Raw genomic sequence first — 72,089 nt, forward strand, 5'->3', positions numbered from 1 at the left:
CCCCATCAAAATACCATCCACTTTTTTCAAAGAAATGGAACAAATCATCCTAAAATTTGTATGGAACCAGAAAAGACCCCGCATAGCCAGAGGAATGTTGAAAAAGAAAAGCAAAGCCGGCGGCATCACAATTCCGGACTTCCAGCTCTATTACAAAGCTGTCATCATCAAGACAGCATGGTACTGGCACAAAAACAGACACATAGATCAATGGAACAGAATAGAGAGCCCAGAAATGGACCATCAACTCTATGGTCAACTAATCTTCGACAAAGCAGGAAAGAATGTCCAATGGAACAAAGACAGTCTCTTCAACAAATGGTGTTGGGAAAATTGGATAGCCACATGCAGAAGAATGAAACTGGACCATTTCCTTACACCACACACAAAAATAGACTCCAAATGGTTGAAAGACCTCAATGTGAGACAGGAGTCCATCCAAATCCTAAAGGAGAACACAGGCAGCAACCTCTTTGACCTCAGCCGAAGCAACTTCTTCCTAGAAACATCGCCAAAGGCAAGGGAAGCAAGGGCAAAAATGAACTATTGGGACTTCATCAAGATAAAAAGCTTTTGCAAAGCAAAGGAAACAGTCCACAAAACCAAAAGACAACCGACAGAATGGGAGAAGATATTTGCAAATGACATATCAGATAAAGGGCTAGTATCGAAAATCTATAAAGAACTCATCAAACTCAACACCCAAAGAACAAAGAATCCAATCAAGAAATGGGCAGAAGACATGAACAGACATTTTTCCAAAGAAGACATCCAAATGGCCAACAGACACATGAAAAAGTGCTCAATATCGCTCAGCATCAGAGAAATCCAAATCAAAACCTCAATGAGATACCACCTCACACCAGTCAGAATGGCTAAAATTAACAAGTCAGGAAACGACAGATGTTGGCGGGGATGCGGAGAAAGGGGAACCCTCCTACACTGTTGGTGGGAATGCAAGCTGGTGCAGCCACTCTGGAAAACTGTATGGAGGTTCCTCAAAAAGTTGAAAATAGAGCTACCCTATGATCCAGCAATTGCACTACTGGGTATTTACCCCAAAGATACAAAAGTAGGGATCTGAAGGGCTACGTGCACCCCGATGTTTATAGCAGCAATGTCCACAATAGCCAAACTGTGGAAAGAGCCCAGATGTCCATCGACAGATGAATGGATAAAGAAGAAGTGGTATATATATACAATGGAATATTATGCAGCCATCAAAAGGAATGAGATCTTGCCATTTGCAACGACGTGGATGGAACTGGAGGGTATTATGTTGAGTGAAATAAGTCAAACAGAGAAAGACATGTATCATATGATCTCACTGATATGAGGAATTCTTAATCGCAGGAAACAAACTGAGTGTTGTTGGAGTGGGGGGTGGGGTGGGAGGGATGGGGTGACTGGGTGATAGACACTGGGGAGGGTATGTGCTCTGGTAAGCGCTGTGAATTGTGCAAGACTGTTGAATCTCAGATCTGTACCTCTGAAACAAATAATGCAATATATGTTAAGAGAAAAAAAAAAGAAGAAGAAGGTAGTGGGAGGGGAAGAATGAAGCGGGGGAAATCGGAGGGGTAGACGAACCATGAGAGACGATGGACTCTGAAAAACAAACAGGGTTCTAGAGTGGAGGGGGGTGGGAGGATGGGTTAGCCTGGTGGTGGGTATTGAGGAGGGCACATTCTGCATGGAGCACTGGGTGTTATGCACAAACAATGAATCATGGAACACTTCATCTAAAACTAATGATGTAATGTATGGGGATTAACATAAGAATAAAAAAAAGTGATAAACAAGGGACCACATGTTTAAAGAAAAATAAACTTGGATCACTTTGTGTGTGTGTGTGCGTGTGTGTGTGTGTGTGGCAGTGAAAATTATTCCTTTGTGTTTTAAAGCAAATGCAGTGCTACTTTACTTGATTTTTTAAATCAATTCAGTGTCCATTTGTATAGTGTCTATATATGAGATGCTGACTTTCAGTCCTGTCTCCAATTAGTACAAAGGAGCCATAAAATTCCTCGAAACAAAACATTTCATTAGCTTAAGTATTAAATATGTTGTTCAACGCATTTTCAACGTGTGGGTAGAAACAAGGTTAGGGGGTCATGAAATTAAATAATAATATTCAAGATTATCCTTGGGACAGCTCAGAACCAAGGCCTTCTGAGAATAGGCAATCTTCTGTCATTATTTCACAACTGCGTACCCAAATATGCTCATAATTTACATTCTGAGGATATAAGAAATGTGAATCTACTTATTCTTATGCAGAAAAGAAATTCTACTACCGTGAAATATTCTAATGGAATAGAAATGGGTTTCTTTTTTATCACAATAAATCTAAACATTTACCTGTATTTAAAGTGGTGTTTTCAAAATTGGAAAAAAGCACTGCAATTTAAAAAAAAAAAAAAGGTGGTGAACGTACTTGTCTTTAATTTCTTCGCAATCCAAGACCTCGGTTTAAAAGAAAAAAATTAAGAAAGAAAAAATGAGAAAGTAATTGCTATGTTTCATTAGGAATTTTAGTAGCAATTCTTCTGTTCAAAAGTTATTCATTTGAATTAAGATTATGAAGAGCACATTACTTCTTAATGGTGGTATGTGATAGTTATCTCTCTAAAAGAATGATCTCACTCAGGCACATGCTTTCCATTAAATATTTGTTTGTATATTGGCTTTCTATTGTTCCTTTTAGTCTCCTCAAATCTCTTTTAGGAGAAGGAGGGGTATCAATTATACAAAAGGGTATATTGCAACTTCTTTCTAAATGGGAATGGAAGGATGGAGGGAAGGAAACTAAGATTTGAGTTCTTGTGAAGTGAAAGAAATTCTGTCACATATTCTCATTTCATTAATTTAACTCTTTCAACTCAATGAACAATCATGTGAAGTCAGTATTATCCTGGCTTTTTTATATGAAGAAAAAACTTGCTTTTCAACACATAATGAATATTTAGGGCCGATAAGATGCAACTCCAGGGTCATGTGGATTTCAAATTCCCTACTTTCCACTTCATAGAAATAAGACCCATAAAGAGAGCATTGACTCTTGCCTTCCGGCACAGTGAACTTCGACCTGAAAAACAAGGGCAGAAAGAAAGGAAGATGCAGATCTGGGCAAGTAAGGAAAAAGGGGCAAAAATTCAGTCCATAGTTCATCTTTTTTGAGTACAGAAACAGTTCTGTGTTAAAGATGTTCACTCTCTAATTCGTATTTGGATCTTAAAATAAGAAAATTCTGAAAGAGCCCAGTCTGATAAAGGATCCCAACAGGGAGAATTTCAAGGGGCTGGGAGTTAAAATAGTTTTGAAAAATTTATTTTCAATAAGTTTTCAATAAATTTTCAATAAATCGAGAGCTCTGGCCTGATGCTGGCCTGGCCTCAGGAGGGGGGTCCAAGGGGAGGGCAGGATTCTTGGCAAAACCGGTGAAAGGGACCTGTTCTCTCCCTCCTTGCAATGCAGTGGTTTTCGAGCTTGCTTGCATTTTCGAATCACCTGGGAGACTTGAAAAAATTCTTGAGGCCCTCCCCCCAAGAAATCCCGATTGAATTGGGCTAGAAGGTGGCGTGGCTATATAAGGTCTTTTAAAAAGCCTCGCTGGTGATTCTAATGTAGAGCCAGAGCTGAGACCTGCTCAGAGAGGAAGAATGTCCTCACTACCTAAGTGGTCCTCCTCAGCTAGAAAGGCCTGTGTCCTGGCTGTGGAAGGTGACTGACAGTAAATCACACCCAAGAGCACCTTTGTTTCCCAGTGGTATCTAAAAATACAGAAAATCAGGGGCGCCTGGGTGGCTCAGTCGTTAAGCGTCTGCCTTCGGCTCAGGTCATGATCCCGGGGTCCTGGGATCGAGCCCCACATCGGGCTCCCTGCTTGGTGGGAAGCCTTTTTCTCCCTCTCCCACTCCCCCTGCTTGTGTGCCCTCTCTGGCTGTGTCTCTCTCTGTCAAATACATAAATAAAATCTTTAAAAAAAATTAAAAAATAAAAATACAGAAAATTGGTGAACCGTCATGAGTAATTCTCAGCCCACTGTAGGCATCTATGTCTCCTCTGGGGAACCCTGCAGATGTGACTGCGCAATCTTCTCATCTGGGGTGCAGAGTCTTACGTCTCAAAATGTGGTCCTGCGTTAACAGCAGCACCAGCATCAGCTGGGAGCTGGTTTGGGGATGCTGAGTCTCAGGCTCTGCCCAGACTTCTTGCCCGAGAAGCCGCATTTCAACAAGACCCCAGGTGATTCAGATGTACATTACAGTTTGAGAAGCATTGCTGTAATAGAAATAACACGTATTTATTAATTTTTTGGTAAATTGTTTAAAGTTAGCTATAAAACTGACATGCATCAACACAGTACAGTAGGAATAAATATTTCAAAATCAGGACAGGAAAAAATATGCATTAGAAGAGGATATTAAGAAAAGGAGCAAAAATTAGTACATAGATAATTAAATCATAAGGAACTTTTGAGTGAAATTGTTAAGCACAAATCTGAATCTAAATTTCCTAGACTCCAAAGAGGAAAATATATAGTTCATATTACCCAAGGGCAGAAGAAATTATTTTTCACTGGGCTTCACGAGGGCACTAAGTTTTGGTGAAAAGTATCTTTAATAAATACCAGCGTGAAGTCAAAGACATTCCGCTCATGCCACTTTCTAAATGTCTTCAGAAGACAAGTTATCTAACTTCACCAGCTCTTAGCTTCATCATTTTCCAAGATGGGCATAGTACTTTCAATCCTACCAGACTGTTTTGAGGACTAATTGCAGACAGCATGATATGTCCCACTTCCTTGGGCTCAGAGTAAATTGACATTTTGGTTTTGATTCTAATAAAGTCGGTCAAAGCTTAATTTTGCTATCTAAATCACAGTTTTCCATTTTGAAGAATAAAGGTGTGGGTCTTAGCCTAGCAGGTATCAAATCTTATTGAAATCTATAATCATTAGAAGAATATTATATTGGTTCAGAGACAGAGACATAGATTAATGGATTATGAGAGTGGCCAAAAGCAGACCTATGGGTATATCAGAACTGGAAATAGAACAGGGGAGCACTATAAAGCAGTAGAGGAAATGATGTTCTTTTCCATAAGCAACATTTTGACATGTGGAAATTCTGTATCACACTTTATACAAAAATAAATTTTAATCGGATTGAACAATTAAAGGCGAGAATGTGAGAAATTAGAAATAAATCAAACTCTCATCTCTCTCTCTAGAGAGAAAGAGATCTCGTATCTCTAGAGAGAGATGATATAGATAGATGATAGAGAGATAGATGATAGACAGATGATAGAGGTAGAGAGAGAGGAAGAAAAAAAACAAATGAATGAGATCTAGTTCTGTATCAAATGGATAACTTTAAAAAGCTAATGTTGGGTGAAATTGAAGGCAGAAACATAGAATATGATAACATTTATGTAAATTTTAAACACATCACTACTTTATATCATTTATGGACACACACATGTATAGTAACAGAAAAACATGGATAAGCAGTTTCTTTTATTATTTTTTTTTTATTTTTTTGACTCCTGATTTTATTATTCAATTTCTCTTTTCTATTTAAAGTAGTCTTTGGTGGCTAGGAAGCCTGGCCTCCCAAGACCAGAGTCAGTTGGAGCTGGTTGTTGTTGGAAGGGGTTGGGATGGGGACAGGGATGGGGGCAGGGAGACCCTGCTCTGTTGGCTGTTCTGGGTGGAGAAGACAAACTGCACTTCACAGAGCCTGGGGTGTGGTGGGAGGGGGACGAGGCAGGAGCAGCAAGCTGGGGAGATGGGACACACCTCAGTCCCCAGCTTCATTCCCCTCTAATGTTTCCCCACTGGTGGCATTCTCTGCAGTCCTGGAGACCTTCTTTTTTTTCTTTTTCTGGGTTTTCTGACTTGCAGAACTCTGGAGGAGGGCCTTTAGCTCTGCATCCTGGACCTCCATCTCAGACTTGTAGAGGTCAGGCTCAAAGGGACCACTGGTTATTTGCATGGGGCCATTGGGCATGAGCAGGACTGTAAATTTAAACTGGGCAACAAATTCACCCTCCTTCTCATAAAGAACATTAAATGGCTGCAGCAGTTCGTGTTTGGCGCTCTCCACCACACCCACCCGGGCCTTCTTCTCATCTTCAGATGCTCTTAAAGTAAATGGCATGGTGTCAAAACGCCTTTCAACCTCACTGAAGAAGGCACATGAAGTTTTCATTTTCAGGCCATGCTGTTTAGAAGGGTCTTGTTTGTAAATGGCGGTTCTCTGTCCTGCATCCTTGGCCTTGCCCTCTCCTGAGCTGACAAGAACATCCACAGCATATACTTCACGTACCTCCAATTCAGCTTTTTCATGGTCCTTCTTCTGCTGGTCTGTGGGATTCTGGATAATGGTTTTCTCTCCATCGATGACATGCTGCTTCAGTTGATGGGACAACATACCTTCTATCGGTGTGCAGTTAAACGAGTGGGCGGCCTTGTTCCAGGCTCCTGTCACTTGTGTGTCCTGGTTTCCAGGTTTGACCAGGCGTAGGGCAGCTTCAGCGCAAAGGTGAGCTGCCTTAATGACATCTGCTTTCCGCCCTGTTACTTGGGTCCCCTGAGCCACATCCACCACGAGAAAGCGTGAGCCCCGTTAGCGATGAAGCCATCCACATGGACCCCAAGGTCAACTTTTACCAAGTCGCCTTCCTTGAGAATATAGTCCTGGTGGCTCTTCAAAGGGGAAAAGTGACATACACAGTTATTTACTGAAATGCTGGTGGGAAAGGCAATACCTTTCTTCATTTCTTTTTCTTTCTTGAAAATTTTCCCTGTCTCTTCATAATCATGGCATCACCTTTCTCATACAGGCTCAGTACCGACACACCTGAGCAGGATGCTGCCACCGAAGACCCAAGTCGTCTTGCAAAGCCACCTCTCCTAGACACAGGGCTCTCATGTTTCCAGATTAGTTTATGGGGCACATTTCTTCCCACAACCGCTGAAAGACCTGTTTAGCCACAATGGGCTAAAAGCCCACATCAGACTCTGCATTCAGGAAACAGAATCTAAAACACGAGGAGCAAAGGTTTAAATAACAGAGCTGACAGCCAAGAGTTACTTTCCCACACCTTTGGCAGTGTGTACAGATCTTTGACATTTCACCAAAGCTAAATGTTCCACTCTAGAACCTGACTCGTTCTTTACTATTTTTATTGTGTTGCGGCTTAAAAAAATTGCCAATTAAGTTAAACGAAACTGTCGCACAATCAGCTTCTATAATTACCATCAATGCTTTATGATAGGCTCAAGCAAACAGAGGGTTTGATTTTTTTTTTTTTTTTTTTGCCAGAGTTGTAGTTTCTTTTTGTAGAAACAATTATCCTGGCGGTGCTTCCCAGCAAAGGGAACACATAGCCCGAAGCCACTGCATATTTCATTTTCAGTCCAGCAGTTTCAGAGTTCTCGCTTTTCCCAGTGACTGTTCAGTGGGAGGAAAAGACAACCCAAGGCCTTGGGTAAAGCACGGTATGTCACAAAGCAGGCAGCGAGGCCACCAGGAGCTGGACGAAAAGAACACTGCCCCGGTCTGGTGCCGCCAGCTTCCGAAAATGCACATTCACCCACAGGATGGAGTGATGACAGGTTAAGATCCAGTACCACAACCAAATTCATGTGTTCCTTCTCCAGCAACAGATGTCACCAAGCATAAGGATACAAATCTAATGTTACATTTACTAACATTAGCAACGAATGGTAAAAGACACATAATAAATTGCATTGGGAATGTATTGGGTTTAAACTTCCTTTCCATCACCTCCTGGTTGAATGAGTAACCAGTCTCAGTTTTCCCACCTGTAAAATAGGGTTACCAGTAGCATTTAGCTCACAAAGCTATTTTGAAGATTAGGTAAGTGAATGGGTTGACTCATTTATTCAACAAATATTTATTGAGCAGTTACTATGAGTCAGATGCTGTTCTAGGTGCTGGGGATGCAACTATGAACAAAGCAAACAAAATAGGCCAAAGGAGTTTAAGGGAATATTAGCTGAGACAGTGCTCAGCACATAATAAGCACACGAAAAATGTTAGCTATGTTTTTTATGTGATATTATTTTACTTTTGCATATGGATTTTGTTTTTGTTATTGTTACCTATTATATTTTACCCACACCATGGTAGCATATTTTATTATTGACACATCACTTGTGGGAAAACTGAAGTTCAGAGAGTCCAAGGAATTTGTACAAGGTCAAATAATTAATATGTTGGTCAATTTTCAAACCTGCGTTTATGGGACTTGGGTCCATGTACTTCCTAAACTCAGAGCACAGTGTTGATTTCTAAGGAGTCCAGGGTCTATGCCTCTCAGCTACGATCGGCTGTGGATTCAGCATTCCCCTTGTTTCTAGATCATGGTACGATGGTATGATCCAATTCTTCATTTATACATGGTGATCGGGAGCTAAATGTTGTAGGCATCATCCTTTACCTGGAGAGAAAATCAGGATAGAAGTAGTGAAGAAAAGGTCAGACTCAGGTAATTATAAGGAAGAACATTTCTACAACTAAAGTGATTGGACTTTGGTACGGGTTACAGTATGGGCTAGCATAATCAGTGGTGAATTTCTTGTCCTTGAGATGTTCAAGGAGAAGCCAAAAAAGGAGAATGTAGCCCATGGGATTTATATATCTGTTAGGGGGTTGGTCCAGATTTCCTACTTCCCAAATCTGGCTGATTCGGAGAATCTTTCAAAGACCTTGATAAAAATAAAGATTCTCTATATTTCTGAATCTCTGGGTTCAGAATCTCTAGTTCTCCCAGAGTTCTAGAATATCTGGAGTATTTAATATTTAGCTCAGAGAACTGTCTTGATGATTATGTCAGCTAATAATATATCTACCTATTAATTTAACAAATATTTATTGAGCAGTTACTATGTGCCAGGTCCTGTCTTAGGAGCTGGGGATATAACAATGAACAAAACAGTCCTTCACTTAAAGGAGCTTAGAGGAAAATGTCCAGCACAGAGCTCAGCACATAATAAGCATGTAATGAATATTAGCTATGATTTTTGTACTAGCATTATTTAGTTAAACAGATTCATGAGTCATCTCTGGTCTTCTAATGTAGGCTGTCCTTAGATACTCTGAACTGAAGGATCAGCTCCGGGGTGTGACCCTTTCGGGTCTTAGGAAGGACATCTTGCACAAAAACTCTACAAGCATTTCTTGACTGCCTGATGAGTGAATATACCACCAATGTTTATTCATCTGCATCACTGAGTTGTAGAAAAGCTGAAAACAAAAGCACGAACTGGCAGCTTTCTGGAAGTGCCACAACTTTCTTCTAGACTGTGGACTCCCCGGGGGGCAGGGTCCACGTCTATTCCTGCTCTGTCCCCACAGTTTCTAGGACACCACCTCGTACAAAACTGGATATCAAAGAAGTTTGTTTAGAGAATGGATAAATAAATTAGGGCAGTGTTTTCTCACTTGCCGGATCATAAGGTTCATCCAGAATGACTTAAAATACTGATTCTCATTACCCTCCCCAGGCCAACTAAGTCAGAATTTCAAGGTGAGAGGTCTCTGGGAATCAGTGTGTTTAACAACTGGCCTCCCTGAGGGGCCCTGGTGTCAGGAAAGTTAGGGATACACTGATGTAGGCTGAACTTCCCTGGGTTGGCTAGACCTGAGGACACTCTCAAGTGGGTTGACCATCAGGGACACTGGCCTGGAAATCAATTCCCATGCTTGGCTTTCCCCAGTTCATTTCTGCAGCTGCCATCCATGTGGAGACCAGGGGTGGCAGTGGCTCATGCTGAAATAGGCACTTGAGCTTAATTCGCCTTGCTTTTCTGTTTCTTTCTCCCCTGTGCTAAGCACCTATTTTAGAAGAATTTCCAAAGAGGCCTCCTAAATGCTCATTTTAAGAAAGGGAGAGAAGCTCTAAGAAACGCACCTTTTTTTTTTCTGCTAAAATAAAAACCTGTATTTTCTTCTTCTCCCACTGATTAGGATCTCAGCATTCCACCAAGACAATCTCCAAAAAAGGAAAAGCAAATGAGCAGGGCTGTTTCTGAGGATATGAAATACTTTACAATTAAATAAGGTACGGTCGGGCTTGGGGCTGATCACCGGTGATGGGAAGGTTTCTGCGAGGCTGCAAATGAATTCAGCGCGGGACAGCGTTCCAAATGGCTCCTACAAGCTTTCCCTTTATTATTTTTATTTGGTTATGTGCTGACTCTCATCCAGAATTACACTTAATGCCCTAGTCTGAAGTTGTTGAAATGGCCCCCCATGGCCTAGTGTGACAGTGAAAGGATATTGCCTTTGGAAGCTGCTAATGGTCCATGAAAAGGGAACAGCCACGAACAGGAAAGCAATGCTCCAAAACAATGTCGGATAAAAATATTTACGTCTTCGCTTTCATGTCCATTTATTGAGAGAGAGAGGTGTGATCACAGGGAAGGCAAAGGTTTCCAAGACAGGCAAAGGTAAAAAGAATGCAAGCACCCAAGGTTAAAATATACCCACATTCACGCACACATTTTTCTACGGTTCATAATTAAAAGACAGAATTTACATTTGGAAGCCTAATGGAGCTCCAGACTCTGAGCACCGAAGGGAAAGAGCTCTGGGGCTATAATGGTAAGAATGGTGGTCAGCTGTGGGCAGGATCCTTAATTCCTTTATCTAACCCGTGTGCATGGGCACTTAGGAGGCACCGGGCCATGTGCTAGGAGCTGGGGATGGGGAAGTGAGTAAGGTGGGTCCCCACCCAGAAGGAGCCCCCTGTTGGTGCGGAAGAGAGACTCAACACACATCTTCTGGTAACTTGACAGGTCAGAACAAAATGCCGGAGGGGCCCAGGAGCATTCAGAATTCAAGGAAGAGCAGGCATCGGAGGTTGTACATTGCCAAGAAAAGGTGAAGAGAGGTGTTGGGCAGGAGGAGAGGGGAGTGGTAAGAATGTTCTAAGCAGAGGGAAAGTTAGGTGCAAAGACACAGCATGGATAAAGGGTTGATGAGTTGATAGAGTTTTGAGATGTTCAATGTGGAAGAAACAAGGGGTGCTCATGGGAAGAAGGTCCAGGTAAAGCTAAGGCAGGGGAGTAGGGGGAGATGGGCAGCAGAGAGACTCAGAGAGAACTTGTCAGACACCATACAAGTCTGACTGGCTCCTAGTAGCCAGCCAACCCTTCACTAACGACAAGGGCACTCACATACTCTCCTCTTGCTCTTAGCGAGTGTTTGGCTTTAGTGTCTTTAGTGAGAGTATGAGAGAAAGCATCTATTACCTTTTGCCTCTAGAACATGACCCCCATTACATTTGCCTCCCACCAACACTCTCAAAGGGAAGATGGGAAGACATTCCAGCCAGAAGTAATCTCTTACTAGAAGAGAATAAGAAGTAATCAACATCATCATTTGAAACTCAGTTATGTAGCAATTTTATCCATTCATAACAACTGACATATATTAAATGCTTAATATGTACCAGACTCTATTGTGTTTTTAATGTCTTTTTTTATTAAATCCCTCCAACCACATTATGAGGAAGTACCTCTTTTCTTCTTGTTGTATAGGTTGAGGAAACGGAGTCACAGAGAAATTATAAGCCCAGACTTCACAGCTAGTCCATCTGGCCCAAAGGACTCCAGAACGTGGCCTTCAGCCAGAATAGAGAAGAGAAATGAATGGCCAGAGAGCCTAAAAATATTCTGAGAAGCTGAGATAAATTAGTACATATTTATGTTAACTAACAAAACTTATTCATTAAATCCCTTCCCACCTTCCCCCTCCCACCACCCCCACACGTGATTTATATGACTTGTGTATGTTCTGAAGTACAGTTATTTTGGTAAGTGTTACAAAGACATTTTGGCATCAATTCAGAAATGCCATGGTTTATTAAAGATTAACGGATAGAGAGCTGGAAGACCTGAGTCTTAGTCTTAGTTCTGCTACTAATTAACTGTTTAATTTGCTCAAACCAATTGCTTTCCTTTTCTGGATTCAGCTTCCCCACCTGTGAAGTGCATTGGGGTGAGGAGCTACTGAGGTTTCCTGGAAGGTTAGTTAAGGAGGAAGATGTTAATCTCTGTCTTGACAGAGCCCAGGACCCAAGACCACAGCCAGTGGTCCCATGTCCATGCCTCTTAGATAATCATAAATTTTCTTTCTCCCATTAGTTATAGTCTCCCATTAGTTATAGTTGAGATGATTCAGTATACATATTTAAGAAGACCCAAGAATCTATTGGCTGATCACTTGACTATGCTCTTATAGGTATGGTAGACTTATTCCATGTTACTTTTGCATGAGACTAACTAATTTGAACCAATCTAAACTTGTACTGTCCAGTATGAGGGCCACTAGCCGCATGTGGCTACAAGCACTTGAAATGTGCTTACTCTAAGTGAAGAGGGGTTGAAAATGTAAATACACATCAGAGTTTAAAGCTTTAATAGGGAAAAAGAATGTAAACTATCTCAACAATTTTTATAGTGATTACAAATTGACTTTCCCATTCTGAAGAAACAACAATATACGTTCAATGAATCAATAAACAGAAGTAATTGAGGGGCAGTACATACAGGCATTCATGCGCACACAGTTCAGAGGGTTGAAAAAAACAAAAGCCTTTATGGTCTTCAGTGGATGAACATTAGTAAATATAAAAATGCCTTCAAATTAAATTTAAATGTGCATCTTACTGACCTAGTGTCTTAGTCTGCACCCATAACAAAGCACCACAGACTGGGTGGCTTAAACAACAGAAATTCATTTCTCACCGTTCAGGAGGCTGGAGGTCTGAGATCAAGATACTGACCAATTCCATTCCTGAAAAGGGTTTGCTTCCCGGTTTGCAGTAGGCCATGGTCTTGCTACATTTTCACATGACGTTTCCTCTGTACACACACACATACGCACACAGAGATCCTCCTCTTTTATAAGAACAGCAGTCCCATTGGGCTAGGGCCCTCACCCCATCTCTAAATATGATCACATTGTGGATTAGGGCTTCAACATGAATCTTTGGTGGAGGGGGAAGCAATTCAGTCCATAACACTCAGTGTGGCTATCCTTTGTTGAAAAGCGTAGGATAATTTACTTTGTAACTGCCTACATTCCATGTTGCCTAGAAATGAAATTTTAATTTTCCAGTGTAACCATAACTTGGCAGTTTCAATCTTGAGTATTTTTTCATCTCCTCTTCTTCCCAATACAACAACAACAATAATAAAATAATAATAATAACATTTAGGAGGAAAAATATTACCCTAAGGGACAGCCATGTTTACTGTGTAGTGATTTCCCAACAGAAATTAATTCTAAGCAAATTTACATTCTACATTTAAAGAAGGTATAAATAATTCATATTTTCATATCATCAGCACTGTGCATTTCCTACACCAGGGTACCTGTAATTTTTTCAGCTTATCTGTTCTAAATTTTGGTTCCATAGCTCATTATCACATTGTTTGTGCTTCTGTTCCAAAGTGGTAATTTAATAGTCTTCCATAGAATTATGTTCAATTAAAACGTTTTTGGTTTTAACATTCAAAACCTTTCTAGTTTTTAATTTAATTGCTGTAACTTTGTTTGTATGTATCATTGACATACCTTATTTCTTCACTGCACTCACACAAATACCAAACCTTCCGAGTAAATAAAACCTTCGACAGCTAGGAGTGTGCCCAGCTTCTTCTCCCTCCGCACCATGTGACTCATTCGCGCCAGCCTCTTCGAAGGGACTGATTCAGCAACATTTTCTGTCTAACATCTTCAGCATTTTGATTCCACAGTCTCTTTAATGGGCTGCACAGTGCAGAAAACGGAGTTGAATTTTTTTTTTAAACTCCTGTTGCTTTTCTGAAAAGCCCAAGAAACCTATTTATATCACAGTGCTACATTCAGCATCAGTCTGCATGTTACATATTCATGGCATAGATCTAGATAGATTTACAAGCAAGAACCCAGGGAATTCCAAGCTGTAAATTGCAGAAACCACACTGATTTCTTCACAAAAGTTTGCAAATTGTAGGTTGTGGTTTTTGTCAGGGAAGCTATCTAAAAGTTGCAAAAGCATTCCATCTACTATCTACAATATTTTCACTTTAAGTGAAAGTATTTCAAAGAGGACATGACATGCCTTGAGTTATAGAAAAAAGTCAAGTGGGATAGAAAAGGTAAGATGTAGAATTTTAAGTCCAATTTCACTTACTGCACCTAAGGAATGATGAAAATTTTAATACTATCCATAGTGATCTATATGTCAAATAACTGTGGCAAAAATAATACAATGATAATTTACGGAAGCAAACAAATCACCTACCTGGCCCTCTGGAGGTGGTAAAGCCACTGATCCCTGAGGTCTCCAAGATTACAACATAAGTGACTCCTGCAGAGAAGATTCGCTGACCCAGGATTTCTATTAATACCCTAAGAACCCACTAATCGCCACTAACCCCCTTGAATTTTGTCCACCCCTATTGATGGGTAAAGATGAATGAGGAGCATGGAGGTCCGACGTGTGGAAGGACAATTCTAGAGCAGCTGAAAGTCAAGGGAGGGATGTGATGGGGCTGTGGACTCATGACTTGGGAGTAGGAGATACACCTTGCCTGTTCACTGAAGGTAACAAAACCCACAGCACCGGCCTTCTTGACACCCCCATGAACCTTGTTACTAATGTAGTGACTTCCTGGACTCCTGGCTACAATCGCTTGCAGAAGGATGAGTCCCTCTCTGTGGAATGCCTGGATCAAGTTGCTTACAGGTACTAAGAACTCCTTTGGTTCTTGCTAAGTTGCCATCTTATTTGAAAGGATCAAAAGCCCACAATTTATGATGATATAAATACAGACCTTTGAAAATATGGGGATGGGTGGGCTTAAAGCACTGTAATAATTCCATTTTCTTAATCCAAAAAGGAAAATGACTGTAATTAGGCTGAGTTGTCTGCCAAGTTTCAGCCTGGAGGGACTATTTTGGCCAAGATATAAACCCCTGAGAAGAGAGGCTCATAATGGACGCATCAAATCACACTTAACTATGGCAGAACAAGTAGCTGCTTTGTAATGCAATCACTCAATGATCATGCCTTATGTTAGCATTTTAATTAAAATAAAGAATACTTCCTCCTTTTTACTGTCTATCACCCTCTTCTCAGATATTATTACCAGATAGGACATTTAGATTAACCAAAAAAACTCTGTGAAGTACAAAAGTAGAAATGAAACATCACCTTCCTCATGCCCCTACTTACAAGATACCTTCATCAAGGCAGACTGGGAGGCAAAAAGAAAAAAAAATTAGGTAAGATAAGCTTCAAGAAAAATTCAGGTTTTGGCGTATTCATGCCTCAATCTATGCAGTGTAAATCTCAAATTCACTGGGGATATAGAGAATTTCATTTTTAGGGAAGTTGAGTATAGTTTAATTAATTATAGCTGCGGAGCACTAACTGGAACCTTAATGACTTGAGAGAATGAATTCACCTCCCAATGAGCCTAACCTCCTCTCAGGGAAAATTTACACAGAGGGAAAATCAAAATGATTATTAAATGAAATTACTCAGTGCAGTCAGAAACTGCAGCTACACCACGATTTCATGTCCCATCCAATGGAAAGCTCCAAAGCCAAGTGGCACCTGGTTTACAGTTCTAAAGCACAGCTTAGATGAAAGCTCATAACAGCACCAAAGCTTATCCTGAAAGGTAATCACATCTTGATATCTAGGGGTAATTGACATGTGTGATGAGCAGGGTATTATTCAAAATATTGTCATCAGACATGAGCATAAACCAACCAAGACAGATGCTGGCCATAAACAGAGTCTAATAGTCATAGTGGGAGGTACTGGGCAAACATCAGTTATACAGAAGGTGGAATGGGGTTGAAAGGAATTTACCCAGGTTTCGTTAAAGGAGACTTTTATGAAACCAAATGAGACCATGAGTGAAGAGGAAGGAGAAAGATGCTTGTGTGTCTCCCCAAATCGATCCCCTGACCTGGTGCTGTGAAGCCTACAACTGTGAAGGAATGGACATCCTCTCCACCTCTGTGCTGTTGAAGTCTTCTGGAAGGTGGCTGGAGGATAAACCCCTGCTCTCTTCCCTGTCTCATCTTCCCACATCCATACAGGGGCTGAAAATTCCAGAAAAAAATCCAAGATAGAAAAAGGAGCTAGGGGAGGGCCGATGGTGGTACACTGCATTCTGAGGAATGTCCCTCAAAACAAAGCACTTCAGTCAGAGGCACAAGTGAGAAGAAACCTAGAAATAGCAATTTTGAAAAAGAGGAATAAAGTTGAGAGATTCAGTGATTTTAAAATCTATTACAGAACTCCAGAAGTTAAGACAATATGGTAATGGTGTAACAATAGACATTTTGACATATTCCATAATGATGGAATAGAATTGAGAATCCAGAAATGGACCCTCCCATTTATGGTCAATTGATTTTCAACAAAGGTGCAAGACAATTTAATGGGGGAAAGATTAGTCTTTTCAACAAATGGTGCTGGAACAATTGGATATCCACAAGCAAGGGAATGAATTTGGACCCCTAGTCATACCAGACACAAAAATTAACTCAAAAGGATCATAAGCTTCAGTGTAAGAGCAAAAACTATAAAACTCTTAGAAAAAAACATAAAAGAAATCATTGTCACATTAGGTTAGACAATGGTCTCTTATGCTTAAGTGACAAAGCAAAAAAGACAAAGTGGCCTTCATCAAAAGTATGAACTTTTGTGCATCAAATGACGCCAGCAAGAAGCTGAAAAGACAACCCATATGATGGGATAAAGTATCTTCAAATTATATATCTGACTAGAAACTTGTATCCAGAATATGTATACCATATAGAACTCTTACAACTCAACAATAGGAAGACAAATAACCAAAAGGGGAAAGCCTCTGAATAGATATTTCTCCAAAAAAGAGATTTAAATGTCCAATAAATACACAAAGAAATACTCAACATTGTTAGTCATTAGGGAAATACAATGAAATGCCACTTCATACTTTCCAAGATGGCTATAGTAAAAAAAGACTGACAATAACAAGTGTTGACAAGAATGAGGAGGAATTAGAACTCTCCTCTTCTGCTGGTGAGAATGTGAAATGGTGCAGCCTCTTTGCAAAACAGTTTGATACTTTCTCAAAAGGTAACATAAAGTTATCCTAATACACAATAATTCCACTCCTAGCTATGTATATTCCTAAGAGAATGAAAACATATTCACACAAAGCTTGCACATGAAGGTTCATAATAGCTCCAAAGTGGACACAAGTCAAATACCCATCAATGGGATGGTAATTTTATGAAATAGATAAATAAAATGTAGTACATCCAAACAATGGGATATTATTCAAATAGCAACAAAATGAATGAAGTACTTATATGCTACAACATGGAAGAAACTTGAAAACATTGTGCTAAGTGAAAGAAGTCCATTGCAAAGGCCATGTATTGTATAATTCCATCTACATGAAATTTCTTAAATAAGAAAATCTATAGAGACAGAAAGTAGATTATGGTTTCCAGGCACTAAGAGGAGGGGAATGAAGAGTGACTGCTAATGTGAATGGAGTTTCCTTTTGATGTCATGAACATGTTCTAAAATAGATTGTTGTAGCAATGGATTCACAGTGTCATGAATACACTAAAAATCACTAAACTACACACTTTCAATGCAGGAATTTTATGCTATGTAAGGTATGTCTCAATGAAGCTTTAGAAAATAAATACAGGGTTCTGAGTGGGAAATGTAATGATTTGAGGCAAAGTTGAGTTTTTACCTGTGAAAGCATGGGACTATAGTTTCAGATACATAGGAAATTTTAAAATATACTCTTTAAAAAATATTAATTGATGATCTATTTCAACTAACCTAAGAAGGGGTCAAAAAAGGGGAATGTGGCAATGTTGCCTATCCAATATTGATTTTCCCTTTCTAATTGTTCATGTTGGCAATGTGTCCATCGAAAAGCCACAAGTCTCTCTGGAAGAGGGGTGTGTATAGGAGCTGGCTGGGCCAGACATAGTTCTGGTAAGCAGAGTGTGCTCAGTGCTTCTGTGAAAGTATTCCTCTCCTGATACAAGGATAGCCTTCCTTCCTTCCTTCTTAGAGCCCCTCCTTCGTATCTGTTGCACCCAATGCAGTCATCTTGTGAGCGGGAGAAAAAAGACCACATCCCAGGGATGGTATAAAAGATCCTGGGTAGCCAATGATATTGTGAAGCTGCTGTACCAATTGTGATTTCCCTACCTTTAGACTTCTTGTTATACAAAAGAACAAAAATAGCTATCTTGTTTAAGCAACTGTTCTTTAAGTTTTCTGTTATACATTGCTGAGTTCACTCTCCAGCCAACAAAGGTTATGAAAGGCTGGGTTTAAATATTGCAACTAGTTAAGTTAGAAATAAACCTAAGGGCCCCTCCCCAGGTGGCTCAGTTGGTTAGTCTGCCTTCAGCTCAGGTCATGATCCCAGAGCCCCGTGTTGGGCTCCCTGCTCAGCAGGGAACCTGCTTCTCCCTCTCCCCCAATGCTTGTGTTCTCTCTCTTGCTATCTCTCTCTGTCTCTCTCAAATAAATAAATAAAATTTAAAAAAAGAAAGAAGCCTGAAGAACATTTAAAAATCTAGCTAGAAGCAATGTCCACAATAGCCAACCTGTGGAAAGAGCCAAGATGTCCATCGACAGATGAATGGATAAAGAAGATGTGGTATATATATACAATGGAATATTATGCAGCCATCAAAAGGAATGAGATCTTGCCATTTGCAACAACATGGATGGAACTGGAGGGTGTTATGCTGAGTGAAATAAGTCAATCAGAGAAAGACATGTATCATATGACCTCACTGATATGAGGAATCCTTAATCTCAGGAAACAAACTGAGGGTTGCTGGAGTGGGGGATGGGGTGGCTGGGTGACCCTGGGGAGGGTATGTGCTATGGTGAGTGCTGTGAATTGTGTAAGACTGTTGAATCAGAGACCTGTCCCTCTGAAACAAATAATGCAATATAAAAAAAAAAAATCTAGCTAGAAACAATGAAAATACTGAAAAAAATATATACAAAGGAAAAACTAATAATATAATGCATTTTTGTGTATTTCCTTTTAGAGTCATGAATGTGTTCAAAAACAGACTGTGGTGATGGGCACTCAGCTCTATGAATATGCTGAAAACCAATGAACTGCATAATACAGAATACTGCATTCTGATCTAAATCTCAAATATTCTTATAAGTCAGGTAATAGGAGTGTGATTAAGTATAACAAAAGGGAAAGTTGGGAATTAACTATTACTTCTCTTAAATAATGGGATATTGAAGATAAAATTCAATTTTTGAATCTTATCATAGGAAAACAGGTTAAGAATCTTTTTCAACAAACATTAACTACTAGTAGAAATTTTAAGAGAGGAGAAAAAGGGAAGAAATTATCTTCTATACAATACTAAAAGATAAAAAGGGGGAGAAGCGTAATGAGAGGATTAAAGTCAATTATAATAATAAACCTAAAAGTCACATTTCAGATTGCATTAAAAAAATCATAATTTTTATTTCCGATAGACATATTACAGCAGACAAGAGTTAGTTGGTTAACTAGCCAGATATTTCCAACTCATTCTTCTTCATCTTCTAGTAGAGACTCCAAAACAGATAAATGCTTTCTAGTCTCCCTTGCAGCTATGGCTGGTCATGTCATACAGTTCTAGTCAATGACAGGGAAGTGTGGGGCTCTGGGAAAGTTTTTACTTTTCAGATGAAAGAAACTAACATAACTGGCGCCATTCTTACCCTTTTGTCTTGGCTTAGAAATTCTTGTGAGGTCCAGAGCTGCATGCAGTATTCATCTTGCAAACATGAGGCAACAAAGTAACATGCTAAAGATGGATGGCATATGAAAAGAATCTATGGCCTTAGAGGTCGTAAAAGGCAAAACAAAACAAAATAGAAGAGCAAAAGACACCACACTTATTTGCTTAAGCTATGGTTAGTTCTGATTTCTGACTTTTGGCTAAGAGCATTCTTTGCTGATATTTACAATATACATAAAATAAAATGACAAAAAAGTTTTAAATTAATGGAGTGTGTGATAGTAAGCAATAACAACACAAAAAGAACATGTTCCTATGTTACTATGAGAGAGAATGAAAGAAAAAGGCTTAAATAGAGGGCCTTGTTACATCGATAAAGAACAAGTGTTATAAATGTTAGAAATAAAACAAGGAGTAAAAGTAATAAAGAAAAATTTATTGAAATATGGAAAACACTTAAAATCAACAGAAAAATATTTTATAGAAAAATAGGAGCAGTAATTCTTTAAAAAACCTCCATCTAAATAAAATAAATGATAAGGTCCATAGAATTAATAAATTTATGCAACAATTGTTTCTTTGTTAAGACCAATGAAATAGGCAATTCTAAGATGGGTAAAAATTATAAAAATACAGAAATATGCAACATTCACAATTAGAATAGAGAGTATAGATAAGAGACTGTAGCAACTGTAAGTGAATACTAGCTATAATTCTTTGAAACTAAACGTGAAGATGCAGATAAAATGAATAATTTTCTAGGGAAATGTAAATGACCAAAATATAAACAAAGATGAAAATTTGAATATATCAATAATCATGGACAAAATTGAGAATACATTCCAAGAATCACTTAGCCCAGATGGTTAGAGACAGCACTATAGACCCTGTAAAGAGCAGATACATTTTATATAAATCAGGGGCATACTAAGAGATGGAAATTCCTCAAATGATATTAGTAAGGTAGCAAAGCCTTGACACTAAAAATGTGGTCTTAAAATAAGTTGCACAACACTGACAGTAAATGTCACTTGCTAATACAGAAACTAAGACCCTAATTAAAAATTAACAAATATAAGAGTATATACACCATGGCCAAAAAATAGTTTAGCCAGAAACTGAAGAATGATTTAATGTTTTGAAATTAATGTAATCCATGGTTATAATAGCCAAACAAAGAAACAAAAAGCATGTAATCACTTTGAAAATGCTGCATATATGCAAGCCTGTTTTAAGAAAGAAAAAGAAAAAATATAAAAATAGAAGAAATCCGAAAGTAAATGGGATAAAGGAGAGCACTTTCCACGCATGGCAAAACTCTAGAGTATGAATGGCAAATGGTTTTCTCCACCTTTGCTCATTCCTACCAGTTGGCAGTAGCTGTGGGTAGCTGTCAGGGTAGAGTTATGGTGTGTTAACAGCATTCATGTTCTGCAGAAAGAGTTCTGAGATTGAGCCCCAGTTTCTACCACATTAGTACAAGGCTGAGGAGGGGCAGAACGTATTTCATGATGCCATGAAATCAAGAATAAAATCAGAATGTTCATTTTCATGGTATTATTTAACATTTTCTGAAAGTTCTAGCAAATACAACAATTGTTGGAAAGAAGAGGAAAATGTTACCATTATTTCTAATGATGCCGCTTAGCTTATGTTAAATCAGGACCATGTTAAGTGAAGATTACCATTACATTAGTTCATATAGCAGGGGGATGTCATGAAAACCAACATGCATGGTGCATCAGCCATGTAGGAGCAGGGAGAAGGTCACTGATAATGCGCAGGAGGAGGGAGCCCACCTTGTCCTTCCTCCTTTAGGCCTGCCCCCATGTGGGAAGAAAGCACCTCCAGCACCAATCTGGCCCCAAACTGTCTCTACTGGAGCATATTTCCAAGAATTATGGACTTACTAAGCATGAGGAATCCAAAAAATAAGGAGGTAATTTATTGTTATGGGAAGAACAAGTTCTAGCAAGCAGGAGTCCTGGATCCTGGCCCACCTTTGCTGGGTAGCCTTGAGAATATCAGTTGACTTTTGCGGTCATCATCTAGAACATAAGCAGTCTTTAGAAAAAAAAAAGAAAATCAATAACCCACCTTCTTTTCTACTATGTAATCACATCCTTTACTGGCAAAAATAAATGCACTTTCTAGTGAACTGGGCCCAGAAGCTGTTCATACCAAAGCTCATCACATTGTTATTATTATAATCACATTATCTTCGAGAAAGTAAATGTAGGATAACAATCTTGATCTCTGATTTTGCTAAATAAAGACTTTCATATAGTCTGTGCTAAAATGTGTTGAACTCTGAGTTATTATCTGAAGGGAGTTCTTATTTGGCAACCGGTTTAATCAACTGTTTCACAATTTGTCATATATCCATGCCAGTTAATTTGGGTGTCTGACAATAGGAAATTTACTTTTAAAGGCTGTGATCATTGTATGAGAGGCGTCACCCTTCCGACTCTTAAGTATCACGAATTTGAACAATAACGCCCCATCTGCCAATAAATGAGCAAACCAATAAATAAATAAATAAATATCCTTAGTTTTTCAGGAGCAAAGGAAAGAAATAAATCTTTCCCTCAGCAGCACCTCTCAATTACTCCATCATAATTGCGAGGTATTATTTTCACAATCACTTTTGAATGCGTCACATTTGGTAATTATTATATAACTTCCTTTCAAATGCACTCCTACACTTACTGCATGCATAAGGTGATTTTTAACACCACTCGTTCTGTTTCTTTAAGAATTTCCAAAGACACCCTTGAGAAGATTGGGAATAAAGGAAAGCTAAGGCATAATAGTATTTCTAGTTCACTTCGAATGAGACTTTATTGTGCTCGAGTCGATGCTCTCAATGTAAAGTGTGGTTAAGAACGCAGACTTGCAAAGTTCAGCTCTGTGCCTGCCTTTTCTCACTTGCCAAGTGATGGACACAGCATGTCTTTCACGCCGTCATTTTGAATAAGGTAATATATACAGCGTTTGGAATATATACAGCATTTGCCTCGCCCACAAATGCAAGCTGCTCATTTTAAGTGGGTGATCTCATTTCCTTCTCACAACAGCCCTAGAATGGAGCCATGAGCTTCTTCCTTTCACAGTTGAGGAAAGGTTAAAGGTTGAGGGACCACCAGAGGCTACCTAGGACTCAGGATAAGGAAGTGAACCCCCATTCCATGGTTCTTTGAGGCTTCACTTCTCTTCTATTCTAGCCATTGTGTGAGGGAGCAAGGGTCAGAGCAGAAATGTTAATGCCCCTTGTAACCTCAAATATGAGAACCCCATTTCTAGATTTCACCCCAGTCTTAAATTCCTTAAACTCTCCAAATTTCCTCAGAAGTCTTGTCTGGAAGTTGTTAATTTCACAATTCTCCTCTAAACTGATAATAAGGTTTTCAATTCTTCCATAGTTGGAAGCTCAAAAACAGAGAGAATCCCTTAGAGTAAGATAATAAAGACAATCATCTATATACAGCTTATGGGCAACAAATACCTTTTAGACCAAAAACACTTATATTTATAAGGTGACTTACATGTACATATATTTTACTGTTTAATTCCATGACCTAAATTTGGCAGGATGATGCAGCTTTTGGAAAGGGGTAAGACATTCAGGGAAAAAGAGAAAGCAATAAATATCTCACTCATTATTTATCACTTTGATCTCCTGGAGAAATAAAAAAGTCAAGTAACTGAGGGGTGCCTGGGTGGCTCAGTCATTAAGCATCTGCCTTCAGCTCAGGTCATGATCCCAGGGTCCTGGGATCAAACCCTGCATCAGGTTCCCTGCTCCTCGGGAAGCTGGCTTCTTCCTCTCCCACTCCCCCTGCTTGTGTTCCCTCTCTCGCTGTGTCTCTCTGTCAAATAAATAAATAAAATCTTCAAAAAAAAAAAAAAAAGTCAAGTAACTGAGCTGACATGTTCATGTTCTATGAGAATTTCAAGTATTTGTGAAAAGAAAATAAAGATTTTTTTTTTAAGATTTTATTTATTTATTTAATTTGCAGAGAGAAAGAGAGACACACACACACAGTGAGAGAGGGAACACAAGTAGGGGGAGTGGGAGAGGGAGAAACAGGCTTCCCACGGAGCAGGGAGCCTGATGCAGGGCTCAATCCCAGGACCCTGGGATCACGACCAGAGCCGAAGGCAGTCGCTTAACCAACTGAGCCACCCAGGTGCCCCAAAAGAAAACAAAGATCTTATAAAGATGTTGAGCGCATATATATTCTCAATATGAAATCAATATGACTCTTAAAGTGAAGGTCGATATTAATGGGAAAATGTGGCAAAGACCTAAACATGCTCTTGAGCTGAAGAATTTGGACCAGTATAAATGATTTGGAAGGAAGGAGAGTCATAGCCTGGGAGAGTAGGAGGAATAAAAGGTTTTGTCCTGCCCACTCCTTGTATCTGCCACCACTCAAAGCCAAAGGACTGCTTCTCTCACATCCCTCTTTAGATCCACCGAAGGGATAGGTGAGGGCAGAGCTCTGTGGCACAGCTCATGGAGTCCCCACCAAGATGGCTGCCTTTGCAGTGATACCACCTTGGCATGAGAGAAAGCAAATGCCCGGGTCTGTCAGGATGGAGACATTCATCTCTTGGCCTCTATTTCAGCATCACCATTGCTTGGGGCCTCTATTTACCTCTCTGAATCTCCCACATCTCAGTATCCTGTTTATCCTCTCTCCCTCACCTCAGTTCTACTCCAAAGAAGATGGGTCCCAGGTCACTAAAGATGACTATATCTTCTGCAGTTTGAACGTATATCCCTCTGCTCCACAGTTTATTTCATCACGTTATTGTGCTATAGATTGGAGAGAGCGCTGATCCAACAGGATTGACACAGGCTCACATCATTCGTGAAGATTTTCATGAATTTTCAGAATATAAGAAAGTAAATGAGGTTATGAGCTCAGGCTGTATTGATTTTGTATTGCTGTGTTCTGTTTTATTGTTTCCACTCTGTTTCATGGCCAAACAACCACACCTCGACCCTGTAACAGATTCTCTTGCCCAAACCATCTCCTTGATGGCAGTACGAGATACCACAATAAAGCCAAGTGTGCCAAAACCTCTCATCATGTAGAAAAATAGCTAGGCACAAACTCGTGAGTCAGGGGCATTTGTTACTTTGAAAGGCAATCCTTTCTTATCAGAGTCCCCCACATAAGCATTGTTTAAGAGTTACATTTGAAAACACTTCAGTGGAGGTAGAGGTCAAGTGTTTCACTTTCTGGAACCAAACCCAGTGCCCTGGCACATAAAGCTGTTCAAAGAATGGTGATCCCCCCCACCACCCAGCCTAAGTACATTCCAAAAGCTAATGGTTGAGCTGCTGCATGACTTTCAGAATGTTCCCATTCCATCAGTCCATCGTGACTTGTTTCCATCGTTTCTTCTGAGAAAGACTATGAAAGTTATGTGATTTTAAATGTTCAAATGAAAGTATTTACGCATGCATGATGGTCCCTCCCTCTCTCCTTTCCTTCCTGACTCTTGTTACCTTCTTTCTCTCATTCTTTATTCACATGTGATTTTGTTAACTTTCAATAAATGGAAAACTAATAATTCAGAAATATAATGTGTACCTAACCTCATTCTGGATTTGAAAATAAGAACTCCCACTTTTCTAAAAATGTTGCTTTTGATTGTCATTATAATTACACCAAATTTCACTGTGCTGGTGAAGACACTGCTAAAGTCATCATTTGGTACAGAAACACCAGGGATCCTTATCTGTTTTTTTAATAAATAGGCTCAACATTTTAACTTAGAAAAATTTTAAGTAAAAAATTTAAAAAGTGCTTTGGGAAACACACCGAAAGACAAAAGAGAGCTGGAATGACTTTGAAGCCTCCGTCAGCCCGTACAGAAGTGAACGGTTGATCCACAAGTCTGCTCACACTGACGCAGAGAGATCTGCAAAGACATCACTACGATGGCAGATTGCAAGTGATAGAATATAGTTACAAGAAAGAAGATTCACAGGGAAAAGCAAGAATATTTGGCTAGAGAGATTCAGGGAGCAGGTCAGGGGAGGGGAGAGGAAAAGATGCTGAGAAAAAAGTGAGAAAGTGTGAAAGCTATTTATTCCATATTCTATACACTACAAAGGTTGAGTGAAACCCGGCTAATAACAAATCCATGTACATGACATGTGGTTAATCATATTCTAAGAATGACATAAAGGATAGCCAGACACATATAAACAGGGAAAAAATAGATGGCAAGCCCTCCAGAAAGGAACTAGAACATGAAATGTGGAATGGAGAGGCCTGGGAGGTATCACTCAGGATGCGAAGGTTCGCACAGCCAGACCAGCCTGGCGAGAGTCCATTTTTCTCTGGCTCGACCCTCACTTACTGCATGGTGGAAATTTGAGCATGACTTCAAATACCTCCACCTTGGTTTTTGGGTCCTTCCAGCTAGTGCATCTGTCATACCTATTTCCGCCTGTTCCAGTGACTGTGATGCATCTGCTGCGGACGGGACCCAGATCTCCTGAAGGAGGTGGTCCCCCGGCTCCCATAGCATGCCGCCATGTCCACAACTCACGCCAACACTAAGGCTACATGTGGACAGTGTCTACATTGCCACGTGCCATGCCTGATACCTGGGCTACCACCCAGCGGTGCTGACTTCTGCTCATGCCAACTTAAAGCTCTTGTTCTGCTTTGTACTTGTTCTCTATTATACTGCTCCTCCTGAGATGAGGCGGAAGGCGTGAGACTTGGGCTACGGGACAGTCCGCATGATGGACACCACGCCATCCCCTTGCATGACGACCTCAAACAGACCCCAAACGTCACTTCTCCCTTCGTATAAACTCCTAGTCCTGGAGGGCCTCTGCACAGACCCTTCCAAATAAGTCTCCGAATAGTAATAACTATTGCGTTCTGACCTTTCGCCAGCACTGAGTTTCATATGAGTTTTCCTTAGGGAAACAATAATCCTTTGGGATGGAAATTATCCCCCCTTGACACATGAGGAAAGCTGAGGCTCAGAGAGGTGAGAGCCTTGCCCAGCACCTGTCAGCTGGTTTTATATTCGAGTCTTCTGTGCTCCAACAACGAAACTCTTAACAGCTGGACACAAGGCATTCCAGAGGTAAAGCCACACAGACAGCAGCTCCTGTGTACCCGAGGCAGGGCGCAGGGCCGTCCCTTGCCTGGCTTCAAAGCCACTACAGCCCTTTAAACGGAACACCCAAGGAAAGGGAATACCCGATCACACCGGATGGGAGAGTGAAAGACCGCAGGCTAGCAGCAACTTTGTATGAAATAGAGAGAAGTGGCATGTTTCAACTCTGGAAGTCCCAAAACTCTGAATTAGCACAATACACGCATACCTGTAATAGGGATTTGCAAACACTAATAGTGTAGGCACATGTCAAAAATTTTTTTTTAATATTTCTGTTTTATACGACAATTAGCTACAAAGAACATGGCCGTAGGAAATTAGATGTCATTGTTTGACGCTGCCTTATGGAGTGGAAACAGTGTAAATTTTAATTCCATGACCGAACGGTTCTAAGTAAGACAGTGGAGAATAATCATTCTACCTGATGTTTGGAAGGAACCTGACAAGGGTAGGCGTGTATCTGAGTTTGTAAGAAGCTGGAAATGAGAGTCAAAGCATGTGCAAACATTTGTCTTATATGTAGAGGGGAAAACAACTGGCCGTGCAGATTCCAGGTATAAGCTGGCATGGCTAAGACATGGAGAAAGTATAAAACTAATCTGTTGTGTCCCTTCCCTGAGTCTGCTTCACTTCCCATCCCCCAAGCCCATAACGTCCTCATTTACAAAGTTCTACGCTCAGGTGTAAAGCCCAAGACTAAAAATTACTTTAAGAAACATATCCCAGGGGCGCCTGGTTAGCTCAGTCAGTTTAAGTGTCCTAGTCTTGGTTTCAGCTCAGGTCATGATCTTAGGGTCCTGGAATCGAGCCCCGCATCAGGCTCCATGCTTAGCCACAGAGTCTGCTAAAGTTTCTCTCTCCCTCTCCCTCTGGGCCCCCCACCCCCTGCCCGGCTCACGTGCTCATTCTCTCTCTCTCTCTCTCTCAAATATATACATCAAAAAAAAAAAAAAAAAAAGAAAAGAAAAGAAAAGAAAGGCACATATCCTAATATGTGAAATTCCAACCACCATGAGAGATGTCTTGTACCCTCATTTTCACGCCTTGGGGACAATTCCCCAAGGTAGATAGTAGATACTCTTTCTTTATGAATATGCCAATGTTCCCCAATGAATAGATTAACTTAGTTTTGTCCTGATTAGCTTTATTTCTATCGTTTTCGCTTTACGTATTTTAAATCTATACACGTTTAGAATGATTGCATCTTCCTAAATGGATCGAGTCTTTTATTTTTTATAAAAGGGTGTTACTTTATAGGACTCGAATATATCTTTTTCTATCTTCTGACTTCCATTTTCAGCATCCTATTTTTAAGATGTTTCTTTTGTAAGTAGCATATGGTGGTTGTTTTTTTAATCTCCTTGGATAATCCTTATGCTTTCAGTGGAAGATAATAGTACCACTGTATTTTGTACCCCATGCTCCAGTCAGTGTTGGTGCCCCAAGCCCAAGGCCCACCTCTGACCTGAGATGCAGCTTTGGTGAGCAATCCTGAAGCATTCTGACGGTGTCTCACCTCAAGCACCCACTGTGCCTCCTATGTTCATTATGTTTCTTTGTGTGTGTGCCTTTCATCTATTTTTCTATATTTGAAGGCAGATATTTTCTACTGGCCTTACTTCCAGTACACTAATCTTTTTCTTGGCTGTATTTAATTTGTTGTTGAACCCATCTGTTTGTTTCTTAATTTAATTAGTTTCTTGATTTCTTATGTATTGTTAAGTTCTAGAATTCCCATGTGATTTTTAAAAAATATGTATTATAGTTGCCCGGGGAACTCCCTCGTCATTATTTTCTTGAACTTACTAGTTAGTTATTTAAAAGTCTGTGTTGAGTAACTCCACCATCTGGATCACCTGTAGGCTTGTGGCTACTTTTCCCCTCAGTTTTTCATTATTTCTTTTTTTTCCCCTAATTATGTTTGAGAAGTTTTTATTAAATGCAGGCAGTGTGTATGAAAAAAATTCAAGGCTCAGAGTGATGTTATTTTCTTCCAGAGATAATTTACTTTGCTTCTGGATGGCAGGTAGGTAGGGACAGTGTCTTTTAGTCCAATATGGAATTTAGCTATTTCCATCGTAAGGGCTGGCTAAATTCTGTTAACTTATAGTTCTTACATATAGTCCTTCAGGTGTCCAAAATGACTCCAAGTGATAGCTTGGGGTGTTTACCGGGACCCGCCACTCACAGAGGGCCTTGAATTCCAATTTTTTTTGTCTCCCCAAAGTTCTGCCCAGCTTCTCAACCTCTCAGCCTCAGGCTCTTGGAAATTGGCAAATTCCTGGAGAGAAATTGGGCTTACCTCCATATGCTTATTTTCTCTCCAGGGTCCTGATGCCCCAAACCCTGGCTTTCTTCTTCTTGCCCTGACTGTACCCTGATATTTACATATATTCTGGTACACTTACGTGTGTGTATACACACACGTACATATGTCTACACATGCACATATATGTATACATACGTGTGCATGTATATACACACATGTACACACATATGTATACATCATCTCCAACCTTTCCAGGTGTTCTAGGTGACAGGGTTTGTCCAATAAGTTAATCCATCACATAGTCAGAGATGGAATTGTCCATATCCATGGGTCAGCATTGTGGGGGACCCTTGGCATTTGTGTGTACTGGAGCCCTAAGTTTACCCAGGTCATCAAACTGAATCTGCCTCCAATGAACTGTGTAACCTTGGGCATATGATTTCACCTCTATGTGAGTTAGGTCTAAAATGACAGGTTTAACTACATAAGCTCTCAGATCGGCTCCAGCCATGCCATGCTATAATTCTGTTCTGCTCGTTCGCAGCAAGAACTACATTTAAAAAAGGAAATACAATGGGATTCAGAAGTCACTGGCTAGTAAAACTAAAAATAATTTGCTAACCTTGCATTTTAAAACTTCACAAGTGTTTCTTAGGATTTCCCATAAGAGGCTTTAAGAACTTCCTGTGAGATATTTCCTTTAGATCTTAGATAGTAAGGGAAACACCAGCCCACTATTAATCCATAGGTCTATTAGCAGTTTTGCATTCCTGGGATAAATACTTCTTGGTTCTATCTTTTTGCATATGTTATTTTGGTTTGACCATAACTTATTCAGGATTTTTTGTGTCAATGTTCACATGTGAGCCTGGCCTATAATTTCTCTATCTTATGCTATTCTTGTCGGTTTGCTTCATCAAGGTTATTTACCAGGCCCATAGAGGCAGGTGGGGACCTTTTTCTCTTGTTTTATTTTCTGGAACATTTGGATAAGACAGATGTTTTCACTTCCTTGACACTCTGATAAAACCGAGTGTGATGGTTTGAGGGGTAGATTTTCATTAATGCTTTAAATTCTTTGATGATATTAGAGTTTTCTACTAATTTTGCAGCCGACTCTGGCAATTTTTCCATTTCACCTAAATTTTAAGATCTATTGGCATAAAGGTTTTCAAGATATTCTCTTATGATTTATATCATAGTCATGACTCTCCTGCATTTCTAATATTATTTATTTGTTTCTTTTCTCTTTTTCCTGAGCAATATAACCAGCATTTTTTTTTTCAATATCTCTAAAGAACTGGATTTAATTTTGTTGCTCCTCTCTATTGTATAGTTTGTTCCTGTATCTTTTTTTTTTCTGTTTATTTATTCCATTTCCTTGGATTTACATTTTGAACTGAAATCTTAGATCATTTGTTTATAACCTTTCTTAATTTCTAATGTAAGTCTGTATTAAAATGAGTCATGAAATCATGACAGAAAATAGCATATTCAAATGAATCAATTGGCAAAAGCTTAATAAAGGAATTATTTTGAAGTTGTGGAGAGAGTTAACAAGTCTATTTCATGTAATGAAGTCTAAATATCAGATCTGTCTATCCTACAATTGTGTGCCATTGAGAAGCTTTAAATCCACTTCCCCATTCTCATTCTGTCAGGTTCTTCTGATCTCATATCTTAGTTCTAACTTGTTTTTAACTGCCTTGCCACTCTTTTAGTTATAATCATTGCAGTTTTGCTTTTATAGACATTTTATTTAGATTTACTTATTTGTTTCCTCATGATTTCATTCTCCTTCTGGGTCTTTCTGGGTTCATTTTCCTACTTTCTAAAGTCCAGCCTTTATTTAGTATTGCTTTCAATGAGGGTTTGTGAGTGGTAAACAGAGTCATTTATTACACTAGTATTATTTTGTCATTTTGATGATAACTTATGTTGATTATTCAGCATGGAGCTTGCTCATTATGTTTTTGGTACATGTGGAATCTCTCACTACTGTGGTGCAGGCATACAATTTCAAGTTTTCATGAGTAACTTTCTTCTCTTACAGAGCAAACTCTTTTGCCACTTCACCCGACCAGGGAATGGAGATTTTCTAGATGCTGAGGTCAGGTATGACTTTGACACTGGAAGCTTTATATGTAGAGCACTGTTCTTGTTTCCTTGTCTGGTTGGGCTGTAGCCCATCTCCTGCCCTTCATAGATATTAAAACTCCACCTGTCCACCCCAAGATCTTCTATTCATTCTGAAAAATCTGTAGGCTGCTCCAGGATTATTTTGTTTACAACTCATGCTTCATGTCTCTTTTCATTTTTATGACCTCCCTTTTCCACTCAATGTCTTGCATGTTCATCATATTCACTGCTATATAGTATTTCATTGTACAAATATGCCACATTTTATTTCTCTGTGCTCCTGTTCATGGACAAGTTGGCTCTTTCAAAGCTAAAGTATGTCCTCCTTGGACATGCTGTCTGTGTACCTACATGACAGTGTCTCTAGAATATATTCTAAGAAGTGAAATTTCTGGGTCATAAGGTGTGTACATCTTCACCCCAGCTAGATTTCGCCATCATGTTTTTCAAAGTGGTTGTAGTAATTGACAATCCCACCAGCAGTATGTGAGAGTGTCTGTGGTCCCACATTCTCGCCAATAGTTTGCATCCTTAGTCTTTTTGTCTTTTTGCCAATCTGACAGGTGTGAAATCTGTGGCTGATTTGCATTTATCCTGATTACTGATGAGGTTGAGCATCTTTTCATGTGTTTCTTTACTCCTTTATTTCTTTTTTTGAGAGAGTGAGAGAGAGAGAGAGAGAGAGAGAGTGAGGGAAGGAGCAGAGGGAGAGGGAGAGAGAGAATCCCAAGCAGACTTCCCACTGAGCACGGAGCCCCACACGGGCTCGATCTCATGACCCTGAGATCATGACCTGAACTGAAATCAAGAGTCAGATGCTTAACCAACTGAGCCACCCAGGTGCCCCTACTCCTTCATTTCTTTACTCATTTTTCTATTTAAAAACTTTTCTTCTTATTGATTTATAAATATCAGGTATTCTGGAGGCTAATCTACATGGTTATGCAAGTTAGAAATATCTTCTCCAGTCTCTGGGTTGTCTTCGCAAATTTTCTTTTCTTTTCTTTTTTGACTTTTGATGAAAATAAAATTTTAATATTAATGATGTTAAAATTGTCCATCTTTTCCTTCATGTCTTCCGTTATTTGAAAATGGATCAAGAATTTTTTTCCTACCCCAACTTCAGAAAACATTATCCTGTATTTTCTTCCAAACGTTTAAATTTTTACATTTCATTTTTAACTCCATCTTTGTGTTTGGCATGAGGAAGGAATTCAATATTATATATTACTTTATGGGTTATCATCCTACTCTGTCTTGGTAAGAACTGGGATCGATTTTTGTGAATGGTCCATTGAGGAAAAACGAGCCAGTGTTGAGCAACCTTCAGTAATTTGTTATAAACAGCAAGATTTGGAACAAAGTCTTTTTAAGGATTATTTTTAAACTACCAAAGTTTAGCTCTTCTACTGAGCCTTTGTCTGAAATCCTCTCTGTAAGACAAACAGTTAAGTGGCTCTTCTCTCTGCAACCTAACACTGAATTTTTCTACTTTAGCAAGTATTTCTTTTTACTGGGATGTCTACGTGCCCACCTATTTCCCCCATTAAACTGCGGCATCTTCAGGTGGAGGGCAGCACCTTCTGATCTTTGCATCCCTGGTGCCTGACATGTAATAGGCACTAAACGTTTGGCAGATTAATGAATTAATGAGCATATCTGGAGCACTCAGAGGGGAGCTTGGAAGAGCCCCAGCCACTTGCTTAATGCTGGATGGAATCCTGTATAAATTCTTTACTCTTCTCATTCCTGCATCTAAAAATCAGGGAAGAGAAAGATATTCTAAACTGTGCAATAATTAGTTCTCGAAGTGTCTTGTCCTAGGCTTTTGTGAATTAATTTGGGAAGAAGCACAATGCCCCATTTACTTTCATTTTTCTTTTAAAGAGAGGCAGAGAAACATCATGCATACAAAAAGCTGCATTAGGCAGAATCCAGCTCCAAGTGGTTAAAGAGTTACAATCCAATCCTGTGCACATGATTCTAATCTCTTTTCATTTGTTTTATCCCAATGATTAGTTATTTCATACCGCACATTTTTTTTACCTGCCTTAACACATTTGAACTCTGTAAAATTCTCCTTTGCACATGAGTTAGTGTGAAATTTATTACCATATTCTTCCCACTTATTAAAAGGGATGTACTCCACAAATATGACTGCAGTGCAAATTTATTATTTACATCCCGAGCCTTAGCCTTCATAACTACTTAATATGGATAAGGTGTTTAGTTTTCCAATGGAGTCCAGCTGCATCACTGGAATCAAACTTGTAATTGCCTCTTTGGGATTTAAAACCGTTATAGTTGTGCTTTTATGTTCTCTTTTGTTTTGCTTGAATCACTTTCTCAGGTCTATGAAGTACAGCTGGTACAATAAAAGTTTGATCAATGCATAACCAATGCAGTGTATATTTCTTCCAGAAATACAAAACCCAGGTGAAAAATGTTAATCTATGAAAATTATCTTTGTCAGCTACTTATTCTTGGAGCTTAAATGGGTTTCAGTCTCAAGGTAAGGACTGAACTTGGATTTCTGTGTGAAAGTTTTCTGGCTTTGCCAAGGTTATTTGTGGAGGTGTTTGTTAGGGGCTGTAGGATGTAGGCTTTCTGTTACCAAAATCAGACTTTTTCTTGTCTATAAAATAATCTATGTTTAGATTGGCTAAATAATGTTCACTTGTCTTAAGTACTCTCTTGATTAGAAAATGGGGACAATGAAATATTTTTTTCTTTGTCAGGGGGCAAATAGCACATAGTCAAATTTTTAAAAATATAAACATTGTATTTATAAAGAAATACCTTTCAAAACCCTCACAATTTAAAACTGAGTAGTAGCGTAGCTTTTTTTTTTTTTTTTTTTTGGAGACAAAGAACTGAGTCTAGCCAGTTTCACTTGAAGGTAATATGATTTCAAAATGGTGTGATTGTCTCTAATTTCTAAGTGGAATCGGGGTTAATCATAGACAGATGTTCACCATTAACTCTAAATTTCTTTGTTCTTGTCCATTAAAATTAGCTATATTTTGAAGGCAACACAAAGCTGCGTCCATGGCTCCTCCTCCAAGAAAAAACCCTATATACCGATATGAAAAATATGACGGTGATAACCGTTGCCTTCAGAGCTCTGGTTCTATCACTTCTACCACCTGGGAGCAACCTGACTGTAACACAGATGTGTCTGTCTTATCCGTCCCCAGGTCTTCCTGTCTGTGCATGTTCTCCCGTGCAGGGCACATGGACGGGTCTACTCGGATTCTTGGCTCTTCCTCTTTATCCTAAATCAGATCCTTGGAAAGAATTGATGTTAGTCATTTACTTAATAGTGTAAACTAAAGCCATTCTTCTATCTTTTCCTTGACATAATAAGTCTAGAAGCTATTATTGTGGAATGAATTGAACTGCTTCATCCCTAGATATATACATTTAAGCAGGTGCTCAGGACAGCAGGGAGAGAGACACCATCCCAGTTTCCATAACATTTAGGCAACCATGAGGTCTGCCTGCTGGCAGGGTCGGGACTAGGGAGAGGAGAGTGAGGCACTTGCCTGGGGCGTGAAATTTATGGGGACACACACACACACAAAACTCAATAATCAAGATAAATATTTTGCGGCAAAACGTAAAAAATAAGTTTTGGTAGTTTGTTCACCTCAGCTAATCATACACACTTTAACATTGATCCTGAGGTGGATAATTCACCCTTGGCCTGGCCCTGCTTGGTAGTCCTATTCCAAACATATTTTAGAAACTACTTCTTCCCAGTGTGTGCCTAGTGCCTCTGACATCAGGGACAGTCTGAACTAGGCTCTTCCCATGGAGGGTAGATAACCAGCTCATCATATGGACTCTGAGAGAAGTGTTCATTGTCACGGCATGCCAGGCCAAAAACCGAATGCTCAATAAATATCTTGAAGTAGGACTGAATGAATGAATTCATGAGTCAAGAGATGTTTGGTATTATTAGTGCCTAGATGAAAAGGAGACTTTTTAATGGGCTTCCTAAATGAGGGCTGCTTCCAGTTGGGTCGGCTACATCTTTGGAAAGCAACTTAAGTAACAATAAACCTTAATACAAAAATCTTCTGCTTTAAGTCACTGTAATATAAGTTAGACATGTAAGCTGGTAGCATAAATACAATAAAAAAAATGATCTTCAATTTCTTAAACAAGGCAAATGTCATAAAGGAGTTATTTTTAGTAATCATATTGCTATTTAATTTTGGGATGACCTAGGGTAATTTTACTTCTTGGAGAAAAAAGGCACTTTTTTGATAGAAAACTAAATTGTAGACCTACTAATTTTTATACCTATGGAATGACAAGAGCTTAGCTTCAAGACCCTTTATTCAACCAAGATTAGATCCATTTTCCATCTGCCTTGAAAAATATGTCAAATCTTATTGTATTGAATATTAAGGAAGCAATGTCTGTGTTACTTAATTAGTTCACTAGATAGAGCACAGAAATATTTATATTATAGGTAGTCAATCAAGTCCTATAGAGATATTATAGAAATAATAAAGGGTATCAGACGATTTAAAATGGTGGAAAACCCAAGAATCACTAACATAAGCATTTGCTTAAACTACCAAGGTTGGTATATTTAAATGTACAGAGGTCTGGCGCTCTTAGAATTCAGTTTAAATAAAACAGCTAAAACACATGATGAAGACTTGGTTCAGGAAGAGCTGGGGATTTATATCACTTCCTTTGCTTACCTGTGCCTAGAGCTCTCATCCACCGCTCCCCACCCTGCTGGAGTTTGACCAAATCATTCCCTCTTAGAAAGAGGCAGGCTTCTTTTATTTTATCTGTGGTTCAGTCTAGCACATTCAAGTTTATTGAGCAATGTCATCGGTCCTAGCAGGGCAGAGAGGAGTATGGAGGGAGGACCAGGCAGAGGGGCTGAGGCAGGTAAAGATGGGGAAAGCATTTCCAGGTAAGACATGGGCGTGGGGTGTGGTGTTTGAATGTTCGGGGTCTGGCTGGAATCAAAGAAATGCATGGGGACTAGAGTGGGCTGAAAAAGCAGGAGGGCACCATCATGTGAGGTCTTAAGTTTTCATGTTCTTCTGAAAAGTATGGGGCTATTGAAAGATTTCAAACACACCTTCCGATTTGCAATTTGGAAGGCTCCCTTGGGTCAGGAGCTCAGACTGCGTAGCGGGGTGAGGGGAGGGGAAGCCAAGAGACTGCTGCTAGTAAGGTGAAGGTCACAATAATTTGGATGACAGCTGAGAGGGACCTGAACTAAAACAGAGGCTGTGGGGACAGAAAAGAGGGCGCGGAGCACATTTTGGTTTAGAGTAGGTGTATATTTTTACTAAAAATACCTTTTGCTGATGGCAAGCTCCAAAGGAAGCAAGCTAAACAAGAGATGGCAAATGACTGACTTGACGTTTGTTAAACTCTGGGAAATTTCACTATGTTCAAGCAATCCGTTTCAGATAAATTGAGGTTTGGATCATTCTTAGTCATAGCATAGGTGTGTGCTGTCTAGGTAGTCAGGCCCAGGGAAGAAGCACATTGGTAATTGTTCCCTTACAGTGAGGCTTTGTCTGTGCTCTGGCTACCCACACAAAACCTTGTCCTGCTGTCAGGCCCACAACCTATTCCACTGGATAAAAATAATAATAATTTTTAAAAATTAAAAAAAAAATTTTAATTAAAAAAAATCTTTTCCGACAGATATGTTCACAAGTCCTATCTATTTCACACAGATTTATTTATTTAGGTTTGGAAAAGCATTACTTTGTGGGATGTAGTGATAATTACACTAAAATGCTTTCACACCCAAATATATTGCCAGTCCCATTCTGTGGGTGCCTTACATGATGGTGAAGGTTTCCAGCCTGTTGTTGTTTCAATCACCTCAAAAACATCAAGGATCCTGCCCCTCCACGGGCAAGCAAAGAGAAATCTTTCATTTTTCATTCATTCCTTTAACAAGCGTCCATTGGGATGGTCCTAGCTGCTGGAGGAGTTGCTGAAGCACTCGCAAGGATTCACTGGTGGATGGCCCCTTTCTTCCCTATACTCCCACCTCCCTCAAAATACAATGGTCCTTAGTGGAGGGAACATTCTTTGATAATGGACATACACTCTTCCTGTCCCAAAGAGCAGCCACACTGTGTTTATAAAACTTACCCCTGCATCAGGCACAATTGCCACTGTTGCATGAAATGCTTATCTCAACTCTGGGAGGAAGATCTTAGATCCTTGCACATGTGTCAGATGGGCCAGCAGGCAATCTGCACGCATGTGTGTGTGCACATATAGCATTGAGCCCCTTAGCTCAGGTACCTGCATCACATCCTTTGGCTTAGGTCTGATTTCAGTGACAGCTCATCCGATTTCAGACTCACCTACCCTCAGTGACACCATGTGTCTCCACCTTCCGCCCCAGGGCCTTCTCCCCTCTGTGGGAAAGTGCATCCCCTTCAGAGGCACCCTCGACCCACATGAGATGGGAGCCAGTGGATAAATGACCTAGCTTCCTGTCCCTGGAGACCCTTCTGAGGAAGCCTCACTGGAATTGAGATGGCCCTCATCAACCCTTCCATAACATACCCTTACATTGGCTTTCCTAGTTCCTGCCACACTCACCTTTGACCCCTACTCCTGCTTGCTGTGATCCACACTTCCCAAATAAGCTGCTGTACCCAAGTCCTTACCTCTGGCTTTGTTTGGAGGAATTCCAACTAAAACAAAAGCTATGTCTAGCTCATAGCAGGTCCTCAACAAATGCAAAACTCTTGACCCCTTCTTCTTCCCATTGTGAACATGCGAACTCTGAGGCTCAGGGGCACTGAGTAACTTGCCCAAGACCACACAGCCTGAAATGACAGAGAATTCAAATCGAACCTTCTTCCTGGTGGTTTCTATTTCAAAACCTGGCTTTTGCTCTGTCCTGAGTAAACCAATGAGGACCCCTAGTGGCGTGAATAAGATGGACATAAAGGAACCGAAGGCAGTGGCTCTAAACTGTCCAACACCATCCAGGAAAGAGGTGTGAGATCCAGGTCTGCACCCTGATCCCTGGAAGAAGTCCAGCTATCAAGTTACAAACAAACAGGCTCCAAGCAAGGCTCCATCGAGGGTAGCTCCACAACCATGGGAGCTGTCCCCAAAGTGAACCTTTCTCTTTCTTGTAGATGAAAGATGAGCATCTTATTCCTGGGTTTCCAAGGGAGGTTTCTTTCTCTAGATCTTAAACCTCCCTTTCCTGGTTTGGATTAGTTCTAAGTTTTCCTGTCTCCCTAATTGCTTTATTTGTCTATCTCTAAAGCGAGGGAGACTCCTGCCCCCAGACTGAGCACCAGCGGAAGGGAGGTTGGGGGAGGGGGACAAGGTCTACATCAAAACTGGGGTCAGATTATAAGGCTTTAGCTGAGGACCCACATTTCACTGTATTGGAACATCCTGTCCCCAGGTTGGGCACAGACGTCCCTGCCCCCCATACTGCAGCCCATATGAGAAACAGCTCTCTTCCCCACTCTTTTCAGAAACCCTTGTAGCCCACAGGCATTCACTGCAGAGGTGTTTGGTGAGTATCCTCATGATGCCCCCCTGAAGTCAACCATTCTGCTCCTAATGCACCACCCACATCCTATTATAACAAGGTCTCTTTATCGTGCATGCTCTGTGGCCAACCGTGTCACACACTGCTTTCTGGGAAGCTTGGGTACATGGAGCCATTGTTCTGAGCAGACTCCATCGAGAGCTATGGGGGGGTTGCTCAGTGGCGAGGAAGCAGATGGAGCAGATGGAGACAGTGGCAGAGCATAAACCCAAGAGTAGACATCATGGGTGGACCAGCCTGGCACAGGGTGAGGGAGTAAGAAGGAAGCAGAATTTGGCTTTACTAGTCTTTACTAGTCTTTTTATCCCAGCTGCAGAAGCCACCCTTTTCTCTTTTACCAGCTCCCCACGTAAGGTATGGCCCACGTGTCAGGAGTCCCCGCTCTCTGTAAATGCAGGGCAGTCTTGCCACATCCTCCCTCCCCTAAGGACTGCTGCTTATAAGCAAGATTGCTTACAGACAGATAACTTGGGGGAAGTGTAAAACAAAATAAGCTAAGTGCAAAGGGCAGATATGAAACAGATTTTTTTCAGGGCTCCAACTGTGGTAGATATTATAAGCAGAACAGATTTCATATGGAAGACATTGACAGGGAATAAACATAGCGCCCAAAGCTAGTGTTTTCAAGGATTTGCTTCTTTGAATGTAAGCGTTTTTTTTTTTTTTTTAAAGCCAACGCACATTCTTATTAAACAATAGGCAGCAAAATCTCTCCCCCAAAATGGCAAAGGCAGATCAAACCTAGGTATGGGTTACCTGTATTTGCAAGACCTGCTTCAAAAATCCCATTTCAATTTGCTCTGAAAGCATGTGCTGTCCTAGCCTTCTAATCTATGTTGAAAACTCAAAGGTTAAAGAGCCTTGGCTGAATTTGTCTTAAGATATATCCTTTGTTCTGATTCAATCATTTATTTGAATTTAATATTTTAAAGAACTTTTCAAACAGACTTCACAAAGCCCTGTTACCATCAGGTCCATATTTATTATTTAATATTTAACTGGGGAGATTTGTCAAAACCCTTAAGAATTAATGGTTGCAAACTTGTGGAGTGAAAAAGGTTTGTGGAGGAAACCATTTGCTGACAACAGGGGGACCCTGCCCCATAGGCTGGGTCACCACCACCATGCCAGTACACACTTAGGGGGTCTAGTGACATGTGAGCCCATCTCCCCCAGAAAAGGCAAGAAGTGCCATTGCCTTTAAATAAATGTTCTAATGTGCTTGACTTCTGAACTCAGCTTGCGCCATAAGCCAAGGTAGGAGGAAGAGCAAAGCAACTTGAATGGAAGTCGTAAACAAACTCTTAACTTCTGGCCTTTTACAGACCCTCTGGAGAGAGTCCCAGGCATCCAGTGCAATCAACCTCACTGGAATGTACCTCTGCCTCAAGGATCTTAGGACTTGGGGGGAAGTGGTTTTTGATCTTCAAGATCCACGGGTGGTGTCTATATTTTTATGGTGCCAAATGTCCAGAAGAAAATCTAAAGCCTGAATATTTATATATAGGTGAATGGGTCACATCACGGAGATGACAGATCATGGTAATTCCTGAATTGTTCACTCCGACAGTACTGTGTCCTGTAGACCGACAAGGCTGTTGGGTGGAAATTGTCATAGCTCTCAACAGCCTTTACAGTCATTCAATAATTTTTTAATGGCCTCAACTATGCAAGGTCCCTGAACATAAAAAGAGGTGAAGATCTGTTAGCTGCAAGCCAAGAATGTCATAGGATATATGCCGGACATGATGCTGACTGGGTCGAGACTGGGAATACCCAGGCTGAAATTTCTGGCTGTGGAAGATGTACTTTCCTAAGAGGAAGGTGAGTCACCAGCCTCACCTCACAAACACCTCAGACCAACAAGAGTAGGGGTAAAGGGTGGGCCATGGGAGCAAATCTCAATTTTGTGAATGATGCCAGAAAATAGTGCAGTTTATGGGCTCTCTGCCTCTCTCTTAAATTATACTTGGCCAGTTGGAGTGCAAAGCCAATCTGGAGTAGCTTAAATGACACCAGTAGAGACCATGGCGACCTACAAGGCTGTCTCGCTCTCTAATCTGGAATAGCCAGCTTCTCCCCATGAGAACGAGTGACACAGAGTCAGCAGGGTGACAAGGAAGCCCCTGCCAGGGGCTCCCAGAAAGTGGGAATGGGATAATAGGTGTCATCCCTATCCCGTTGCCTGGGCTGAGTAGGGTTGGCCAGACACTAAGGGCCACCAAGAAGAAAGCCATGGGCTCCAGATCTCAAAATTCCTTCCAGCTATATTTCCTTCTGTCTCGTCTCAAGCATCTGGAACCTCTACCTGCCAAAATAAGAGCCCTCCCAAACATGAGCTGTTGTCATTTCTTCTTGTCTGGAGCTAAAATACCTGTGAACAGAGATCTATAAAACTGCCAACGAAGCCATCATGATACTTTAAAATAAACAAGCGTCTATGTCTGCTCCTACCCTCAAAGGTGAACATTCACCAGGCAGATAAAAAGATTCACTTGACCAAAAGAAGCAGCTGAGTCAAATTCCCAAAGTAATACAAATTGATGACAAGAAACTTGTACATTCGAAGTTGCCTATTTGGCTTCTATGACAATATATACTGTGGTAAAGTCAGTATATTGCAGAGTTGCATCTCTACAAGGGAAAAATCCACTGCCAGGAAGAGGATGCTTTCAGATAAGACCAGGATTTTCAAACGCAAAAGTGCAAGTACAGTGGTGAACAGCAGAATAGGGAGTGCAGAAAACGGAATCCCTGAATTGGGAGACCAGCCTCAGAGCTTCGCCCAGAACTCAGTGGGAGAGGACACACATAGAACAAATGATAAGCAGAGAGAGATTAGTGACAGGGATGGTAGATCCACAAGACGATGGGAAGAACACAAGAAAACAGAAATACACGGGAGAATGAATTGTCTGAGAAATAACAACAGAAAGATTCGTGTGATGAAAAAATGCTAGATGAAGCTAGATTTAATGGGTCCATTCCACCAGGTAAGGAAGAAAGGCACACACACACACACACAGACACACACACACAGACAAATTCTAGTTATGGTTTTCTATTTGAAAGACAAAGAAAAAAATCTCTATATATTCAGGCATGAGTAATTTTTTTGAAAATGGTATTCCAGGAAGAAAAAAAACAGATCAAAACTCAAAAGCCACAAACTAATTGGGAGGAATATGCAAAGAAATTTGAAGAAAAACTTCAAAACAAATCCTGTGCCATTTATGTTTGAAGACAAGATAAAGATTTTTTTCTGATAGGCAAAAGCTAAAAATGTTGATCACCCTTTCTGAAAAGTATTTCAGAAATACTTTATACAGAAAAAAGTATTTCAGTTCATTGAGAAAGGTATCAAAACAAAGAATTTAAATATATGTCAAATGTTGTTTAAAAGAAATGGCAGTGAGCAACGAAAGCAGTAAAGTCCAAACTTACTGGCTAAACAATTGCTAATATGAATCTAAACAATGCAAGTGTGGAACATAATTCTGGAAAGAAGAGCTACAAATTGTATTTCAAGAAATGGATCTAAAAACCCCCAATTATTTAAAAATCAACTGAGAATTGGAGGTGGGAAGAGATAATAAAAGCAAAAGTATCTACTCTCACAGGAAAGTGGAGGTGGGGAAATTAGCAGAAACTGATTAAATCCTAATGCTGATAAAGATTGATTCAAATATTTTCCCTTTTTTTTATTGTTATGAAAGATAATGAGTACTAGAGAACAATAAGTGTAGAACAAACCACTACTGGAAAGAAATGTAAGCAACAAAGATAACAAAGGAAAAGGGAGGCTCACAAACATAAAATAGGATGACATATAAATGTAAAAAAGACTGAACTGAAAACAATTCAGAATGTCCCATAACATAAGACTAGTTGAATAAATTGTGGAATCTCCATTCCCACTACTGAATACTCTGCAGCCATAAAAATGAGGTCGTGCATTTTGAAAAAATGACACCAATGAGTGACAAACATGCATGCGCATGTTTGCGGGCGCGCGTGCACACACACACACACACACACACCCCAAAACAGCAGGGAGAGGTTGACTGCACTTTTGCGAAATACCAGGTGATTCTCAAAGTATTTATCTAACCAATCAGAAGGAGCCTTAACCCACTGATCCCGCTGCAGCATCCGTGCAAACCCCGGGAACCCCAGGGACCGTAGAGAAGTACGAACGTACATGGACACTCACAGTTCTAGACGTAGCTGCAGATAGAAGTCTGGAAGGGTGTAATCCTAAATGTTTATGGTGGTCATCTTTGGCTAGCAAGATTAAGGGTGATTTTCATTTTTCTTTATGCTAAAACATGAACATAAAAGAATGTGTTTGAAAAGGGCATAGATTTTAATTTTTTTTAAAGATTTTATTTATTTATTTGACAGAGAGAGACACAGCGATAGAGGGAACACAAGCAGGGGGAGTGGGAGAGGGAGAAGCAGGCTTCCCGCCGAGCAGGGAGCCGGACGCGGGGCTCGATCCCAGGACTCTGGGATCATGACCTGAGCCGAAGGCAGACGCTTAACGACTGAGCCACCCAGGCGCCCCGAAAAGGGCATAGATTTTAAATTGCTTTTCCTGGAAACCTAAGGCATTTCTTTTTATAAGCAGCAGAACATGTTTTCAGAAGAGGTGGCTACAGCGGGGAGGTACAGAAGACAGTTTCTTGCGATAAGCCAGTTGGTCATTTTAGGACATGAAGTTCTCAACCTCAGCTCATTAGCATCATCTTTAACTACAGCTGATTGCCAAGAAATGGTGAGACCAAAAACAAAAACAAAACGCAATCGTTTCCTATTCAAAACATGGGCTAGAAAAAGTAATCTGTGGAAAATCTCTTCTTCTGGAAAAATATGACTCAAATACATTACACATCTAATATACGACATGGGGTTTCTAATTTAATTTTCTGAAGAAAACATGTTTACATTTTTTTCCATTTCACCTTCATAAAGCATTGATTAATAATTTATTTTTTTTCTTTCAGATGGAATTTTGAAGGTTCAGTGCTCCAGATTTTGAACCATACCCTTTTGTATTCTTAAAATCTGCATCGCTATTTACTTTTATCAGTCTAATTATGATCTAAGATTGTTAGTGCTCTCAGCCTCTCATATTAAATAAGTAATCAGCCCAGCTCTTCCCCTCTGGGTCCCATAGAGCACAGCCATATGCCCTGCAGAGTAGAAGGGTAGGAATTCTCCCACACACATAAACCCACAGAAGGGCCTCACGGGCCTTTCCCAAGGCTGTTCCAAGATCAGCAGGTTGGAGGATTCTGATGAAGAATTGTTAATCATATAGCACAAGCCATGGAACATTCAAAAGATGTTTATTTTGCTTTATCTTTGAGAAAATAATCTCCAAATTGTGTTCACATCAAGACAGAAGGTAAGAGAACTGAGCCGCGCTAGGGAAGATGGGGGCTGTCATAAGCACGGGAAACACTTTTGGATCCACCAGTCAATCAACAAGCATCTATTGTACACATGTGATTTGGGCAACACTGTCCTTGCTAACAGGGTATAGACAAAGAAATAAATTGTTTATAGTTTATTAACATACACTGAAATATCATAAGAAGGAAAAGGTGTTTCAGAGAGAGGATGAGTTTAGTCATGTTTCAAAACTTAAAAGTATGTGTCTTTTGATCCAGCAATCTTTTTCTAGGTATCATCCTACAGATCTACCTCCACACAGGTGAAATCCTGTACATACAAGGATATTAATTGCAACATTATTTGTAGTAGCAGAAAAATGGGGAAAAATGGAATGTCTACCAATTGGCAGCTAATATAAAAACAATTACTGTGCTCTCATACAATGGAAAACACACAGGCTTAAAAAGTGTGACATAGCTTGTATGTACCAGTATGTGAAGAGTAAGATGCAGAAGAGTATTATGGTATGCTATCATTCATTTGTATTTGGGAAAATACACACATGTGCCTATGTGCGTGTACATGCTATCTCTATATCTCTGGGAGGATGCACAGGGTTAGTTGTTGCCACTGGGGAGGGGATCAAGGAAGGAGACTCATTTTCTTATTAATTTGCTTGTGTAGTCTTAAAAGTATATACCATGGACGTGTGGCTGACAGTCCAATTTTTCAAAAAATCCAAAAGTAAAGAATTTTTATAAATAATAAAAAATCAAGAACTAAAGTCACATAGAGAGCAGGTGGAAGGTGAGGAATGGGCACTGTGCCGCCTGACTGCGAAGCCCTGGCACCCACAGTGTGGGTGATAAACCCATCACTCTGTTTTTACCCATGAAGAAACGGACGCTGTGGGGTAAGATGGCTTGCCCCAGATCCCCAAACCTCCAGTGGCTGAGCTAGGGACTGCCAGTTGCCTAGCTGTAATGATAGCAGCTTCCTCTTTATTGCTTACACGTCAAATCCCACACGGAGAAGGCACAGTAGAGAGGAACGAGCATGGGGAATTAAAGTAGAAATATCCTGTTGAGAAAGAGAAGGACATGAAGGGACATTGAACACGTGAGGATATCAATCTTAACCACCATGGCTCCTTTCATCTCCTAATCACTGAATATCACTTGGCACCTACCCAACAAAAAGGCAAAACTCTACATGAGTAACAGTTATTGTTACCTTAACTAGACTTGAGGTCCCTGAAGCCTATAGCCATCCATCCATCCATCCATTCATTCATTCGGCACATACTTCTTGAATGTTCTATCCGGGTATAAAGCTAGGAACACAGAGGTAAATCAGACATAGCCTCTTATCCTCCAAGAATTCACAGTCTAATTGAGAGAGACCATTTCCATGCATCACTTAATATGTCTCTCCCCCACAGTGGGTAGCTGGTAACATAGTAGGTCTCCAATAAGAATTTATGAAATAAATCTGAGGGCTCATCGCTCCTAGACATGTGGAAGACAGTTTCCTCCCTTACCAGCTCCTCTTCACCCCCCTCTTGCCGAGCCCCCTCCCCGATACTGTTCCTCAATGCACCCCTAAGCCTGAATGATAAAACTTTTCATTCAAGGGCGCGGAAAGCAAGATGATCATTTTGGCTTAAATCAACAACGATAACAACAAAATTCTTGAAAACGTTGGATCGCAAGCTATAGCGTTTCAGCAAAGAAATGTGATTCCCTCTCTATATTCTCATTTTATTTATAAGTGTTTTGCTGCAAAGTGGGTGAACTGCCGAGCTCCGTGTCACAGCCTGCAGCACAGCAAACGGGCTTCTTCTGAAGCTCATAATGTGATAATTAAATTGCTAACAGGCACCTTAGTGATGGCATTTGCTGAAGATGTGAAAGCCCTCTCACAATTGCACTTTCTGGAAGGGGACTCGTCAGTACAGGCACAGTGATCAACTCGGGGTGTCTTTTTCATATACATATATTTTTTCTTCCATGAGTACATTAAATTTTTATGTGGAGTGAAATGGGACAGGACTTGTTTCCCTTCCACGGCACAATGATTTATTACCCAAAAAAGACCGCAGAACTAATTAGCAGAGTAATTAATTAATATAAATTTGCATATTTGCATTTGCAATTAGTGCAGCCGACTGATTAGTCTGAAAATGAGAAGTTTGACTCATTAGATGTTAGTGTCTGCTGGACCAGAAAGCGGCTGCCAGATGAGGCGGAAAAGGGTGGAATAAGCATGTGTGTTTCTTTTGTTAGAAGAATGGAGAATATGCTCAGATATCTGGGGCCAGACATCAGGGCTTGCAATTTGAAAAAAAAATAAATTATTTGCTTCCATTTCTGCTACTCAATGTTCCTTGCCCTTTTGCCTACAGCAAGTTATTCCAACCAACCCTGGAAGCCAGAGTGCCCCTCAGACTGGGCTCCTTCTATTCCCCAAAGGCAGAGGGGTCTCTGTTGTTTGTGGGCGAGCAGGAAATCTGTCCTGGTTTGATGTCCCAGGAATTTGACTCCTGCACCCAATTCAGTGGTTCTGTCAAAACAGTTCTCCAGTGTTGATGAGGACCCTCAGGGGACTGCGGGAGTAGACTACCTTCCCTTCAGGGGCTTCTCCTGATTGCAGTCCCTTTGTTCCTCCAGCTGATAGCTAAGCTCAAAGCTCTCCCATCTAGTTGACTGAGTGAATCCATTTCTGCAGAACAACACAGGGCAAATAAACTATAAACACACCCACAGAGGCGCAAACACACAGACATCAAATAACAAGCATTAAGCACGCGTGGTAAAATGAGAGATTCGCTCAAAAATTTCCAGGGAGGTTGGGGAAACAGGGTGAATGAGAAATAGTATCTTGATATGACTTCCCTAAATCTATTTTCAGGGGGAAGAATGCACATTTCAATATGAGAGAGACTGACCTGTTATGAATGCCTTCTTTGTAATAAGGGATATTTTTAGCCTCAACTCATACCTAAAGAGAAATCAAATTATTTCATTTGTTTCCTTAACATTCCTTCTAAAAATGAAATGAACTGTATATACTTTCCTTGATGTTCACATATCTTTTACGGATGCCAAAAGCAATTTCTGAAAATATGTCATATTGGCCCAATCCTATAGATTCTTTGTGGATTAAAAATTATCACTGAGCTTTGTTAATTTATGAAAGAACTTTCTGAACCACACAATTATTTAGGTTATGGCTCAACTCCTGTCCTCAAAAGATTCTAGGAAGAAAATATACAGGCGTCTTGGATCAGAGTTTACTTTTACTTTGTTTTGCATTATATTTTTCAGGTTCAAATAACATCAGATGCCTCCCCCCACCACCAAACCCTAAGCCAGGGCCTCCGCACTGATGGCAAGCCATGGTGTGCCTGTGTGTTCTTCAGACCTCACCTGCCCATTTCTGCCAACAGAGCAAGTGGCTCACTCCATCTTTTGTCCTCCAAAGACCCTGTTCTTGACCCGGACTCACTGCTTGGCAGACAGCATTACAATCATTTCTTTATACCTTTCTCTGACTTCTTAGACTGACAACTTTTTTGACATGACTGTCTTATATTTGTTCCTTTGTACCTGAGAGCCTAGAACACTACCTGGTACATAGCAGATAATAAATGTTAAATCACTGCAGGGACAAATTAATGAAGGCATTGATGGTTTGACTATAGAATGAATTTATCTAGGGATCTGCCCACAAGGAGAAAAAGGAAGTACAAAACATAGGCAAGGAAATGGGTAAGAAGAAATGCAGTCAAGTAAAGTGAAAGAAGATAAAAAAGACCGGTGGATCCATGTAGTTCCGAGGTCAAACTTTTACTTGGGGTCTATACTTCACTTCTCTTGGGTTTTGCCTCTCTCAGTACTTAGAAAAGAATCTCTGGCACTTCCTAGATATTTGGCAGATATTGAAAATTGGATTCTTTGGCCTTGTATAACAAACGATGCCTGCTTCTCTACGCGTAGGTTAAAAATAAAGATAAAATTTAGACAAGTAGCCTATTATTTTTAACCACAACCTAAAGCTAACATTTAACTAGTAGTCCTGAAAGAATTGGGATTATAAACACATGTAAAAAACTTAATGGCGAGGCAAAAGGCCCGATGTGGTGTATGAATCCACATCGAAAGGAAACAAATCTATTTTGATGTTATCAAGTATTATTTTGTTTGTTGTTCTGCTTTACTTCAGCCTTCCCTAACAGACCCCAGTCGGGTCTTTTTCAACAATGTAGTCTCCCATCCCCAGGGCAGACGCCTAGCAGGATGCCCATAACGTGGGCCACACTGGGTCAGGGAGGAGTGGAATTTAATACAACGACCTGGATTAACTTAGACATTATTTCTATCTAGTATCCCTGATAATAATGTCCCCATGTATCTTAAGAAACACTTGGAGCATATTCTGGGTTATAAACTATTTTTTCCGTACAAATTTTTGTACATAAATACTGCACCGGCCGCCACTCAGTCACTTTTTTCTTTGTTGGTCTGTCTGTTTGTTTTAAATTTATTCTCCACTTATCTCCAAGAAGATTTGAGGTAGCAATTGCACTGAACATTTTTATATCCTTTGTAAAGCAATTCACTATTTAAAAAGATTCCTTGTTTCCTAACAGTGCCATAATACATATGATAAAATATATCTTTATATTTGTTTTCTACAAACTGCATGGTTTATTTTCTGGAAATGTATCACAGATATATTGAGAGGACACCAGCAACGATGGATGGCAATACCTTCTGTCTTTATCACTGGAATAGAGGGAAAATAAAGTCATATCTCAGAAAATGTACGGTAAGAATAGCTATAATTGTCCATTCCATATTTGCTTGTTGAGAAAACGAGGAGTGATTTTTATACTTGTCTGAAAACATAAATTAGGACTTGCTTATCCATGTAGTCATTTCCAAATGAGACATGAAAATATGGACTCATGCATTACTACCGTCCAAACACAGCACTTTTGCGCAAAGACTTTGTTTCTCTGGTTTTGTCTTTTTAGTCTCCTAGTTAAACAGTGACCAGAAACAAAAGAGGTTTAATTGTGAGGGTGGCTCCTTAGATTTAGGAAGTTACAGCCCAAAGGGGACACATGGCTCTGGTAATGACAGAAAATTTTTTGTGCCCTGGTAACTTAAAACACCGACTTTTTAAGAAGAATCATTCCAGATCATTAGTCCATTAGGTGAATTAAACACTTTGGCTATTTTCGTAAAACACATTGCAAGCTTTTAACATTTCATGAAAAGGGAGACACTCATGCCCCTTGCGGGGCCCAAGTCTTTAGCAACTGCATGTCTCTGTGGGTTTGCCTCCCCGGAATACTCAGGGACAGGCAGGATCCCTCCGACCAGGGGCCTTTAACATTTAAAATGTATTTTGTGAATTCATCCTCTCTCTATCTTTCACAAACTATAAGGTTTAATAGCGATTAACACTAGACCATGGCACTTTCAAATTAACAATAGCCCTGCCAGTTCTAATTGGTATTCTAATTAGCCCAACCGATTCAACTAATTAAGAACATTAAACTTTTTAACAAAGGCTATCTTGCTTTGTGTGTTGTAAAATGGAATTTAAGAGGGGTGGAGATGGTGGGGGAAGGGGGAAAGAACAGGGCTGGATTTCTATTACAGACAGAGGAGCAGCCCGGAGTCTGGAGAAGGGGGGCAGGGATGGGCTGATGCCCTGCTTGATGGAGGGAGGGGTCAAGGCGGCCTTTGCGTCGAGAAGGGTGGAAACAGGTTCATGCAGTGATGCTACCTTAGGGTCCGCGTGCCTACTGAGACTTCTTAGAGGCGGTATTAAGGACGAGGCAGCCTTGTGTTGGTTCACAATGAAGGGGAACCATAGACCGTCCAGCTTTATGGACAGTATGACCTTTTTTTTATAATGAAGGAGATTGGGGCCACACAACTGAACCTGCAATTTCAAACTGTGTTTAATTGAAATCTCCAATTTTCAGGACACCTCCGTGCTCTGGTAAACTTGGCAATGGAGCAGGATGAGCAATGCAGGCCATGCTAGGGCTGGCTGGATTTACAGTGAAAATAAAAAATGTGGCATCACACTCGCGTCCCCTCTTTCTCTCACATTCCATGTCTCATCCATCAGTAGATTCTGTGGGTTCTTCCTTCAAAACAGATGCCAATTCTGGTGACTTCTCTCACTTCCTACACTACCAAGCCACTAGGGCCAACACGGAAGGCGTGCTCACTCCCCCAGGATTTGTACAACCCCATGAGCATGACCCTAAGGGTAAGTGCCTCCTCCAGTTTAGAACCCCGGGTGACTTCCTTGCTTCACCACATCACGGCTCTGCACGCGCCATCGTCTTTCACCTTGACACCTCCAATAGCCTCATGACTGACCTCCACCTTACTTTCGCCCCCTTAAAGCCTATTCTCCAACAGCAGCTCAAAGCAGCTCCAACGAGTGCCCCATCACGCTTCGGAGGAAGTTTGAAATCCTCATCATTGCACACCAGGCTCTACATGATCTGCAACTAGCTACCTCTTTGGCAATCTTTCCTGTTTTTTCTCGTCCTTAGTCACTACACTCCAGGCAGGAGGGCTCCCCGGGGGTGAACCAAGGAGCCAGGGCTGTCCTTGCTGCGGACTGTGCAGGGTACATTGTCTGCAGAGAATTTAAAAACGTTTAAAACACTGACATAGTCGATCTGCTTTTCATGATCACCATTTACTAACCATTCTAAGCCATGCCAGTGAAAACACCCGTCTCGGCAAAAAAACAATCTCTTGTTGTTCTGAGTCTGTGTTGTTCAACATACTAGCTATTGAGCACTTCAGATGTGACCCGAGTAACTGACAAACTAAATTTTAAATTTTACTTAATAAATTTAAGAGCTGACACTTGATTTAGGCCTGGAAAACTTTAAGAATGTTTTTTAACAACTCGTGTATGTGAATCTGTTTTCTGCTGTAAATTTTAGGAAATCTAAATCCAGATTGAGTATTTCTGATGGAAACTTAGCATACAAATGGATATGTGCTTCAATGTTAAAATACATACCAGAAGTCAAAAACTTAGTACAAATGTAAAGAATGTAAAACACTTCATTAATTAATTTTTATATTGAACACATGTTGAAATGATATTTTAGTTATACTGGAGGGGAGTGAAACATGGTACTAAAATTAATTTCACCTGTTTCTTTTGCCTTTTTTTTTTTTTACTATAGATACCAGAAAATTTTAAATTACATATGTGGCTCACATTATATTTGGAAAGTACTGGTCTAAGTTCTAAACCAAGGTATGCAAATTGCTGCCTATAGGCAAAATTCAGTCTACCATCTGTTTTTGTACAGGCCAAGAGCTAAGAACATTTTTGCCTCTTTAAATAGTTGAAAAATACCAAAATAAGAACCAAGATTTTATGATATGTAAAACTGTGTGAAATTCAATTTTCCATGTCCATAAATAAAGTTTTATTAGAACACAGGCACTCTCATTTGTTTATATGTTGTCTATGACTGCTTTCACATTATAACAGCAAAAGAGACCTTAGGACCTGCAAAGTCTTTAAGTATTTACTATCTGTCTTTTTAGAGAACAAGTTTATCCACCCTTGTTTTAAAGAATTGATTCAGTTGCTATTGAGTTTTGATACATGTTCTAAAGGAAAGTAAATTCAGAGAATTCCTAGTTACATAGCTGGCCCCTGACACACATAGACAGAACTACAAGCCAGGCTCGTGGATACAAACAAAAAAAGCACAGGTACTTTATAGGAGTATTGTGACAGTTAGATAATGTAATAAAGCACCCAAGAGAGCCTAACACTTAGTAAGCACCAAATAAATGCTCTTCCCCAAAAAACAGCCTCCTAAGGGCTTAACTCATTCCAGAAGAGGAGACAGATAGGTAAGCAGGCAATTATAATTTCTCATGGCAAGTATAGCTGTCCAGGTACTTATAAGGAGGTTCTAACACAGTCTGAGGGGAGATATCAATCAATGGACCTTCAGACTGACTCTGGTATTACTGAGAGGCCACTTTTGTAATACAGCCATCACTCATCTCTAGTTCTGAAAGTCCTGTGCATAATGTTTGTCAGTACTGTTAGTGATATGTGCCAGAAACCCCAACCAGAATTTTTTATGTGAATTTATTGTTCCCATAGCTAAAAGTCTGGGGTAGGACTTGCTTCAGACATGGCTTGATCCAGGTACTCAGAAAATGCCATCAGGAATCTGTCCATGCCAGGTCGACTCCTCCCCCCGCTGTGTGTGCTTTCTTCTCAATCAGCCTCCCCTCAGGAGTGGCCAAGCTCCAGGCTGACGTTCTTCTAGCTCAGCAGCCTCAGTGGAAAGGAAGTGCCTTTTTCTAATAATTCCATCAAAAGCCTGGGGCTGATTTTCATTGGGATCACATGGGTCATATGCTGGTCTGCTAGCAATCACTCCATGTTAGGGGATAGAATTTGCTGATCGGCCAGGCCTGGGCCCTGAGTGTAGCCTATCCTTGGGGGTGCAGCTAGCCCCATGGGAGGCATGGGGACAGACAGTAGACGAGGCTTCATCAGCCAAAGAAAAGAGGAGCATTTTTGCCAAAATATGAAGAAATGACTCTTGGCACTCAGAAACAGATTCCACTCAAAATAATAAACCAATAATTAAGTATTCTAGAAACTTAAAAAAATAACTAAAGCTGTGATTGGTTAAATAAGAACAGCTTCTTTTGCATCATTCAGAAGTTATGCTTAACCAGGTAATTGTCTTAATATAGAGAAAGAAAAAAACATATAGCAGATAAATTAGCAGATAAAATATATTTGGCCACAACTTTTTTTTGAAGAAATTTGCCTTCTTTGGGACAATCATTTATATGAGATAAGTATAATTCTAATGACAGAACAATAGATTAATCTTACATTTTTCATTTCCACTTAATGGTCTTCTTAAAAAATGATTCTAGATTTTGCACCAGCTATTTCCACAAAATCGTATTTATTCATGGGGGTATGTGGATATGCCTATGTATATATGTGTGTATTTCTGTGAGTTGTAAAACAAAAATAAATGAACAAAATGCTCCCCTTTTTAAAACATATTTTTAAAGTAAATAATGACAAAGCATTCTTTTTTCCCATCATCTTTTGCTAGACCAAAAATAGGTGAGGCCCCTGCATAAAATTTGGGGGGCACCTGTTATGAACTGAATGTGTGCCCCCCAAATTCGTATGCTGAAGCCCTAACTCCCAGTGTGATGGTATTTGCAGATGGGACTCTTTGGGAAGTAATTAGGATTAGATTAGGTCACAAAGATGTGGTCTTCATGCTGAGATTAGTGGCCTTTTAAGAAGAGAAAAAGACGTCCCCCTCACTTCCTCTCTCTCTCTCTCTCTCTCTCTCCCCTCCCGACCTCCCCACCCCCACCTCCCATATGTGTACAGATGAAAGACCATGTGAGGACACAGCAAGAAGGTGGCTGTCTGCAAGCCAGTAAGAGTGCCTCCCTCATCAGAAACCGAATTTGCCGGCATATTGATCTTGGACTTCCAGCCTCCAGAACTGTGAGAAGTAAACTTTTGTTGTGTAAGCACAACAGCACAACCAGTTTAGGATATTTTGTTCCAGCAGTCTGAGAAAACTAAGACAGCACCAAAATCAAGATAAATAATATCCATAATACAATGTTTTTAAAATTCAAGATTAATGCAAAATCCAAAATCAACAAATACCAAAATTTTATGTCCTCTTTGGCCAAATCTAGTGACCTTGCTTCTGCTTTTGACCTTTGGGTATCTGAAGATAGTCCTGATTATTAGCCTTTGGAAACTCCTGGGGTTTTCTGGGTAAGGACTCTCGGTATTTTGGCACTGAGGATGGTGAGTCAGCAGGGCTGAATTCATGGGTGTGCCACCTGTGTGCCCTGTGCTTGGTTTAATGATCTGCTGATGCCATCTTGAAATTTTTAATCATTTCTGAATAAGGGGCCCACATCTTCATTTTGTTCTGGGTTCCACAAACAATGTAGCTGGCCCTGTACACCTCCTTTAGGTGTCCTTCTTTCAACAATAATGTAAAATCCACAATTCCACAGACCCCATATTGTAAACTCCATCTCCAACTAAACATAACCCAGTCAAAAAAGGGAGCCGGTAAAACACTTGAGATAAAAGAGAAAGGTAGATATCCCCTTGCTGCGTATTCCCCACCACAGAAGCCAAAACAAAAGAGAAGAGGAAAGTAAAGTAAACCAGTGAGGCAGATTCAAAATATCCATCACACTCATCATAAATAAAGACACATTAGCCCTTGTGGGGTAGTAGGTGCGTCCCATCAGAAATTTCAATCCTGCGAGAAACTCCAGAAGAGAAGGAAACCACTCAGTGCAATGATAACTTTGGGACATGTGCCTACCATATCCTGCTCTTGGAGAGCCGTTATGTACATTGGTATACAGAAGAACCCAAGAGAACGTGCTTTAAAGAAAACAAACATTGGGGCACCTGGTGGCTCAGTCGTTAAGCGTCTGCCTTCGGCTCAGGTCATGATCCCAGGGTCCTGGGATTGAGCCCCGCATCGGGCTCCCTGCTCAGCGGGGAGTCTGCTTCTCCCTCTCCCACTCCCCCTGCTTGTGTTCTCTCTCGCGCTGTGTCTCTGGCAAATAAATAAATAAAATCTTTAAAAAAAAAAAACAAACAAACATTGATCATGCAACTCTTTTTCTCTCTTTTTTTGAGTGATTCCTATTAATAGTCTACAGAGCATTCTTTGGGCAACACTTTATTAGTGCATGGCATATTAATCAGAAAGTGTATTTTGGGAGGGAAAAACAACTTGAGTTCCAGGAATAGAGGAAGCATATAGAATTGCCAGATAAAATACAGGATGCCCAGTTAAATTTGAATTTCAGATAGACAATGAATACTTTTTAGTGTAAGTTTGTCCCACACCTAAATATATCTAAAATACAAATTCAGCTGAGTGTCCTGCATTTTGATTCGCTAAATCTGGCAATTTCAGTAGCATACCTATTCTGCCATATCCCCACACCAGGTGTATTTCACATGCACAGTGGGTGGCTTATGAAAATTGGAAGGTGGAGGAAGTGGAAGAGGCAGACACTTGCACAGATTCTTCTTCAGGTCCTTGTGGGTTAGTGGGTAACTCCCAAAGCATAGTGATTCTCAACCCTGTGGAGATTTAAAACATGCTCTTGGCCAAGCCCTATCTCCATAGACGAGTGGACTTCTCCATCAGGCATAGTACCCAAGAAAAGAATGAATATAATCAACCTTGTATTATAGTTTCTTTATACCAACACAGTCATCAAATATTTTTATTATTTTTATGGAGGACAGTGCCTCTGAAAGCCAAGTATCCAGAGCCCAGAAAAGTGATCATTTCACACTGCCCAGAGATTCTGAATTAAGGGCCACACCCCCACCTATAGGATTGCCTCTTTCCATTTACTTATGACTAGAATTTCCATGGAAAACAAAAGTAAGTTTTCTCCTGAGGAATAGTTAAAAACCAAGTGCTCAAAAGGCCTGAAGAGTTATATTTTAGAATTTCCTTTCAATCTGTCTTTTCTTGCCATAGAAAAATTACAATTCTCCAGGTAGGAAGGTCAATTTCACCCCAATTTCCAATGGGCTATTATATTGTTATTGCTGTCACCACTAAAAATGTCTAGGGTCATTTCAGACCAAGAAAAGACAGACTTCTATGGAGCCAGATGAAATGACTCTTGCCTACACTTCAGCAATGTCTCAACGTGAATCTAAATGTCCCTAAAGACCAGGAGCCCCTCTGGGGCAAACACCAGGTTTTAGTCATTTACCATGCTAAGCACTCAGAACTGCAGCCGTGGAAGTATGTGCCATCATTAAGTGTCCTCTCTGGCCTTTAATTCATTTATTTCTATTTCACTTCCAGTGCTGAGTCTTGCTCAGCCCCCTCCCAACATGGACTGTTTGTAAGAGAGATGCTAATCTGGAAAGGCTTCTGCTTTGGAAAACAGAGAATCATTATTAATATCATGGATTTCCCATTCCTTACCAGTCCACCAAATGTATGTGCTGCCTCAGTTGCCAAGTAACCAGCAGGGCCAGATGGAGCATGACGGAGGATGGTTTCTTCCATTTTTTTAATGTCAACTATCTCCAAAAAAAAAAAAAAAGGTAGGGGTGGAAAAAGTAGAGCTAGCGTCCTGCAGGTTAGCATCACCCCTGGCCAAGTAAGTCAAACTTATATTCTGTGAATGGTAGAAGGCCCAGCGGGGGGATGCTTCATCTTCAGATCAAAAGGATGATGATAGATTTCCCCCAGAAAATGACACTGGGCAATCAACGAATTCAAAGCCATGTGCCACAATCTTAGACTGGATCTTGTACCAATATTGGTGGCCAAAATGAACTGCAAACTGCTTAGTGGGAAAAGTTACTGTAGCTTTTAAAAGAAATAATTAGCACTGGAGCAGCCTTTTTGGATAAGGTGCCAGGAAGGAGATAGCTGGGTTCAGTCTTCACATACAGACCGTATAAAATTATGGATCATTATTACCACGACATCAACTCTTGCTTTCTGAAGGATTTTTGCTGCTTAAAGAATTATATAATCTAGCATCTAACTTACAGTATGTGGGGCATGAAGCTCTTTGTCACTGACTTATTACTTCATTGCTTAGCCATGGTGTTAATGAAGCAAAGATCACAGCTTTGATTGACAGATGGGTCTCATTGCTTTAAGGTGTTCTGCAGCCAAATGTGCTGTGCTGCCATCGATCGCTTCAGTTCTACTATCAGTATTTATCGAGTCCCTACTATGTACAAATCAGTGCGTTGTGTGACACAGGGACTGCAAGACAAATGAGACAGAAATCCGAGATAGTTTTTGTCCTCACCATCTAGTGGGGGAGACAGATGCATTCACAAATAGACACACTGTAAAGCAAATTATGCTAAGCACAATCATAGAAGCACAAAGTGTAGTGGGAAATCAGAGGAGAAAGATTAATTCCAACCCATGGGGATGTGAATGGATCGCCACGAATTTATCACTACCCCAGGAACAACAACTTACCACATATGTTATAATAACAGTGGGCTAGGATTACTATTTTAAAACACAAATGAAAAATATATTGTAATGAGATGAGATTCGCCAGCCAAACAGAGCAAACCAACCAGAAGTCTAAAATACAAAAAGGCAAATAATGATTTGGGCTTTTGCATTTTATGCAGGATTAGTTAGCTGCTTATTTTATTGCTATAGGTGTGGACCATGATTTTTTATTTTTTAATGTGATCTGGAGGTTATAAGACCTACCTGCATATGGCAGATCCCATGGCAAATACATGCATCCCCTGGGGAGTGATTGGATCATGCCTGTGTGCTTTTGAATCTGTGGCATTAGCAAGGTTAGCCTTTTGACCTAATGCTTCAGTTTCCAAAGTCATCTCTGGGCTTATATCAGCAAGCATGTGAACATTAGGACTAAAAAAAAAAAAATGCTTTCTGTCTATCTTTTGGGTGTGCAGTGTATTCTTCCATCAAAGCCACTAAGAGATCCAAAAGTAGATAGAGACAAAGAGCAAAGCTTTCAGCGTTTCTATGGGAAAGAAATGGGAGTATACACAGCCAAGAAGTTCAAATCTCTGAAAGATCTGTTGCCCGGTTCAGTCTTCATTCAGAAGTTATTTGTCCTTAAGGTGTTGCTATCTTTCCTGGCCCAAGGTGCTGAAATTGAAAGCAGAAATTTGTAATATTTTCAGAACAACTGGTTTCACTAACATCATAATATGAGCTCCCCAGCTACGCACTGAATGCTTTGGTGACCAGAGGTCATTGCCAGAGACAGGAGCCCTTCCTTCACAAACAGTTGAGAAATTATTTCACATAAATGCTTTGTACTCAATACTCTCCACCCCTATTTTTATTTTAAAATAATCTGTCAAATAATAATGCAGTGCTTACCATGTACCAGGGACTGTTCTAGCTATTCACATCTAACAACCTATAAGGTAAGAATATAATTATTCCCATTTGTCAGATGGAAACGTTGAAGAATAGGACCTTGCTCCGAGTCAACCAGCTAGAAGGTGGCAGAACCAGGGGGCCTGGCTCCAGACACTATGCTTAAATCACTACACCAGTCTGCTCATGTATAAAATCCTCATATGTAGCTGTTGTAAGAATTTTATAACATATGCAGAAAAGCCAGCACAAAGAAAGTATTCAAAAATATTAGGCAATATTCCATTGATCAACTATTAGCTTCTGTAATTTAGCTATTGTGTTTTAAAACTTAAAATGCAGTATGCTTTAAGTGCAAGTATTCTGAAACATATTCTTGGCAAAACTACTGCATAGTCTTAAATTGGCGCTATGTTCCTAAAGGATGCCAGATAAACAAAGAAGGGAGTCATTTGTTTGATACTCTGCACTGTAGTCTGTCCTTCATGCTTCTCAATGCTCTTAGTTTGTTACTTTTCTTTCCTCAATGGGACTCTAGATTCCTTGAAGAAAAGGATTACCTCTTCTACTCTTCTCTTCCACAGTCATAGTGGCTTGATGCAAAGGAATCCTTCAGTAATTATTTGTAGATTGGTAATCAATACCCTCCTCAATTAGAATTCAGGAGTCCATAAAATTGGGATAATGTTATTGATCTTATGTAATGATTTTAGAATGTGGGTGGTTGTCATGTGGGTAATTACTAAAAATTAACTTTCTGTAAATGTCCTATTTTAAACTTCTCTTAAAATCATACATGCAGAACACACATATGCATTTCTGTTGGATATATACCTAGGAATGGAATACACCTAACATATATATGTTCACTAAAAAAATATGTACTAGAATAGCATGACTTATAATATCCCCAAATAGAAACTATCCAAACACCTGTCAACAATAGAATGGAGAAACCAATTGTATAGCAATGAGAGTGAACAATCTACAATTTCGTACAACAGCATGGGTAAAGTGCACAAACGAAATGTTGAGATAAAGAAGTCAGATCCAAAATCTATTTAATATACAAAATGATTCTACTTATTTAATATGCAAAATGAACAAAACCAATTAATGCTATTGGAAATCAGGATAGTGGTTGCTCTTGGGGAGATGTAGTTGGTAACCTTGAAGGAGCAGGAAGGAAATGGTTCTTGATGGGGATCTTACTAAACAGATGTTTATCAGAATTAATCGAGACATATGCTTATTGTCCACATGTATTTTAGTCTCTACTATACTTCAAATAAAAGTAAAAAAAAAAATCCTCCACAAACGTGCAAGCTCTACTCAAATTTTTCTTCATTCCCTGCCAACAACCTCTCTTATCACGGTGAGCTCACAGTGTTTTTAATTAGACTATTGTGGACATATTTTATGTGCTAATTCAACTTGAACTTCCTTGACAGGTGGGGCTCTTGGTTATTTACCTTTACTTCCCCTTACAATGTCTACAGTGGTAACATATAAGAAGTGTTTTGATGAGTGAATGAAAAAGAAGGAAAAACAACTCCTTGTCCTGAAGGAACAGACATGAATGGATGAATAAATGAATGAATGAATGATACATAGCTATTAAACAGCAGGATCAGGATTTAAATGAAGGACTCAACCCTCGTAGAAGCTCACTGTCATGACAACTGAAATCATTGTCAGATGAATACATTATACATGGCATTCTACTGAACTACCTGTAAACATTGATCTAAAATACAAATGGATAGTAAAAAGCTTAAGTCACCAAATATATTAATGGGATGAGTCTTCATTTTGTGGATAGATTCATGGTTAAGTTTTTCTACTCCATCTAATATTTAGTATTTATTCAGAATTTCTATGTACATGAAATAGTTCTAGGCAGTTTGTTGACATTTGATTATTTAATTCCTAAGGTAAACAAGTGTAGTTGTTAAAAAACTAGAATTTTGATTCAGACAGACCTAGATCCAAATCATGATCCCCTCACTTAAAAACGGAACGGTCCTGGGTACATTACCAAAGCTCTCTGAGCTGCAGCTTCAGAGCACCGATGGTGGAGATGGTCACGTCTACCTGACTGCAAGGTTCCCACGAGGCCATGTATGTGAAGTGCTTCCCCTGATGCTTGGCGGATTGCATATGGAGGAGCACTGTTCATCATCACCATGACCAGAGGTTAAGTCACTTCCCTGCATCCCATCCACACCCATCCATCAGTAAGTTCTGGTGACTCTCTCTCCAAAATATGTTTCTAGGTTTCCTCCCTTCATTTCCATCACCCCACTCTAAGCTGGGCTGCAGTCAGTCCCTAGTGATCTGTCCACTCATACGGGCTTTGTAAATTCTCTTCCTGCTTCTTCTTTTTCTCTCTCCAACTCTTCTCAGCCAGAGTGATCTTTTCAAATCTTTAATTGCCTGAAGTACTCCCATGGCTTCCTTTGAAATAAATTCTGAATACATTCCATGACCTACACAGTCTCACAGGATCTGATCCCTACTGTCACTGTCGTTTCCCCCAGAACATTCAACACGGCACACACACTCGTGCCTCTGCTTGCTGCTCAGTCTTCATGACTCAGGTTGAAGGATGACTCAGAAAGGGCTTCCCGGACACTTGAATCAAGTAGGGCTTCCCATGATTCTCTGTAGCCACCAATACGTAAATTTCACATTTCTGTGATTACCTATTTATTGCCTGTCTCCCCCCTCTAGACTCTAAACTCCCCAAGGGCTTGTCATAACTGTTCTACATGCCATCGAATGGTCATCACTAACCGGGGTCCGGAACAAACCTCTTCATTCAGTAAGTATGTACTTATGCCTCTCGTATGCAAGCACAAGAACTGTAGATTAATACACACATTAAATAAGGAATGTACTGTGTTAGCAAGTGATGAGTGCTATGGAGAAAAGCAAAACTGGAAGACAGATAGGAGGGACAGATGGGGGTAGGGGTACAATATAAAGTAGGATGGTCAAAGGGGACCTCCTTGACCAGGACATTTGAGCAGAGACTTGAGGGATGTGCCATGGGGATACACAGGAGAAGGAGTCCAGTTAGAAGTAAGTGCAAGGACACTGAGGCGGACGTGCCTGGGAGTAGAAGGAACAGCCAGGGCCAGTGTGGCTGGAGCTGAGTGAGTGGAGGGGAGAGCAGTAGAAGATGGGAACAGAAAGACCAGAAGAAGCCTCTGGGCCTCTGTGAGGACTTGGCTTTGACTCTGAGGGAGGGGAAGACACTGCAGGGTTTTGAGCATAGAGGAATGCAGTCTGATTTATGTTTTAACCAGATATCTCTGGCTGCTGAGCTGGGGACTCTGTACCGAATATAAGGGGCCAAGAGTGAGAACCCAGAAGCCATTTGGGCCTGGTGAGAGACGATGGGGGTTTGGATGAGGGAAGGAGTGCTGGAATTATCGAGAAGTGGTCAGATTCTAGATGTAATTCTAAGGTAGTACTGAGAGGATTTGCTGACATACTGGTTCTAGGGTATAAGAGAAAGAAAGGAGTCAAGCATGACTCCAAAATTGATATTCAATAAACCTTTGTTGAATGGATGAATGGGTGAATAAATGAGTGAATGAATGACATACAGCCATTAAACAGCAGGATCAGGATTTCAAGCGAGTTTAATAAGACATCAAAATAGTCATTGTGATTCTTAACTTTTTAGAATCTGACAGAGTCTTTCTTTAGAAAAATGCACATATTTACATACATGCCAAATTTGCACATAATCTTAGGAAGCTCCAGAACCTCTTGAAATCCATCCAGAAATCCCCTGTTAAGAGAGCCTGCATATCACCATACAAGCATGTAACCTAAAACTTGATTTTCAAAATGCAGTTTGCATGAAACCATTGCAAAAAATCTCTTGCCTGAAGTTCCAACTCCAGCCTTAAAATGGATTAATGTAACAGAAAAGAGACAAATTGTATTTCCGTTTTCTATGCTTAAAAGTAACCATCTCAACACATATTATTGGAATATAACACTAATTTCTAAGTCAGTGTCATAAAAAGTCATAATCAGGGCCAATAAATCATTCTTAATACTTGTAAAAGACTAAAGGAAACTATACATTTTCTTACAGTAACATCACAAAACTTAATAAAGCACCATTTCTTTACGAAGGTCTGGAACTATAATAACTCAGTCCAAAAACACTGGTCTTCTCATACTGGTAGAAGTTTTAACTGGCAGATTTAGAGGACCTTATTTAATAACAAATTCGAAAATGAATTTAATACATGCAGTTGGGGGAGTCAAATAAAAAGTATGCTCCATGGAGGAAAAATATTAAAATGTATTTCTGGAAAGAACAGCAGTGCCGTTCTGTGCAAAGGCTAAAATAAAAGATCGGATGTTGCTGTATTTTGTGAATTGCATAAACAACCATATAGTTACTGCAAAATAATAGTACAATTCAGTTTACGCTTCACCCTGAAGTAAATCTATAAAAGCAATTCAAACGTTGCCCTCAAATTTCCTGACTATCTGTTTGATCTAAGTAATCTTTCAGGTGTGTACATATATATGCATATATTATGTATACACACACACACATATATATTATAAAACATTTAGACATCTATGTTCAAATCATACTTTTAAGCCCTCTAAGTCTTCAAGGGGAATAAGGTGGTTTTGTGTTTTGCCTTATACTTTCAATACTTTTATTTAAATCCCAAGAGTTGTTTTCCACAGTGGGATGCTCTGCTACAGTCATAAAACTCTTTCAAGCCACGGGGGATGACAGAGTTAAAACTCTAAAAGATTAACACTGGGCTCGCTCACTGGCTTACACTCTGCCCTGAAGCATTTGTCTAAGAGCTTAAAAAAAAAAAAAAGGCAACAGAGAAAATTGTTCAAAATCTATCTCAGGAAGCACCCTACTTCTAGGGGAAAAAACTCGGGTCCTGAGGTTTTGCTGCCTGATCCTGCCCGGGTCTACATTCTGTTGCCTTCTTCCCTAGGAGAGTTGTGAAAAATGCCTGTCATGTTCCAGACTGATCTCTGAGGTTATGAGAGGAGTGTGAAAGGGAAGTCAATAGAATTCTCCTTTGCTCTGACACAGGTAACAGTTGGATGACCTAAAAATAACACCCCTTCAGCCTTGATTTAGACATTTGGCTTCTACTGCCTTACAATGAATCAAATTATACCTACATTTTCTGTGGGTCACTTTTATAAATGAAATATGAGAAATTACCCAGTGAAAGCAAGACAAAGGCAGAAAGACAGACATTAGGCCCCATCAAAGAAAATCTATAAAATGTTTTGACCCCAGAAGCAAAGATCGTATCAGTTAAATCAGTATCAAATTGAGTTAAGATGTAAACTTTGATGTGCAGTGATTGCTGTAAAATGAGAAAATATATTATAGAAATGGGGATAATACACTCCCCATCCTCAGAGTATTTGTCTATAATTCAGAACGTATTTTTGTTTGGAGTATTGGTGTTAACGTGCTTTCTTAGCAGAGAGTAGAACAGCCGTTATAGTGTATGTTATGAATGCATATTAACAGCAAAGGCATTTCCATATCTGGAACTATAGTAGAAAATGCATAACAAAATTTCTTTTGAAAGATTATTGCACAAACACACTGAATCCTTGCTAAATCTTGACATAACAACTTTTTGTCCCCCCCCCTTTTTTTTTCGGAAAGGAAATCTGGGACATTCAAACAATAGATTAATACTCAGCAAACTTCAACACAGATTCTATCCCCCCTTCACCCCACCTCACCACCACCACCAAAGGTTTCTATTTCATGTTCAAAGGCAGAAATAGAACAGTCCCAAATGTTTTCATCAAAAACACTGTTTCTCATTTGTCTGCACACTGCAAAGATAAAATATAAAGTCTATCCTTGTGATGAGCTACATTGGTGATAGTTTTCTACTAACATGTCACGTTACCATTCCTTAGATTTTGATTCTCATGTTTGTGATGTCCGTAATATAATGCAGCTTCTGGAGACTTTGCAAGTTTAGAATATGGTATAATATGTAAAATGAGTGACAGGCTTTGTGGTTCCTGACTCTTGATACTTATGCCCCTTTATATTTAAAAAATTAAACCATACGTGAGAACAAACGAAAGTCAGCATCTGCTCTTCCTATAGAAACTCTCTGGGTTGAAGTAAAAGGTGTGTGTGTAGTTTTTGAACCAAAGGCTATATGAAATAAACTCAATGCACCCAAGACCAGTAATAGCCCCTTAAACAACACATTTTGAAATGCCTCTGGTATGTCCGACTTTTTTGAAAGGTAATCTAGGCCAATCTACTTCACTTAAGTTAAGAATTTATAGCCTTATTTTTCTTTTAAATTTGCATTTTTAGCAGACCATTGAGGGAGAAAAATTATTCTCCTTTACCTAACATAATTCCCCTTTTTACCATCTTCCCCGTCTTTTCTAGAACTGCCCAGGCCAAGTTGAGTAACTTTGAGGGGGACAGAAATGAGTGGGATATGACAGGAGCAAAATTGAATTTAATTTGAGGCCCCCGATGCCAATTTGGAACCAAAGTGCATTAAAGCAGCAGAATTCTAAACCTTTCAAAACTGGGATTTATAAGGGGAATGCTAACACAGATTCAACAGTTACAACTCTGCCAGGGATTACTTTAATACCAAAAGCATACTGTCTCACTTTATAGAAAGAGATTATTCAGTTGTCAAACAACAAAGGTTGTGCTTGTCCATTTTTAAACTTTTTTTTTTAAGTGCACTTTTTACTGATGGGCAATTCTGAAATAAAACGTTCTTTTTTTTTTTTTTTTTTTTTTGCAAGGGAGGGGGTGACAGGGGAGCAGAGAAAAGGAGAGGAAGGTGGAGTTTGCCTCTGGTTTCACAGTTTATTTTATCAATAAGGCCTTGCCAGTTTCACTTAACTGTTTCTACCCCGCTTTCGTTAAGACACCAAAAGTGCTGGGAGGGGAAAAAAGATAAATATGAATAAATCTGACAAAGAAAAACAATTGGACAGTGATATAAGAATGAGGAGACTTTTTAAATTGATTGTTGGTCTCGAGGGGGGAAAATGTGAGGAGAAGATTTTTAAGAGAAAGGGAAAAAAAAATCTGAGGGCTTCAGAAAAGACAGAAGCTAATCTTCGATTAAAATACTCAGCAGAATGCCAGGGAGAGCAAGACAAAAACCTAAGAGCTATTTTTTATGTTTATTGCCTATGAACCTAAATGAGAAAGAACAAGCAAGTTCATGCTGGAAAGAGATTGGGACAATGCAAGAGTGAAGTTGTGACTTTTGGTAGAGGACACAAGAATGCAGTTTGAAACCTTTCACGGGGAACTTGCAGACGTCTCTGCATTTGATATAGATAAAGAATCTCTCTGAAAAGTTGTTGAAAGGTACCAGTAAGTGTAGAAAGGGGAACGTCTGAGGATGTCTTTCAGACCCCAGATGGAGAGACTGTTCTTTTATTCCAAATTCCTAAGAAGCACAGAAGTCGTACATGTTAATAAGAGAACACACAGACACACACCCATAAGTTACATGCCATGAAACAAAACAAGGAAATAAGGAGACCTTTGTTGATCCCTGTTCGCTTACACAAATCTTAGTTTGCTTAAGCATCTCAAGACCCTTTTCCTGATTTCAGCTCCTCCTCACGGCTTTCTCTCCCCGGGTACCCAGGTGCAGGAAAGGGATGGTGATCTTTACAAAACGTCAACATCAACAACAACAAAAATCTCTCGCTCACACAAAAGCCCACCTTGTAAATGAATGGAATATTAACGACTACCTAATAGTTGCACCGTTGGCAGGGCGAAACTGAACACTAACACAGCTATTTTCTCCAGACTGCCAGTGAAGCCGAAGCAGCTCGAGGAGAAACGCACCTACTGTATGTGAAATGCTGGTGCAGATTTTTTCCCTATCAGTCTAACCTTCTGTGTTGATGCATGAATGCTGGTACCCACTTACAGGGATGCCAGATGATCAGTGCAGAATGAAGGTCCCAAGAGAGAGGATCACATGGTTCTCTCTGCCCTGTGACGTCACTAGCAGATGGCATGGGTACCAGCTCTGGCAGTTGGCATCAATGTCACTTTTTAGAGATCAATGAGATAGTGCAGATATACACAGATCTAGAGACTCCAGGAGACGATGCGACACTCAGCCTGAAAAGATTTGGAAGATACAAAATGAAAACTGATTATTGAATGAAATTAAAACCTAAGGTAATATAAATAAAGATCTACTTCAATTGATGCTGGCTTTGCATGCAAGTATTTAAAGATACAGTGTCACTGTCTTATAGTATTTATATGCTCTTTGCCATCTATAACTTCTTATCATATTTCATTCTTATGATGTAATTGTCACATACTTTCACTGCTATTATGTAACACTGCAAGTATGTGGACATTACTAAGAGTTTGTGTGTGTGTGTGTGTGTGTGTGTGCTGAGGGGGCTGGAGATTGTTAAATTGAAAAGTCTCTGTTTTAACGTGCCTATTTGTTTGAAGACTTTAGATGAAAATACTTGCTGCTTCCCCAAACGAAAGCCAAAATTGCATTTAAAACACAAATTATTTTCCCCTTTCATTCGGGATTCTGAACACACGTGCACAATTGCAGTCAGAATCCTTGGACCGTTCCTGTCAGATATTAGCTAGAGGGAGACTTCTGTAGCTCATAGAACAAAAACACTATGAGAGTGGTTTTTTGTCCAGGATGATTTGAACAGAAGCAAACAGACGATTACATTTGGAAAAAATTGTAAATGTAAAAGCAGTCTTAACATTTTCTTTGATTACAAAAAATGCCAGTGATTTTTATTTTTTTTAATTTATTTATGGAGTTTATTCCAAATTAGCCCAATCCCCCTCCCCTTTTTTGTGAAGGCTGGGAAAATAGTGCTCTTTTATGTATTTCTTCACTGATCAGAAAGAAATCAGTTTTAAAAATTGGCTCTGATTTATCTTTTCTTTAAATTTCTAAATGTCAACAGCCACTTATCTAAATTTGCAGTTACATAATACAGCAGATAAAGTTAAGGCTTATTTCTTTTTCTAAAACAAAACAAAACAAAACACCTCACAAATTTGTCAGTTAATGGAGAGATAACACTTTTTTATTTTAAAAACTGGTGTCTCTTCTCATTTGGTACTCAGGGGAATTGGAATTAATGAAATTCTGCATTGCTATATCATGTTTTGCATTTGCTTGAATTCCACAGTCCTTTTTGTGCATTAAAACCAGTTTAAAATCAAAGGGAAGTGGAAATGGTGGTAGCATTATAATAAATGCTTCTTGTTTTATTTTCTTTTGATAATTTGCCTGTATAAATCGATCCTATTGCATGTGCCAATGTTTTTTTTTTTTTTATAATTACTAGCCTGCACAAACTCAAAGATTCTATTTAATGTAAAAAATCGGTCCCAGAATCAGGTTTTTTCACGTGTTTTTGTATTCTTATGATTAAGTCATTAAATATGTTTGAAGTGTATAAACTTTAAAAATGAAAACACTTTAAATATTGTGCTGGCATTTTTTCAGGTAATTTAAGATTAGAGAACCATGTTAACACTACCGTTTGATGAGTCTGTTGTAATGCCAGAATCCCAGATGTGCAGAAAGTTTTCTAGAGAATGTGAGGACCAGAAGCAAATTAAGAAACCAGAAAGCTTTTCCAAACAGATTGTCCTTCGAGGAAAGAGCATCAAAAGGGCCCCAGGAGAAGAAACCGAGAAGGAAGAAGAGGAGGAAGACAGGGAGGAGGAAGATGAAAATGGCTTGCCCAGAAGGAGGGGTCTTAGGAAAAAAAAGACGACCAAACTCCGACTGGAGAGGGTCAAGTTCAGGAGACAGGAAGCTAACGCACGCGAGAGAAACAGGATGCACGGCCTCAACGACGCTCTGGACAATTTAAGAAAAGTGGTCCCCTGCTATTCCAAAACCCAAAAACTGTCCAAAATAGAAACTTTACGACTGGCCAAAAACTACATCTGGGCACTTTCTGAAATTCTGAGAATCGGCAAGAGACCTGATCTGCTCACGTTCGTCCAAAACTTATGCAAAGGTCTTTCCCAGCCAACTACAAACTTGGTGGCAGGCTGCTTGCAGCTCAATGCCAGGAGTTTCCTGATGGGTCAGGGTGGGGAGGCTGCGCACCACACAAGGTCACCCTACTCTACTTTCTACCCGCCCTACCACAGCCCTGAGCTCACCACTCCCCCAGGGCATGGAACTCTTGATAATTCCAAGACCATGAAACCCTACAATTATTGCAGTGCGTATGAATCCTTCTATGAAAGCACTTCCCCTGAGTGTGCCAGCCCTCAGTTTGAAGGTCCCTTAAGTCCTCCCCCAATTAACTATAATGGGATATTTTCCCTGAAGCAAGAAGAAACCTTGGACTATGGCAAAAATTACAATTACGGCATGCATTACTGTGCAGTGCCACCCAGGGGTCCCCTTGGGCAGGGTGCCATGTTCAGGTTGCCCACCGACAGCCACTTCCCTTACGACTTACATCTGCGCAGTCAATCTCTCACCATGCAAGATGAATTAAATGCAGTTTTTCATAATTAATGAGGAAAATGAAAATAAACAGTGGTCATTCACCTCCCCCGTCTAATTAAGACAAAGCAGATGCTTGTGGGCTGAGTAACTGGCACAACTCTATCTGAGGTGTTTACTAGTTCCTGAAGTGTATTTCAACTATTGTGAGAATTTTCTATGTAATAATAAACCTCTTTTCGTATAAGGACTTCTTTTCCTTTCCTTTTGTCTGTAAAGCACTGTGAATCTGTTTCTACTGGAAGGATTTTTTTTTCCCCCTTGTTTTATTTTCTTTTAAATTCACTTTGAATTAAATTTGTTTGAACAAGGTGTCTAAGAATATACTGTTGAATAAAGACATGCACACAGCATAACTCAATGTCTATTTCAGTTGTACAGTAATTATAAAAAATGCATGTTATTAAAATCAGATGAATAAAATGATGTGTTTATAATTACTAGCAATTATATATTATGTATCTCTGAAAATTGAAAATATTGAGAATAACACGAAGGTGACATTGATATTAGAAGATGCATTTGAGGATGTGCAACAATATAAAAAGCTATGCAATTTTCTTTTTATTAAGGATGAATCTAAATGCATTCAATTGGTAACTATTCCTCTTCAAGTATTGCAGATGGGGCAACATGATATTTGGGTGGACGGTGTCATGATTTTGGAACAATTATTTCAATCGTAAAGAAAAATTTTTCGGCACTTGTTTTGTATTGTTCAGAAATTATCTGTACAGGTTTGTTATCACAATGTATAATTGTGTTTTTCCACCCCACATTTTTAAAGCAATTAAACATAGATATTTACACTCCTAAAGGACATCTATTAGCTGTGATATTTTTGCACGATATTTATTATTTCCTGGTACACAGCTGCTTTCTGTCTCTAACACTCCCTTCTCCCCATTTCAGAAATATTTCTGGATCTCAAAACCGTACGAGATAAAATAATTTTTTTAAACAAAATGGCCAAAGCGCTTACAAGAATTTTTTTTTTAAGTATCTCAAATGAAAGAAGAGGGGCCCAGGAGAGTTAAACATCCTGGGGAAACAATGATAAATCCTGGTAACCTTCAGCTCCAGCCGAAATTCGGTGGCAAATTTCCAGCAAACACCAAGAATGGATGTTAAAAACGGAAGGTTTTATACTCTGCTCGGTTTAAGTAAGTCTGGCCGATTAGAGGCTAAATTCTGTGTGATTAAAAGTTTCCTGACAAAAGGCCACCAAACACCTACTTGAATAGCGCCTGGGGAGCTCACTCTCTTAGGCAGAACTGAGCCCCTTCTAGAATAAAAACCAAGGTGGCCCTGACCTCCCTCCAGCTGCCCTCTTGCGCAGGTTTGCCCCCCAGGGGGAGCAGGGGAACAGCTGCGAAGGCCCGCGAGGTTAGCAGAAATGGGTCCGGCGGTGGCGGGACAGAGAGGGTCCGGGTGGGCCCGGGCAGGGGGTCCGCGCTCACCGCCGCCCTGCGCTGCCCACTCGTGCGCCCCGCAAGCATCGCCCGAGCCGGCGCAGGCCCGACGGCTGCTCTCGGGCGGCTCGTGGGGAGGACGGAAGTGGCTTGGCGCCCCCACACTTGTCACCCGGGCACAGAGGCACAGGCTGCACTGCCCGTGACCCGCCCGCAGTGGTCGCCCTGGGGCCGGGGGCCGCGCCCTGTGAGCGGCTCCCGAGCCGATCTCGCGGGCGGGGAAAGGGGCTGCGCGGTCCGGAGAGCCGGCGGGCCCCGATGCCCTGGTCTGAGGCGGGGAGGAGGCGATCTCCTAGGGCCAGGACCCAAGAGGCTGCAAAGGGCGTCGTCCCTTCACCCGCCCCGTCTACCGCAGTGGAGAAAGCGGCGGCGGCGGCCACTCCAGTTTGCCCAAATGCCGCTGAAATCTGCCCCTGTCCTGCCCTCCCACGCCCGCGGGACTTCTAGAGCCCAGGCCGAGAGGCCTGCCCCGGGTTCTCCAGGGGCAGCGGCTCTCCAGCTCCCCCCGCGTTGGCGCGCACCGCAGCCGCACTCCGAGGGGCAAAGGTGCCCCAGTAGCTGCTGGCGCGGGACTCGGCGGGTGATGAACGTGCCCTTCTAAGCGGTTGGTGACAGCACCTGTTCATTCCAATTCCACGAGGGCAAGAAGTCGGGGAAAGAGGTGGAAGTGTGCCCTCTAGGGGTGGAGAGAAGTTTGCCCGAGGTAGAGAGCTGTCAGTCCCCGGTCTGTCCGGACACCGGAGTGACTCGCCCTTGCTTCCCGGCAGACGCAGCGCACAAAACTTGCCTTCTCCAGGACCGTGTCCGGGATTGCCAGGCCTCTTTAAAGCCCCTCAGACACTAGGAGTCTGATCGCTGCTCACCCCGTCTGAGCAAAGAGCAAGAAAGTGAGGAAGCATCTGGAACGAGAAGAATCTGACTTAAAAAATTAAGGCATTTCTGTTTAGTCACTAACAGAATAAGTGCGGTCTCCCCCACCTTGTTCCAAGGTGACCCGCTGCCTGACTGCGAACAGCATCGCGCCGCCTAAGAGTCTCGTTGGTCCAGACAGGCTTTGAAAACTACAGCCTTTCCTGGGTCACAAATCCATGTTGGAATTAGAGACTACAACGGTAGATGCCCTCTCCCCTCTCCCTTGCGGCAATATGGGAACGCTAAGAAAAAAGCAGCTGGCTGAATGTCTGGGGAAGAAGCAAACGTTCAGAAGTGTCTTATCTCGGGGCTTTGTTCGAAATGAACTCAAGCAAAAGAGTGGGGTTTTCTGGCACAGACCGCAGAGATTATGAAATTTCTTCTATAGTTTTGGGTGCACAAATCAGATGCGTGCTCTCTCTTCTGTGGGACTGATGGGATCCAGGATACTATGTTGTGTGTTAGCAGGGTGTGTGTGACTGATCCCTGTGGCTTAATCATCCTTCGGGTCCCACTGATGACCCCTGGTATGGGAACCACCCACCCGGTCCCCTTTACACTAACCAAGGTCGGGGTGTCCGTTCTCTTCCTCAGCAGGGCCCTCCCCGTTCCCCGGGGACTGCAATCCTGAGAAATCATGACTTGTGCATTCATATACCAACATCGCAGATGCCATGCATTGCAGAATCTTGCCTTTTAAGGTATGACTCCGATGGAAGGGGATATAGGATAGTATAGAAAGTACACTTTAGGATCAAGAAGTCTCC

General features: G+C 40.3%; 2 protein-coding genes across 2 annotated transcripts; one reads left to right on the forward strand and one right to left on the reverse strand.

The window, feature by feature from the left end:
- Positions 1 to 5,550: 5,550 nt before the first annotated feature.
- Positions 5,551 to 26,381, reverse strand: LOC123836139 (proliferation-associated protein 2G4-like). The gene is given in 7 exon segments (XM_045865219.2): positions 5,551 to 6,614; positions 6,617 to 6,822; positions 6,825 to 6,989; positions 11,288 to 11,383; positions 21,830 to 21,893; positions 23,140 to 23,258; positions 26,291 to 26,381. Coding segments are annotated over 7 exon segments (1,551 nt in total). The 3' UTR covers positions 5,551 to 5,804.
- Positions 26,382 to 67,936: 41,555 nt separating this feature from the next.
- Positions 67,937 to 69,755, forward strand: NEUROD6 (neuronal differentiation 6). The gene has a single exon (XM_045865120.1). It carries the CDS (start codon positions 67,937 to 67,939, stop codon positions 68,948 to 68,950), a length of 1,014 nt encoding a protein of 337 aa, XP_045721076.1. The 3' UTR covers positions 68,951 to 69,755.
- Positions 69,756 to 72,089: the final 2,334 nt, after the last annotated feature.

This window comes from Mirounga angustirostris, unplaced genomic scaffold (assembly GCF_029215605.1).
Source record: "Mirounga angustirostris isolate CCGP_5_RB_7025 unplaced genomic scaffold, mMirAng1.0.hap1 SCAF_12, whole genome shotgun sequence".
Classification (NCBI taxonomy): Eukaryota; Metazoa; Chordata; class Mammalia; order Carnivora; family Phocidae; genus Mirounga; species Mirounga angustirostris.

Bases quoted from the DNA above. Each gene is read 5' to 3' on its own strand.
- NEUROD6 (XM_045865120.1), top strand. From the start codon at position 67,937: ATGTTAACACTACCGTTTGATGAGTCTGTTGTAATGCCAGAATCCCAG.